General features: G+C 40.2%; 1 protein-coding gene across 1 annotated transcript; it reads right to left on the bottom strand.

The window, feature by feature from the left end:
- Positions 1 to 24,472: 24,472 nt before the first annotated feature.
- Positions 24,473 to 58,522, bottom strand: GAS2L1 (growth arrest specific 2 like 1). The gene is made up of 5 exons (XM_053699836.1): positions 57,855 to 58,522; positions 54,477 to 55,140; positions 35,792 to 35,899; positions 24,665 to 24,761; positions 24,473 to 24,501 (listed from the first exon to the last, which is right to left on the bottom strand). The coding sequence occupies exons 2-5, from the start codon at positions 55,098 to 55,100 to the stop codon at positions 24,473 to 24,475; spliced, it is 858 nt and encodes a 285-aa protein (XP_053555811.1). The 5' UTR covers positions 55,101 to 55,140; positions 57,855 to 58,522.
- Between the last annotated feature and the right edge of the window lie 13,567 nt (positions 58,523 to 72,089).

Raw genomic sequence — 72,089 nt, 5'->3', positions numbered from 1 at the left:
GCCTGGAGGTTTGATGATCTTAGCGGTTTGTAACTAAGGTCCATTGCTGTTCTCACACATAACTGAAGAATATGGGAAAACTTCAGTTGGGGGAACGGTCTGCAGATTGCCTGCTTTGAGGTATGTTCAGTATTTTTATTTCTAGAGAGATGAATAAGTTCTAGAAAATGCTGACAGAGCCTTGTGTATTTGAGGTAAGCCTGATGCAGTGATTTAACAGCAACTTGGGATCATGCTTACAAAACATGGTAATACTCATGTTAATATTCATATTACTTAGTGACAAAACGTTTACATGATTTCATAAATATGACGTTTTTTTCTCTGAGGGAGATAAATCTTTATTTGGGGCCTAGTTTCCACATGGCTAGTCAGATACTCCTAGGAGTATTTTCTTAAGGCCCCTCTGACATCCAGTACATGGTGGGAGGGGCCTATTTTAGCGCTCTAACTGCGCAGTTTTAATTCAGACTGAGACGTCCAGCTTCCCTAGAGGAGTCCTCTGGCATCTGAGGACCATTTCAAAGGGGTTATTTCTGCACAAAATCGTATTTGAGGGCAGGTAGGAGCCTCAGCAGAGCTGTGGCAAGGTGCTCAATTGACTTTTAACGATTTTTTAACGTTTTTAATCCGGTTTGGGGCCTAAGGGGTTAATCATCCATTTGCAAGTGGGTGCAATGTTGCTTTAGTCCCTTACACACACTGTAAAAATTTCAAAGACTTAACTGTATTTTTACACTGTTTTGCAGTTTAAGTGCTAGTTTTTTTTCTCTTAAAGGCACAGTAACGTTTTTGTTTAATTGCTGTTTCACCTTTATTAAAGTGTTTTCCAAGCTTGCTTGTCTCTTTACTAGTCTGTTAAACATGTCTGACATAGAGGAAACTCCTTGTTCAATATGTTTGGAAGCCATGGTGGAACCCCCTCTTAGAATGTGTACCAAATGTACTGAAATTTCTATAAACTATAAAGACCATATTATGGCGCTTAAAGATTTATCTCCAGGGGATTCCCTGACTGAAAAGAGGGAGATTATGCCATCTAACTCTCCCCATGTGTCAGAACCTATAACTCCTGCTCAAGTGACGCCAAGTACATCTAGCGCGTCTAATTCTTTTACCTTACAGGACATGGCGGCAGTTATGAATGCTACCCTCTCAGAGGTATTCTCCAAACTGCCAGGGCTACAAGGAAAGCGAGACAGCTCTGGGGCTAGAACTAATACAGAGCTTTTGTATCTCCAAAGATGCTATCCAATTCCCATTGCCAAGGTATAAATTAGCATATGAGGGGGCGAATTTTGCCCCCATGGCAGTGCCGCATCTTTGAGATAGTACTGTCCTTCAAAAGAGAAAAAGTTATGGGTAAGTAGTAATTCGAAAACATGAAAAATGTAAATTGAATTCAGAGGTGTAATCAGTACTTGTGTGAAGGAAATACTTTACAGCAAGAATGCCCTTAGAGTGTGGTATAGAGGAATACAGGAGACTGCATACTGTAATCAAAGTATATTTGTCTTCCCAGTTCAACTCTGCCAAAAGATTCAGAATATGTTTGGAGTTCCTAGTGTATGAAAGTAAAATGTTGACAATGGGCTGTAAGATGGCATCAAGCCACTTTGAAAGTCTCTCTAGGAGCGAGTCATCCCACATCAAATTGGGCAACCCTTTACAGTCCTTAATAAATTTATGTGAGCTAAATACCTAATCAGACCAGAACCCCAGTCCATGCTTCCCCTTTGCAAATCAGATTACTGACCTTGCAGGACCTTACCTTGATGGTGCTGTCCAAAGCGGAGGAGAGTTTTCGACCTGACCTCTGCTACTATCTTAACAGCCAGGCAAATAAAATGGGCGGTATAACTTTTTTGGTAGCCTGAGTAAACTGGTGTATATCTTTTTTGTATCTGTTTATCTCTTATATTTGCATAAACCTTTCAATAACAAGTAATAAAATAAAAAAAGAGTAGTCTGTCTTGGACAAAAGTAGATGGCTGGTGGGTAAAGCTGTAGTCTGTGCTGGACTCCACTGGTTTTTATCAGACCTTTCATTCTGTATGTGTATAAGTCAGGGAGTTTTTTTTTTAGTATTTAGAGCTGATAATTCTTCTTTATGCAGCAAATGGGAACTTAGAGTGAATAAGATATTAGGGAAAGAAAATTGAGGAAGATCTTGTGGGTCAAAACGATACATTAAGGAGCACATTGTCTGACATTATCAAAGGTGCAAGACAAAGTAATGGCTATATCTAGAATGGTTGTGCTTATAAAGGATGCAGATACATTTTTGTTTCCATAAGTGGTATTTTTAAACATTGGTTGCCTTGACTCCTAGAGGGGAAAATAGTTTTCATGTGCAATGTAGGTAGGAGGCATTTTATATATGACTGGTGGGAGGTGCTATTTATTTTTATTATGAGGCCTTTATGAAGCAGTGTAGCTGTAAAGTACAATGTAGTAAAATAGGCTTGTTGTGTGTGGTCTTTCTTTCTTTTGCTTCTCAACCGCAAACTGCCTGTGTATGTGGAACATATACCCTAGGCCATGTGTGCTGCTCTCATTGGTTCAATAAATATATTTCCCCTATATTTATTTTTACATTAATTCTGCTGCTTATATTAATCTTTGTTTGATGAATATTTAGTTTGCCCTTCAGCTTTATTAAATAAACAGTAACGTCATACTGACACTCTCAAATTAGCATGTGAGACCTAACACAGCAGGGGCTAACATACATCATTTAGTCATGCAGCATGCTTGCACACATTGTATATTATATACAGTGCTGTTATAGAGACTGCTGGCAAGTCGTTCTGTGTATTACACTACTGGGAACTAAAAGGGTTAATACACTTTATCCTTCTGGCTGAAGTTTCCTGTAAATGAAACCAATGTGTAACAGGAGACCTATGTGTGCTTATTAATTCTCCGTTGTTCTGCATTCACTCTCGCTTTTCATCTTTTAGTCAGTACTGTTCCACAATATTTGATGCTCCTACATTGATATTGAAATAGACGTAATAGAGTCTATTTAAATACATTACTGTTGCATTGTTACTGTCAGGATATTCTTCACCTGTGTTGTTCTGTCCCCGTTTGTTCTGGGACTCTGTGACCGCCTCGCTTTTTGTTTTCTGTTTAGTAGAGTTTATAGCGGTGACGAGTAACCAGCAGCAATTACATTAGCGCTAGTGAATACGTTACCCTTCTATTACCCTCACGGCTTGTTAATCTGCTGTGGGTGAGATAATTTTATATGGGGTGGGCGAGTAGACAGTTACTGCTTTAAGGGCTACAAACTGCACTGTTCTATTTTACTGTGGTAAAGTGTACATGTCTGCTTTCTGCCATATAGTTTCCCTTTTCAGCCCTCCATCCCTGCCTGTGTTATTTATTGTCCCTAATGCTTGTGTCCTTCCAGCTTGTGCCTCTGAATCTTTTGCTCCCTCTTTTTTCCGTGCCCAGTTTGTCTGTCCTGATCACCTTTTTCTCCATTGCTGCCTTTACTTTGCTGCAATTTGACAAGTTTTTCTCAAGCGCTTTAGCTTGCTCATATTTATCAGTGCCTGCGTCCTTTTCCTACATATACCTGTGTTACATTTGTAGACCAGCTTCGTATTGTTGTAGCGGCGAGTTATTTCTAAAACCATGCGTAGGCCTTGTCAGTATTTACTATCTAAACCATTACAAGGCTGCAAATGTTACCCTCTGGCCCCTGTGATTGTTCTGGCCAGGCCTCTTCTCTCACTGTACTCTGACCTGATGACCAGCAGCATCCACCCACCAATCATTTTTTCCTTTTTTTTCCTCATAGGTATGCGTAGTCATGTAAGGTGCGAGTGGAGGAGGCTGGGACACTCTGGAGCATTATCTAGATAACATGACCCCTGCAGGTGTCTGTCTGTCTGTAGGTATCAATATGCACAATAATGTACTGAGCGCTACTACACAGCACTGCATACCGCAACCACTGATGCTGGACAAGACTATGAAACACTGCCCTAGTATTTTTAAGTTCAACAGTAGTTAACAAATCTGTATAGCAATATTTCATATTGTTACACAGCTTCACTGAGGAAACTTAACACCACATAATGTGTCAGTATTTCATTTGCCATAATCACAGGATAATGATGTATGTAAGCTCTCTATTTATATTACACTGACACACTGCTCTTATGTAAATCATCCTCTGGGTAATTTTACACTCAAGACACCCTATCTTTCGCCTAGATTACGAGTTTTGCGTTATGAGGGGTGCGTTGCTAACTTGCACGTTATTGTCACCGCTCACTTTCCTACAGCGCTGGTATTACAGGTATTTACAAACCCGTCATTAACAGGCAAGAAGTGAGCATAGAGGCAAATTGTGCTCCATACGCACCAATACCAGCACTGCTTAAGTCAGCGGTGAGCTGGTTGTACGTGCTCGTGCACGATTTCCCATAGACATCAATGGGGAGAGCCGGCTGAGAAAAGTCTAACACCTGCAAAAAGCAGCGTAAAACTCAGTAACGCAGCCATTGATTCCAAGGGGGAAACACATTTTTGAACCCCGAGTCTAAACACCCCTAATCTTACACTTATTAACTCTAATCTGCCGACCCCGACATCGCTGCCACCTACATTATATTATTAACCCCTAATCTGCCGCTCCGGACATCGCCACCACCTACATTATACTTATTAACCCTAATCTGCTGCCCCAACATCGCCGAACTACATTATATTTATTAACCCCTAATCTCCCTCCCAATGTCGCAGCAACCTACCTACATTTATTAACCCCTATCTGCCGCCCCAACGTCGCTGCCACTATTTAATTTATTAAACCCCTAAACTAAGTCTAACCCTAACCCAACCCCCCCTAACTTAAATATAATTTAAATAAATCTAAATAAAATTACTATCATTAACTAAATTATTCCTATTTAAAACTAAATACTTACCTGTAAAATAAACCCTAAGCTAGCTACAATATAACTAATAGTTACATTGTATCTAGCTTAGGGTTTATTTTATTTTACGGCAAGTTTGTATTTATTTTAACTAAGTAGAATAGTTACTAAATAGTTATTAACTATTTACTAACTACCTAGCTAAAATAAATACAAATTTACCTGTAAAATAAAACCTAACCTAAGTTACACTAACATCTAAACCTACACTACAATTAAATAAATTTCCTAAATGAAATACAATAAATAAATCAAATCACATTAGCTAAATTACAAAAAAATAAACACAATTACAGAAATAAAAAACAAATTACAAGATCTTTAAACTAATTACACCTAATCTAATAGCCCTATCAAAATAAAAGCCCACCCAAATAAAAAAAAACCTAGCCTAACCTAAATACAATAGCCTTTAAAAGGGCCTTTTGCAGGCATTGCCCAAGAAATCAGCTCTTTTACCTGTAACAAAAAAATACACACAACCCCCCCAGCCCTAACAGTAAAAACCCACCACCCACACAACCAACCCCCAAATAAATCTCTAACTAAAAAAACCTAAGCTCCCATTGCCCTGAAAAGGGCATTTGGATGGGCATTGCCTTAAAAGGGCATTTAGCGCTATTGCAGCCCAAAGCCCTAACCTAAAAATAAAACCCACCCAATACACCCTTAAAAAATCCTAATACTAACCCCGAAGCTTCACTTAGGGAGAAGTCTTCATCCAAGCGGAAAGATGTCCTCAACAAAGCGGGCAGAAGTGGTCCTCAGCGGCAGAAGTCTTCACCCAGACGGTATCTTCTATCTTCATCCTTCCGACGCGGAGCGGGTCCATCTTCAAAGACATTCTCTTCAACGACGACTACTCAACGATGAAGGTACCTTTAGTGACGTCATCCCAGATGACGTCCCTTAGATTCCGATTGGCTGATAGAATTCTATCAGCCAATCGGAATTAAGGTTGAAAAAATCTATTGGCTGATTTCTTTGGGGCAATGCCCCGCAAAAGTTTAGTTTAGGCTAGGGTTTTTTTTTTTATTTTGGGGGGGATTTTTTATTTTGATAGGGCTCTTAGATTAGGTGTAATTAGTTTAATATTTGTAATTTGTTTATTATTTTCTGTAATTTACTGTGTTTTTTTGTACTTTAGCTAATTTAATTTAATTTAGCAATTGTATGTAATTATTTAATTATAGTGTAGTGTTAGGTGTTATTGTAACTTAGGTTAGGTTTTATTTTACAGGTACTTTTGTATTTATTTAGCTGGGTAGTTAGTAAATAGTTAATAACTATTTATAACTATTCTACCTAGTTAGTTAAAATTTACAAACTTGCTGTGAAATAAAAATAAACCCTAAGCTAGCTACAATGTAACTATTAGTTATATTGTAGCTAGCTTAGGGTTTATTTTATAGGTAGTATTTAGTTTTAAATAGGAATAATTTAGTTAATAATATTAATTTTATTTAGATTTATTTTAATTATACTGTTAGGGGGTGTTAGGGTTAGACTTAGGTTTAAAGGGTTAATAAATTTAGAATAGTGGCGGCTACGGTGGAACAGCAGATTAGGGGTTAATAATGTAGGTAGGTGGCGGCGATGTTGGGGGCAGCAGATTAGGGGTTAATAGGTATAATGTAGGGGCGGCGATGTCGGAGTATCAGATTAGGGGTTAATAAGTATAATGTAGGTGGCGGCAATGTTAGGGTTAATAATATTTAACTAGTGTTTGGGGGCGGGAGTGCGGCGGTTCAGGGGTTAATTGTTTATTCTAGTTGCGGAGATGTCGGGAGCGGCAGATTAGGGGTTATAATGTTATTTTAGTGTTTACGATGGGGAGGGCCTCGTTTAGGGGTTAATAGGTAGTTTATGGGTGTTAGTGCACTTTTTTAGCACTTTAGTTATGAGTTTAATGCTACAGCTTTGTAGCGTAAAACTCACAACTACTGACTTTAAAATGCATTAGGAATTGGTTAGAGGGTGTACCGCTCACTTTTTGGCCTCCCAGAACAAACTCATAATCCGGCGCTATGAAAGTCCATTGAAAAAAGCCTTTACGAAATTTACGTAAGTTGCTTTGTGTTCAGGCCAAAAAAGGTGCGGTACACCAATACCTGCAAGACTCGTAATACCAGCGGGCGTAAAAAGCAGTGTTAGGACCTGATAACGCTGCTTTTTTACCTTAATGCAAAACTCGTAATCTAGCCGTTTATTACAAAATGATTGCTTAATTTATATCACATTGAGAGCCAGAGAAAATCGAGTGTATATGTATGTAAATATATACAGTATCTCAAAAAAGTGAGTACACCCCTCACATTTTTGTAAATATTTTATTATATATTTTCATGTGACAACACTAAGAAATGACACTAAGCTACAATGTAAAGTAGTGAGTGTACAGCCTGTATAACAGTGTAAATTTGCTGTCCCCTCAAAATAACTCAACACACAGCCATTAATGTCTAAACCATTGGCAACAAAAGTAGTACACTCCTAAGTGGAAATGTCCAAATTGGGCCCAATTAGCCATTTTCCCTCCCCGGTGTCATGTGACTCGTTAGTGTTACAAGGTCTCAGGTGTGAATGGAGCAGTGTGTTAAATTTGGTGTTATCGCTCACACTCTTCATCTGGTCACTGGAGTTCAACAGGCACCTCATGGCAAAGAACTCTGAGCATCGGAAAAAAAGATTGTTGCTCTACAAAGATGGCCTAGGCTTAAGAAGATTGCCAAGACCTGAAGCTGAGCTGCAGCACGGTGGCAAGACCATACAGCAGTTTTACAGGAGAGGTTCCACTCAGAACAGGCCCGCCATGGTCGAACAAAGAGTTGAGTGCACGTGCTCAGTCATATCCAGAGGTTATCTTTGGGAAATAGACGTATGAGTGCTGCAGCATTGCTGCAGAGGTTGAAGGGTGGGGGTCAGCTGTCAGCGCTCAGACCATACGCTGCACTTCAAATTGTCTGCATGGCTGTCATCCAGAAGGAAGCCTCTTCTAAAGATGATGCAAGAAAGCCTGAAACAGATTTGCTAAGACAAGCAGGACTAAGGACATGGATTACTGGAACCATGTCCTGTGGTCCGATAAAACCAAGATAAACTTGAATTAGAGTGGAGGACTTCGGTCCGGTGGGTGGAGCAAGCGCACATTGTGCATGTTCGGTTGGGACACGCTCTCTCACAGCACGGCGTTATTACAGGAATCGTCGTATCGCCTGTTTCCTTGGCCAAGATTCTATTGACCGGCCCGGATAAGCTGAAGCCCCACAGTCGTGGGACCCGGCGAGCGGAAGTTTACGCTTGGGCAATTTGCCGGATAGCCGCGGCACAGCACATCCAGACGCCTCTTTTTGATTCCCTCTATGCACAGGTGGGAGGATACAGCTACAGCTGTGGCTGGCAGCTTGCCAGACCGACGTATAGCTGACTAAATTCTACGTCAGGTACCGGGGTTAGGCCTGCAGAAGTCGCTTTTGAACGCTCTTCCGGCACAGGTGGTGCAGGCGTGCACGCTTCTTGACTACAGTGTCATCCCCCATCGGGGTAGGCAGACCAGCTGGGAGGGCTGAGACGCAGCTAATTGTATATGCCCTGAGAGGTGCCTGCAGGGTGAAGGAACTTTGTGGTGTAAGTCCTGCTGTACCCCGGGTGAAGGAACCCGCCAGAGTAAGTCCCTGAGAAACCCAGGGTGAAGGTAAGGCGGGTGTATATGCCTATGGATGGGCTTTACTAGCCTTGTTTCCTGAAGCTATCTGTGGGCGCGCAGAAGGAGACTCTGTTTTTAAGTCATATACGTAGTTCTGGGATATAAAGAGGCCTTAACGCTGTTTTATATATCTATATTAACTAGTCCTTGAGCAGCTCCTACTGGGGGTTAAAAGGAAAACTTTGTACACTGCAATGGTGGAACTATAAGCACCAATGGATATACAACCCCTCTCATAAGGGACATAGAATATTATACATCAATTGAGGCGCTGTTGCCTCTTTATGCTATAAAGTACCCTTGTAATATTACCTGGGCAACTCGATATATAACCCTCATATATGGGATATTAACTCTTTATAATGGGGAAAGTGTGAAGCCTCATACGGTAAAAAGGTAGCGAGAGGCAAGAAAGATAGGAAAAGAATAAGAAGAGAAAGGGGTCTGGACATTATAGATAAATCAACAGATGAGACCAAACAGAAGAATTTGGACTTTGCTGGATAAATATATGTTGCTATTAAGACTGTAGTAATGTTAACTGCAAAGCTGGATGCGATAGCTATGTAAAAGTTTTTACTGTTGAAATCTGATTTTTTCTGTGCGTGTTCTCAGCCTATAGGAAAAATCCTGCAAAGAATTGTAGCTAAATACTGTATATTTGATATATTGCAAATTAAGAGTTGCTACATACTTAGGCCTAGATTTAGAGTTTGGCGTTAGCCGTGAAAAACCAGCGTTAGAGGCTCCTAACGCTGGTTTTAGGCTACCGCCGGTATTTGGAGTCACTCAAAATAGGGTCTAACGCTCACTTTTGAGCCGCGACTTTTCCATACCGCAGATCTCCTTACGTCAATTGCGTATCCTATCTTTTCAATGGGATTTTTCTAACTCCGGTATTTAGAGTCGTTTCTGAAGTGAGCGTTAGAGCTCTAACGACAAAACTCCAGCCGCAGGAAAAAAGCAGGAGTTAAGAGATTTTGGGCTAACGCGGTTCATAAAGCTCTTAACTACTGTACCCTAAAGTACACTAACACCCATAAACTACCTATGTACCCTAAACTGAGGTCCCCACATCGCCGCAACTCGATTAAATTTTTTAACCCCTAATCTGCCGACCGCACCTACGTTATACTTATGACCCCTAATTGCTGCCCCTAACACCGCCGACCCTGTATTATATTTATTAACCCTAACCTGCCCCCACAACGTCGCCGCAAGCTACTTACAATAATTAACCCCTAATCTGCGAACGCAAAGCGCCGCACCTACGTTATCCTTTATGTACCCCTTCTGCTGCCCCTAACACCGCCGACCCTATATTATATTTATTAACCCTAATCTGCCCCCCTCAACGTCACCGACACCTGCCTACACTTATTACACCCTAATCTGCGAGCGGACCACACCGCTACTATATAAAGTTATTAACCCCTAATCCGCCTCACTAACCCTTCAAATAGTATTAACCCCTAATCTGCCCTCCCTAACATCGCCGACACCTAACTTCAATTATTAACCCTATCTGACGACCGGAGCTCATCGCTACTATAATAAATGGATTAACCCCTAAAGTTAAGTCTAACCCTAACACTAACACCCCCTAATTTAAATATAATTTAATCTAACGAAATTAATTAACTCTTATTAAATAAATTATTCCTATTTAAAGCTAAATACTTACCTGTAAATTAATCCTAATATAGCTACACTATAAATTATAATTATATTGTAGCTATTTTAGGATTAATATTTATTTTACAGGCAACTTTGTAATTATTTTAACCAGGTACAATAGCTATTAAATAGTTAAGAACTATTTAATAGTTACCTAGTTAAAATAATAAAAAATTACCTGTAAATAGTCCTAACCTAAGTTATAATTAAACCTAACTACCCTATCAATAAATTAATTAAATAAAATACCTACAATTACCTACAATAAAACTAACACTACATATCATAAATAAATTAAATACAATTTCTACAAATAACTACAATTACATAAACTAACTAAAGTACAAAAAATAAAAAAGAACTAAGTTACAAAAATAAAAAAATATTTACAAACATAGAAAAATATTACAACAATTTTAAACTAATTACACCTACTCTAAGCCCCCTAATAAAATAACAAAGACCCCCAAAATAAAAAAATGCCCTACCCTATTCTAAATTAATAAATTTAAAAGCTCTTTTCTTACCAGCCCTGAACAGGGCCTTTGCGGGGCATGCCCAAGAAATTACAGCTCTTTTGCTGTAAAAAAAAAACATACAATCCCCCCCAACATTACAACCACCACCCACATACCCCTAATCTAACCCAAACCCTCCTTAAATAAACCTAACACTAAGCCCTGAAGATCATCCTTGTCTTCACCATACAGGTTCACCGATCGGTCCAGAAGAGCTCCTCGATGTCTGATCCAAGCCCAAGCGGGGGGCTGAAGAGGTCCATGATCCGGCTGAAGTCTTCATCCAAGCGGGCCAGAAGAGTTCTTCCATCCGATTGAAGTCTTCATCCAAGCGGCATCCATCCGGAGTGAAGCGGCAGCATCCTGAAGACCTCCACCGCGGAACATCCATCCTGGCCGACGACTGAACGACGAATGACGGTTCCTTTAAATGACGTCACCCAAGATGGCGTCCCTCGAATTCCGATTGGCTGATAGGATTCTATCAGCCATAGGAATTAAGGTAGGAATATTCTGATTGGCTGATGGAATCAGCCAATCAGAATCAAGTTCAATCGATTGGCTGATCCAATCAAGCGGCATCCATCCGGAGCGAAGCGGCAGCATCCTGAAGACTCCACGCGGAACATCCATCCTGGCCGACGACTGAACGACGAATGATGGTTCCTTTAAATGACGTCACCCAAGATGGCGTCCCTCGAATTCCGATTGGCTGATAGGATTCTATCAGCCAATCGGAATTAAGGTAGGAATATTCTGATTGGCTGATGGAATCAGCCAATCAGAATCAAGTTCAATCCGATTGGCTGATCCAATCAGCCAATCGGATTGAACTTGATTCTGATTGGCTGATTCCATCAGCCAATCAGAATATTCCTACCTTAATTCCGATTGGCTGATAGAATCCTATCAGCCATCGGAATTCGAGGGACGCCATCTTGGGTGACGTCATTTAAAGGAACCGTCATTCGTCGTTCAGTCGTTCGGCCAGGATGGATGTTCCGCGGTGGAGGCCTTCAGGATGCTGCCGCTTCACTCGGATGGATGCCGCTTGGATGAAGACTTCAATCGGATGGAAGAACTCTTCTGGCCCGCTTGGATGAAGACTTCAGCCGGATCATGGACCTCTTCAGCCCCCCGCTTGGGCTTGGATAGGACATCGGAGGAGCTCTTCTGGACCGATCGGTGAACTGGTATGGTGAAGACAAGGTAGAATGATCTTCAGGGGCTTAGTGTTAGGTTTATTTAAGGGGGGTTTGGGTTAGATTAGGGGTATGTGGGTGGTGGGTTGTAATGTTGGGGGGGGGTATTGTATGTTTTTTTTTACAGGCAAAAGAGCTGTATTTCTTGGGGCATGCCCCGCAAGGGCCCTGTTCAGGGCTGGTAAGGTAAAAGAGCTTTTAAATGTATTAATTTAGAATAGGGTAGGGCATTTTTTTATTTTGGGGGTCTTTGTTATTTTATTAGGGGGCTTAGAGTGGTGTAATTAGTTTTAAATTGTTGTAATATTTTTCTTATGTTTGTAATATTTTTTTATTTTTTGTAACTTAGTTCTTTTTTATTTTTTGTACTTTAGTTAGTTTATGTAATTGTAGTTATTTGTAGAAATTTATTTAATTTATTTATTGATAGTGTAGTGTTAGGTTTTATTGTAGGTAATTGTAGGTATTTTATTTAATTAATTATTGATAGGGTAGTGTTAGGTTTAATTTATAACTTAGGTTAGGACTTATTTTACAGGTAATTTTGTTATTATTTTAACTAGGTAACTATTAAATAGTTCTTAACTATTTAATAGCTATTGAACCTGGTTAAAATAATTACAAAGTTGCCTGTAAAATTAATCCTAATATAGCTACAATATAAATTATAATTACATTGTAGCTATTTTAGGATTAATTTTACAGGTAAGTATTTAGCTTTAAATAGGAATAATTTATTTAATAAGAGTTAATTAATTTTGTTAGATTTAAATTATATTTAATTTAGGGGGGTGTTAGTGTTAGGGTTAGACTTAGCTTTAGGGGTTAATCCATTTATTATAGTAGCGATGAGCTCCGGTCGTCAGATTAGGGGTTAATAATTGAGTAGGTGTCGGCGATGTTAGGGGGGCAGATTAGGGGTTATACTATTTATGATAGGGTTAGTGAGGCGGATTAGGGGTTAATAACTTTATTTAGTAGCGTGTGGTCCGCTCGGCAGATTAGGGGTTAATAAGTGTAGCAGGTGTCGGCGACGTTGAGGGGGCAGATTAGGGGTTATAAATATAATATAGGGGTCGGCGGTGTTAGGGGCAGCAGATTAGGGGTACATAAGGATAACGTAGGTGGCGGCGCTTTGCGGTCGGCAGATTAGGGGTTAATTATTGTAAGTAGCTGGCGGACGTTGTGGGGGGCAGGTTAGGGGTTAATAAATATATTTATAGGGGTCGGCGGTGTTAGGGGCAGCAGATTAGGGGTACATAGGGATAATGTAAGTTGCGGCGGTTTACGGAGCGGAAGATTGGGGTTAATATATAATGCAGGGGTCAGCGATAGCGGGGACGGCAGATTAGGGGTTAATAAGGTGTAAGGTTAGGGGTGTTTAGACTTGGGGTACATGTTAGAGTGTTAGGTGCAGACGTAGGAGTGTTTCCCTAGGAAACAATGGGGCTGCGTTAGGAGCTGAACGCTGCTTTTTTGCAGGTGTTAGGTTTTTTTTTCAGCTCAAACAGCCCCATTGTTTCCTATGGGAGAATCGTGCACGAGCACGTTTTTGAGGCTGGCCGCGTCCGTAGCACCGCTGGTATCGAGAGTTGCATTTGCGTTAAATTTGCTCTACGCTCCTTTTTTGGAGCCTAACGCAGCATTTTTTTGAACTCTCGATACCAGAGTTAATTTTATGGTGCGGCCAGAAAAAAGCCCGCGTAGCGTTAACAGCCCATCTACGCCAAACTCCAAATCTAGGCCTTAATATGGCTAAGTTGTATAGCCGGGCTTGTCCCATTTGGCAGATGCGGTAACTAACCTTTCCATTTTTGCTTTTAAATATTAGCTGTGAGCTTGCTAGCGAGTGCAGGGTTTTCTCTGTGTGTTTTATATATATATCCCACTGGGAATTGTACACCGTATCAGCAACTAAATATCTGCCAGGGTGCAATGTCAAAGCAAATATCCAGAAATTCCAAAAAAGACAGCACTCATGGTCTTGAATTTTTTTTAAACTTTTAATCATCAAGGGGTTAAAAATAGGGGATTAGCATGACGTTTCAATGCCGTACTGGCATCTTTATCAAATGCCCCAATGTGATGTCCCAAGGAAAGCTGATGCACCTTCTCTGGAGCAAGACTCTTTACACTTGGGGCATTTGATAAAGATGCCAGTACGGCATTGAAACGTCATGCTAATCCCCTATTTTTAACCCCTTGATGATTAAAAGTTTAAAAAAAAATTCAAGACCAGTGAGTGCTGTCTTTTTTTGGAATTTCTGGATATTTGCTTTGACATTGCACCCTGGCAGATATTTAGTTGCTGATACGGTGTACAATTCCCAGTGGGATATATATATATAAACACACAGAGAAAACCCTGCACTCGCTAGCAAGCTCACAGCTAAGATTTAAAAGCAAAAATGGAAAGGTTAGTTACCGCATCTGGCCAAATGGGACAAGCCCAGGCTATACAACTTAGCCATATTAAGGCCTAGATTTGGAGTTTGGCGGTAGATGGGCTGTTAACGCTACGCGGGCTTTTTTCTGGCCGCACCATAAAATTAACTCTGGTATCGAGAGTTCAAAAAAATGCTGCGTTAGGCTCCAAAAAAGGAGCGTAGAGCATATTTAACGCAAATGCAACTCTCGATACCAGCGGTGCTTACGGACGCGGCCAGCCTCAAAAACGTGCTCGTGCACGATTCTCCATAGGAAACAATGGGGGCTGTTTGAGCTGAAAAAAAACCTAACACCTGCAAAAAAAGCAGCGTTCAGCTCCTAACGCAGCCCCATTGTTTCCTATGGGGAAACACTTCCTACGTCTGCACCTAACACTCTAACATGTACCCCAAGTCTAAACACCCCTAACCTTACACTTATTAACCCCTAATCTGCCGTCCCCGCTATCGCTGACCCCTGCATTATATTATTAACCCCTAATCTTCCGCTCCGTAAACCGCCGCAACTTACATTATCCCTATGTACCCCTAATCTGCTGCCCCTAACACCGCCGACCCCTATATTATATTTATTAACCCCTAACCTGCCCCCACAACGTCGCCGCCAGCTACTTACAATAATTAACCCCTAATCTGCCGACCGCAAAGCGCCGCCACCTACGTTATCCTTATGTACCCCTAATCTGCTGCCCCTAAACACCCGCCGACCCCTATATTATATTTATTAACCCCTAATCCTGCCCCCTCAACGTCGCCGACACCTGCCTACACTTATTAACCCCTAATCTGCCGAGCGGACCACACCGCTACTATAATAAAGTTATTAACCCCTAATCCGCCTCACTAACCCTATCATAAATAGTATTAACCCCTAATCTGCCCTCCCTAACATCGCCGACACCTACTTCAATTATTAACCCCTAATCTGACGACCGGAGCTCACCGCTACTATAATAAATGGATTAACCCCTAAAGCTAAGTCTAACCCTAACACTAACACCCCCCTAATTTAAATATAATTTAAATCTAACAAAATTAATTAACTCTTATTAAATAAATTATTCCTATTTAAAGCTAAATACTTACCTGTAAAATTAATCCTAATATAGCTACACTTATAAATTATAATTATATTGTAGCTATTTTAGGATTAATATTTATTTTACAGGCAACTTTGTAATTATTTTAACCAGGTTCAATAGCTATTAAATAGTTAAGAACTATTTAATAGTTACCTAGTTAAAAATAATAACAAAATTACCTGTAAAATAAGTCCTAACCTAAGTTATAATTAAACCTAACACTACCCTATCAATAAATTAATTAAATAAAATACCTACAATTACCTACAATAAAACCTAACACTACACTATCAATAAATAAATTAAATACAATTTCTACAAATAACTACAATTACATAAACTAACTAAAGTACAAAAAATAAAAAAGAACTAAGTTACAAAAAATAAAAAATATTTACAAACATAAGAAAAATATTACAACAATTTAAAACTAATTACACCTACTCTAAGCCCCCTAATAAAATAACAAAGACCCCCAAAATAAAAAAATGCCCTACCCTATTCTAAATTAATACATTTAAAAGCTCTTTTACCTTACCAGCCCTGAACAGGGCCCTTTGCGGGGCATGCCCCAAGAAATACAGCTCTTTTGCCTGTAAAAAAAAACATACAATACCCCCCCCCCAACATTACAACCCACCACCCACATACCCCTAATCTAACCCAAAACCCCCCTTAAATAAACCTAACACTAAGCCCCTGAAGATCATCCTACCTTGTCTTCACCATACCAGGTTCACCGATCGGTCCAGAAGAGCTCCTCCGATGTCCTGATCCAAGCCCAAGCGGGGGGCTGAAGAGGTCCATGATCCGGCTGAAGTCTTCATCCAAGCGGGCCAGAAGAGGTCTTCCATCCGATTGAAGTCTTCATCCAAGCGGCATCCATCCGGAGTGAAGCGGCAGCATCCTGAAGGCCTCCACCGCGGAACATCCATCCTGGCCGACGACTGAACGACGAATGACGGTTCCTTTAAATGACGTCACCCAAGATGGCGTCCCTCGAATTCCGATTGGCTGATAGGATTCTATCAGCCAATCGGAATTAAGGTAGGAATATTCTGATTGGCTGATGGAATCAGCCAATCAGAATCAAGTTCAATCCGATTGGCTGATTGGATCAGCCAATCGGATTGAACTTGATTCTGATTGGCTGATTCCATCAGCCAATCAGAATATTCCTACCTTAATTCCGATTGGCTGATAGAATCCTATCAGCCAATCGGAATTCGAGGGACGCCATCTTGGGTGACGTCATTTAAAGGAACCATCATTCGTCGTTCAGTCGTCGGCCAGGATGGATGTTCCGCGGTGGAGGTCTTCAGGATGCTGCCGCTTCGCTCCGGATGGATGCCGCTTGGATTGGATCAGCCAATCGGATTGAACTTGATTCTGATTGGCTGATTCCATCAGCCAATCAGAATATTCCTACCTTAATTCCGATTGGCTGATAGAATCCTATCAGCCAATCGGAATTCGAGGGACGCCATCTTGGGTGACGTCATTTAAAGGAACCGTCATTCGTCGTTCAGTCGTCGGCCAGGATGGATGTTCCGCGGTGGAGGTCTTCAGGATGCTGCCGCTTCACTCCGGATGGATGCCGCTTGGATGAAGACTTCAATCGGATGGAAGAACTCTTCTGGCCCGCTTGGATGAAGACTTCAGCCGGATCATGGACCTCTTCAGCCCCCCGCTTGGGCTTGGATCAGGACATCGGAGGAGCTCTTCTGGACCGATCGGTGAACCTGGTATGGTGAAGACAAGGTAGGATGATCTTCAGGGGCTTAGTGTTAGGTTTATTTAAGGAGGGTTTGGGTTAGATTAGGGGTATGTGGGTGGTGGGTTGTAATGTTGGGGGGGGGTATTGTATGTTTTTTTTTTACAGGCAAAAGAGCTGTATTTCTTGGGGCATGCCCCGCAAAGGGCCCTGTTCAGGGCTGGTAAGGTAAAAGAGCTTTTAAATTTATTAATTTAGAATAGGGTAGGGCATTTTTTTATTTTGGGGGTCTTTGTTATTTTATTAGGGGGCTTAGAGTAGGTGTAATTAGTTTAAAATTGTTGTAATATTTTTCTTATGTTTGTAAATATTTTTTTATTTTTTGTAACTTAGTTCTTTTTTATTTTTTGTACTTTAGTTAGTTTATGTAATTGTAGTTATTTGTAGAAATTGTATTTAATTTATTTATTGATAGTGTAGTGTTAGGTTTTATTGTAGGTAATTGTAGGTATTTTATTTAATTAATTTATTGATAGGGTAGTGTTAGGTTTAATTATAACTTAGGTTAGGACTTATTTTACAGGTAATTTTGTTATTATTTTAACTAGGTAACTATTAAATAGTTCTTAACTATTTAATAGCTATTGTACCTGGTTAAAATAATTACAAAGTTGCCTGTAAAATAAATATTAATCCTAAAATAGCTACAATATAATTATAATTTATAGTGTAGCTATATTAGGATTAATTTTACAGGTAAGTATTTAGCTTTAAATAGGAATAATTTATTTAATAAGAGTTAATTAATTTCGTTAGATTTAAATTATATTTAAATTAGGGGGGTGTTAGTGTTAGGGTTAGACTTAACTTTAGGGGTTAATCCATTTATTATAGTAGCGATGAGCTCCGGTCGTCAGATTAGGGGTTAATAATTGAAGTTAGGTGTCGGCGATGTTAGGGAGGGCAGATTAGGGGTTAATACTATTTATGATAGGGTTAGTGAGGCGGATTAGGGGTTAATAACTTTATTATAGTAGCGGTGTGGTCCGCTCGGCAGATTAGGGGTTAATAAGTGTAGGCAGGTGTCGGTGACGTTGAGGGGGGCAGATTAGGGGTTAATAAATATAATATAGGGGTCGGCGGTGTTAGGGGCAGCAGATTAGGGGTACATAAGGATAACGTAGGTGGCGGCGCTTTGCGTTCGGCAGATTAGGGGTTAATTATTGTAAGTAGCTTGCGGCGACGTTGTGGGGGGCAGGTTAGGGGTTAATAAATATAATACAGGGGTCGGCGGTGTTAGGGGCAGCAGATTAGGGGTACATAAGTATAACGTAGGTGGCGGTCGGCAGATTAGGGGTTAAAAAAATTTAATCGAGTTGCGGCGATGTGGGGGGACCTCAGTTTAGGGGTACATAGGTAGTTTATGGGTGTTAGTGTACTTTAGGGTACAGTAGTTAAGAGCTTTATGAACCGGCGTTAGCCCAGAAATCTCTTAACTCCTGCTTTTTTTCCTGCGGCTGGAGTTTTGTCGTTAGAGCTCTAACGCTCACTTCAGAAACGACTCTAAATACCGGAGTTAGAAAAATCCCATTGAAAAGATAGGATACGCAATTGACGTAAGGAGATCTGCGGTATGGAAAAGTCGCGGCTCAAAAGTGAGCGTTAGACCCTATTTTGAGTGACTCCAAATACCGGCGGTAGCCTAAAACCAGCGTTAGGAGCCTCTAACGCTGGTTTTCACGGCTAACGCCAAACTCTAAATCTAGGCCTAAGTATGTAGCAACTCTTAATTTGCAATATATCAAATATACAGTAGTTTAGCTACAATTCTTTGCAGGATTTTTCCTATAGGCTGAGAACACGCACAGAAAAAATTCAGATTTCAACAGTAAAAAACTTTTACATAGCTATCGCATCCAGCTTTGCAGTTAACATTACTACAGTCTTAATAGCAACATATATTTATCCAGCAAAGTCCAAATTCTTCTGTTTGGGTCTCATCTGTTGATTTATCTATAATGTCCAGACCCCTTTTCTCTTCTTATTCTTTTCCTATCTTTCTTGCCTCTCGCTACCTTTTTACCGTATGAGGCTTCACACTTTCCCCATTATGTAAAGAGTTAATATCCCATATATGAGGGGTTATATATCGAGTTGCCCAGGTAATATTACAAGGGTACTTTATAGCATAAAGAGGCAACAGCGCCTCAATTGATGTATAATATTCTATGTCCCTTATGAGAGGGGTTGTATATCCATTGGTGCTTATAGTTCCACCATTGCAGTGTACAAAGTTTTCCTTTTAACCCCCAGTAGGAGCTGCTCAAGGGACTAGTTAATATAGATATATAAACAGCGTTAAGGCCTCTTTATATCCCAGAACTACGTATATGACTTAAAAACAGAGTCTCCTTCTGCGCGCCCACAGATAGCTTCAGGAAACAAGGCTAGTAAAGCCCATCCATAGGCATATACACCCGCCTTACCTTCACCCTGGGTTCTCAGGGACTTACTCTGGCGGGTTCCTTCACCCGGGGTACAGCAGGGACTTACACCACAAAGTTCCTTCACCCTGCAGGGCACCTCTCAGGGCATATACAATTAGCTGCGTCTCAGCCCTCCCAGCTGGTCTGCCTACCCCGATGGGGGATGACACTGTAGTCAAGAAGCGTGCACGCCTGCACCACCTGTGCCGGAAGAGCGTTCAAAAGCGACTTCTGCAGGCCTAACCCCGGTACCTGACGTAGAATTTAGTCAGCTATACGTCGGTCTGGCAAGCTGCCAGCCACAGCTGTAGCTGTATCCTCCCACCTGTGCATAGAGGGGAATCAAAAAGAGGCGTCTGGATGTGCTGTGCCGCGGCTATCCGGCAAATTGCCCAAGCGTAAACTTCCGCTCGCCGGGTCCCACGACTGTGGGGCTTCAGCTTATCCGGGCCGGTCAATAGAATCTTGGCCAAGGAAACAGGCGATACGACGATTCCTGTAATAACGCCGTGCTGTGAGAGAGCGTGTCCCAACCGAACATGCACAATGTGCGCTTGCTCCACCCACCGTATGGTCTGGACCGGAAGTCCTCCACTCTAATTCAAGTTTATCTTGGTTTTATCGGACCACAGGACATGGTTCCAGTAATCCATGTCCTTAGTCTGCTTGTCTTTAGCAAATCTGTTTGCAGGCTTTCTTGTGCATCATCTTTAGAAGAGGCTTCCTTCTGGGATGACAGCCATGCAGACCAATTTGATGCAGCGTATGGTCTGAGCGCTGACAGGCTGACCCCCCCACCCCTTCAACCTCTGCAGCAATGCTGGCAGCACTCATACGTCTATTTCCCAAAGATAACCTCTGGATATGACGCTGAGCACGTGCACTCAACTTCTTTGTTCGACCATGGCGGGGCCTGTTCTGAGTGGAACCTCTCCTGTAAAACTGCTGTATGGTCTTGCCCACCGTGCTGCAGCTCAGCTTCAGGGTCTTGGCAATCTTCTTATAGCCTAGGCCATCTTTATGTAGAGCAACAATTCTTTTTTTCCGATGCTCAGAGTTCTTTGCCATGAGGTGCCGTGTTGAACTCCCAGTGACCAGTATGAGAGAGTGCGAGAGCGATAACACCAAATTTAACACACCTGCTCCCCATTCACACCTGAGACCTTGTAACACTAACGAGTCACATGACACCGGGGAGGGAAAATGGCTAATTGGGCCCAATTTGGACATTTCCACTTAGGAGTGTACTTACTTTTGTTGCCAATGGTTTAGACATTAATGGCTGTGTGTTGAGTTATTTTGAGGGGACAGCAAATTTACACTGTTATACAGGCTGTACACTCACTACTTTACATTGTAGCTTAGTGTCATTTCTTTAGTGTTGTCACATGAAAATATATAATAAAATATTTACAAAAATGTGAGGGGTGTACTCACTTTTTTGAGATACTGTATATATTTACATACATATACACTCGATTTTCTTGCTGGCTCTCAAATGTGATATAAATTAAGCAATCATTTTGTAAATAAACGGCTAGATTACGAGTTTTGCATTAAGGTAAAAAAGCAGCGTTATCAGGTCCTAACACTGCTTTTTTACGCCCGCTGGTATTACGAGTCTTGCAGATATAGGTGTACCGCACACTTTTTTGGCCTGAACACAAAGCAACTTACGTAAATTTCGTAAAGGCTTTTTTCAATGGGACTTTCATAGCGCCGGTATTATGAGTTTGTTCTGGGAGGCCAAAAAGTGAGCGGTACACCCTCTAACGCCAAGATTCCTAATGCATTTTAAAGTCAGTAGTTGTGAGTTTTACGCTACAAAGCTGTAGCATTAAACTCATAACTAAAGTGCTAAAAAGTGCACTAACACCCATAAACTACCTATTAACCCCTAAACGGAGGCCCTCCCGCATCGTAAACACTAAAATAACATTATTAACCCCTAATCTGCCGCTCCCGACATCTCCGCAACTAGAATAAACATATTAACCCCTGAACCGCCGCACTCCCGCCTCGCAAACACTAGTTAAATATTATTAACCCCTAACATTGCCGCCACCTACATTATACTTATTAACCCCTAATCTGATACTCCGGACATCGCCGCCACCTACATTATACCTATTAACCCCTAATCTGCTGCCCCCAACATCGCCGCCACCTACCTACATTTATTAACCCCTAATCTGCTGTTCCCACCGTAGCCGCCACTATTCTAAATTTATTAACCCTTTAAACCTAAGTCTAACCCTAACACCCCCTAACAAGTATAATTAAAATAAATCTAAATAAAATTAATATTATTAACTAAATTATTCCTATTTAAAACTAAATACTTACCTATAAAATAAACCCTAAGCTAGCTACAATATAACTAATAGTTACATTGTAGCTAGCTTAGGGTTTATTTTTATTTCACAGGCAAGTTTGTATTTATTTTAACTAGGTAGAATAGTTATTAATTAGTTATTAACTATTTACTAACTACCTAGCTAAAATAAATACAAATGTACCTGTAAAATAAAACCTAACCTAAGTTACAATAACACCTAACACTACACTATAATTAAATAAATTACATACAATTTGCTAAATTAAATTAAATTAGCTAAAGTACAAAAAAAACACAGTAAATTACAGAAAATAATAAACAAATTACAAGATATTTAAACTAATTACACCTAATCTAAGAGCCCTATCAAAATAAAAAATCCCCCCCCAAAATAAAAAAAAAAACCCTAGCCTAAACTAAACTTTTGCGGGGCATTGTCCCAAAGAAATCAGCCAATAGGATTTTTTCAACCTTAATTCTGATTGGCTGATAGAATTCTATCAGCCAATCGGAATCTAAGGGACGTCATCTGGGATGACGTCACTTAAAGGTACCTTCATTCGTTGAGTAGTCGTCGTTGGAAGAGAATGTCTTGAAGATGGACCCGCTCCGCGTCGGAAGGATGAAGATAGAAGATACCGTCTGGGTGAAGACTTCTGCCCGTCTGGAGGACCACTTCTGCCCGCTTTGTTGAGGACATCTTTCCGCTTGGATGAAGACTTCTCCCGGTAAGTGAATCTTCGGGGGTTAGTATTAGGATTTTTTAAGGGTGTATTGGGTGGGTTTTATTTTTAGGTTAGGGCTTTGGGCTGCAATAGCGCTAAATGCCCTTTTAAGGGCAATGCCCATCCAAATGCCCTTTTCAGGGCAATGGGGAGCTTAGGTTTTTTTAGTTAGAGATTTATTTGGGGGGTTTGGTTGTGTGGGTGGTGGGTTTTACTGTTAGGGCTGGGGGGGTTGTGTGTATTTTTTTGTTACAGGTAAAAGAGCTGATTTCTTGGGGGCAATGCCCTGCAAAAGGCCCTTTTAAAGGCTATTGGTAGTTTAGGTTAGGCTAGGTTTTTTTTTTATTTTGGGTGGGCTTTTTTATTTTGATAGGGCTATTAGATTAGGTGTAATTAGTTTAAAGATCTTGTAATTTGTTTTTTATTTTCTGTAATTTAGTGTTTATTTTTTTGTAATTTAGCTAATTGTATTTGATTTATTTAATTGTATTTCATTTAGGAAATTTATTTAATTGTAGTGTAGTGTTAGATGTTAGTGTAACTTAGGTTAGGTTTTATTTTACAGGTAAATTTGTATTTATTTTAGCTAGGTAGTTAGTAAATAGTTAATAACTATTTAGTAACTATTCTACTTAGTTAAAATAAATACAAACTTGCCTGTAAAATAAAAATAAACCCTAAGCTAGATACAATGTAACTATTAGTTATATTGTAGCTAGCTTAGGGTTTATTTTACAGGTAAGTATTTAGTTTTAAATAGGAATAATTTAGTTAATGATAGTAATTTTATTTAGATTTATTTAAATTATATTTAAGTTAGGGGGGGTTGGGGTTAGGGTTAGACTTAGGTTTAGGGGTTAATAAATTTAGAATAGTGGCAGCGACGTTGGGGGCGGCAGATTAGGGGTTAATAAATGTAGGTAGGTTGCTGCGACATTGGGGGAGGGAGATTAGGGGTTAATAAATATAATGTAGTTGTCGGCGATGTTGGGGGCAGCAGATTAGGGGTTAATAAGTATAATGTAGGTGGTGGCGATGTCCGGAGCGGCAGATTAGGGGTTAATAAATATAATGTAGGTGGCAGCGATGTCGGGGTCGGCAGATTAGAGGTTAATAAGTGTAAGATTAGGGGTGTTTAGACTCGGGGTTCATAAAATGTGTTTCCCCATTGGAATCAATGGGGCTGCGTTACTGAGTTTTACGCTGCTTTTTTGCAGGTGTTAGACTTTTTCTCAGCCGGCTCTCCCCATTGATGTCTATGGGGAAATCGTGCACGAGCACGTACAACCAGCTCACCGCTGACTTAAGCAGTGCTGGTATTGGAGTGCGGTATGGAGCACAATTTTGCTCTATGCTCACTTCTTGCCTGTTAATGACGGGTTTGTAAATACCTGTAATACCAGCGCTGTAGGAAAGTGAGCGGTGACAATAACGTGCAAGTTAGCAACGCACCCCTCATAACGCAAAACTCGTAATCTAGACGAAAGATAGGGTGTCTTGAGTGTAAAATTACCCAGAGGGATGATTTACATAAGGAGCAGTGTGTCAGTGTAATATAGAATAGAGAGCTTTACATACATCATTATCCTGTGTATTATGGCAGATGAGAATACTGAGCAGCATTATGTGGTGTTAAGTTTCCTCAGTGAAGCTGTGTAACAATATGAAATATTGTGCTATACAGATTTGTTAACTACTGTTGAACTTTAAAAATACTAGGGCAGTGTTTCATAGTCTTGTCCAGCATCAGTGGTTGCGGTATGCAGTGCTGTGTAGTAGCGCTCAGTACATTATTGTGCAGTATTGATACCTACAGACAGACAGACACCTGCAGGGGTCATGTTTATCTAGATAATGCTCCAGAGTGTCCCAGCCTCCTCCAACTCGCACCATTACATGACTACGCAGTACCTATGAGGAAAGAAAAAAGGAAAAAATGATTGGTGGGTGGATGCTGCTGGTCATCAGGTCAGAGTACAGTGAGAGAAGAGGCCTGGCCAGAGGACAATCACAGGGGGCCAGAGGGTAAGCATTTGCAGCCTTGTAATGGTTTAGATAGTAAATACTGACAAGGCCTACGCATGGTTTTAGAAATAACTCGCCGGCTACAACAATACGAAGCTGGTCTACAAATGTAACACAGGGTATATGTAGGAAAAGGAGCGCAGGCACTGATAAATATGAGGCAAGCTAAAGCGCTTGAGGAAAAACTTGTCAAATTGCAGCAAAGTAAAGGGCAGCAGATGGAGAAAAAGGTGATCAGGACAGACAAACTGGGCAGCGGAAGAAAAGAGGGAGCAAAAGATTCAGAGGCACAAGCTGGAAGGACACAAGCATTAGGGACAATAAATAACACAGGGCAGGGGATGGAGGGCTGAAAAGGGAAACTATATGGCAGAAAGCAGACATTGTACACTTTACACAGTAAAATAGAACAATGCAGTTTGTAGCCCTTAAAGCAGTAACTGTCTACTCGCCCACCCCATATAATCCATTATCTCACCCACAGCAGATTAACCAGCCGTGAGGGTAATAGAAGGGTAACGTATTCACTAGCGCTAATGTAATTGCTGCTGGTTACTCGTCACCGCTATAAACTCTACTAAACAGAAAACAAAAAGCGAGGCGGTCACAGAGTCACCAGAAGCAAACGGGGACAGAACAACACAGGTGAAGAATATCCTGACAGTAACAATGCAACAGTAATGTATTTAAATTAGACGTCTATTAGACGTCTATTTCAATATCAATGTAGGAGCCATCAAATATTGTGGAACAGTACTGACTAAAAGATGAAAAGCGAGAGTGAATGCAGAACAGACGGAGATTAATAATGCACACATAGGTCTCCTGTTACACATTGGTTTCATTTACAGGAAACTTCAGCCAGGAAGGATAAAGTGTATTAACCCTTTTAGTTCCCAGTAGTGTAATACACAGAACGACTTGCCAGCAGTCTCTATAGACAGCACTGTATATAATAATACAATGTGTGCAAGCATGCTGCATGACTAAATGATGTATGTTAGCCCCTGCTGTGTTAGGTCTCACATGCTAATTTGAGAGTGTCAGTATTGACGTTACTGTTTATTTAATAAAGCTGAAGGGCAAACTAAATATTCATCAAACAAAGATTAATATAAGCAGCAGAATTAATGTAGAAAATAAATATAGGGGAAAATATATTTATTGAACCAATGAGAGCAGCACACATGGCCTAGGGTATATGTTCCACATACACAGGCAGTTTGCAGTGGTGAGAAGCAAAAGAAAGAAAGACCACACACAACAAGCCTATTTTACTACATTGTACTTTACAGCTGACACTGCTTCATAAAGGCCTCATAATAAAATAAATAGCACCTCCCACCAGTCATATATAAAATGCCTCCTACCTACATTTGCACATGAAAACTATTTTCCCCTCTAGGAGTCAAGGCAACCAATGTTTAAAAATACCACTTATGGAAACAAAAATGTATCTGCATCCTTTATAAGCACAACCATTCAGCTAGATATATGCCATTACTTTGTCTTGCACCTTTGATAATGTCAGACAATGTGGCTCCTTAATGTATCTGTTTTGACCCACAAGATCTTCCTCAATTTTCTTTCCCTAATATCTTAGTTCACTCTAAGTTCCCATTTGCTGCATAAAGAAGAATTATCAGCTCTAAATACTAAAAAAAAAACTCCCTGACTTATACACATACAGAAGTGAAAGGTCTGATAAAAACCAGTGGAGTCCAGCACAGACTACAGCTTTACCCAACAGCCATCTACTTTTGTCCAAGACAGACTACTCTTTTTTTATTTTATTACTTGTTATTGAAAGGTTTATGCAAATATAAGAGATAAACAGATACAAAAAAGATATACACCAGTTTACTCAGGCTACCAAAAAAGTTATACCGCCCATTTTATTTGCCTGGCTGTTAAGAAGTAGTAGCAGAGGTCAGGTCGAAAACGTCTCCTCCGCTTTGGACAGCACCATCAAGGTAAGGTCCTGCAAGGTCAGTAATCTGATTTGCAAAGGGGAAGCATGGACTGGGGTTCTGGTCTGATGTAGGTATTTAGCTCACATAAATTTATTAAGGACTGTAAAGGGTTGCCCAATTGTGAGTGGGATTGACTCGCTCCTAGAGAGACTTTCAAAGTGGCTTGATGCCATCTTACAGCCCATTGTCAACATTTTACTTTCATACACTAGGAACTCCAAACATATTCTGAATCTTTTGGCAGAGTTGAACTGGGAAGACAAATATACTTTGATTACAGTGGATGCAGTCTCCCTGTATTCCTCTATACCACACTCTAAGGGCATTCTTGCTGTAAAGTATTTCCTTCACACAAGTACTGATTACACCTCTGAATTTCAATTTTACATTTTTCATGTTTTCGAATTACTACTTACCCATAACTTTTTCTCTTTTGAAGGACAGTACTATCTCCAAAGATGCGGCACTGCCATGGGGGCAAAATTCGCCCCCTCATATGCTAATTTATACCTTGGCAGATGGGAATTGGATAGCATCTTTGGAGATACAAACCCCTTCAGGTCATATATACATTTTTACAAAAGATATATAGATGACCTACTTTTGATCTGGTCTGGCCCTTCCATCCAGATATTGGCCTTTGTAGAATGGCTTAATGTAAATGATCTGAACCTGAGTTTTACCCACACTTCTAATCCCACTAGCATAGATTATCTTGATCTATGCTTGGTGGGAAACATGGATGGCTCTATTGTGACCAAGGTCTATCGCAAGCCAATTTCGGGTAACACCCTCCTGCACGCTTTCAGCTGCCACCCAAAAAATACATCATATACTGTGGCCAAAGGTCAATTTATGAGGTTAAAAAGGAATTGTAGTAAGCAGGAGGATTATGTGCAGGAGGCGAAATTGCTAGAGATCAGACTAAAACAGAGACAGTATGCCCGTAGCCACATTACAGAGGCCAAGAACAAAGTTAATTTACTCTCGAGAGACTCTATGCTACAGGACAAACCTAAACACAATGTTGGTGATTTTAAGGGAGTATATTTTGTGACGAGCTATAGTGCTCAATACTCGAAAATCTGCAGCATTCTGAAAAGAAATTTTCCACTTTTGGCTGCAGACGATAAACTCACCAACGCTGTCAAAGAAGGCATCAGGTGCTCATATAAGAAATGCCCTACTCTGGCTTCAATCCTATCCCCGACTCAACTTAGGAAGACAACCACACATGCTAGCTCATGGCTTCAACATTTAGTAATGTTTAAATGTGGCCATAAGAAATGCAAACCTTGTTACTATGTCCAGATCATCTCTGAATTTAGATCGACAGTGAATGACCAAACTTATCCAATCAAGACTTGTCTAAATTGCACTAGCACCAATGTTGTTTACCTTATCACCTGCATTAAATGCAATGTCCAATACGTGGGGCTCACCTCAAAGGACATTAATTCCAGGATAAGGGAACATATTTCCACTATCTCTAGGGGTACAGCTACCACTCCCCTAGTGCAACATTTTGCCACCAAACATGACAGTAGTCTTGACTCCTTCAGATGGGCTGCCATTGAAAAAGCTAAGGTTCCAACCAGATGGGGGAATGTGGAGAGTGTGTTGGCTAAACGTGAAGTCTACTGGATTTTCCAATTAAGAACCAGACTTCCATTTGGTCTTAACTCTAAGTATGACCTTATACATTTCTGGGAGAAATTACTCACAGGGTCGTTCTTTATCTTTATCTAGTTTGGTCAGCACTCTCTCCACTTCTTCATTGCTCACTATGTATTATAATATATTTTATTGTATTTATATTGTATATATGTTTTATATATGTGTGCTCCTTTATACAGTACAATACAGTATAATACTGTTGAGTTTCATTTTTCTGGTTCCAGCTTATATGTACATTTACCTAGTAGAGGGTATGGTTCTAATTGAACATTTTAGTTACGGCTATTTCTTTTTTACCTTATTGTATTTCATGCTATATGTACATATTAAGCTCATGACATGGTTCTCAGTCCCCACAATTATATACTCATTCATTTATTTATTTGTCTATCTGCATCTATTTACTTCCTCTTTGAATACACATTGTTACAGTGTTGTAGCATAGGTATTATGGGGTTAATACCTTGGTCAGGTTGTAGTTAAGGGCGTGTTCAGTTTACTGGGTTTCACAACCTATTAGATTGATCGTTAACCTTTTTAAAGATGTCTCACCTGTGTGGCACCATAGGCTATGATTACGGCTCTTTGCCGAAACATGTAAGCCATTGGTGCCACGCTCTCACTACCCAGCTTAAACTTCAGATTTTTACTTCACCACTGTGTGTCCTGGGACGTCATACTTGTCTCTTTTTGTGGTAGGTATTTAGCTCACATACATTTAGTAAGGACTGGGATCTGATGTGGGCTAGGTTGTATGGCTCCCAAAGTGAGCTGATCTGCTTTTAAATGTCAATTCCTATTTTTGGCCCCAGCCTAGTAATGATAGAAGAGCAACAGGGGCCCAGGACCTGGACAAGCAGGAAAAGAAGAGAGCTTTCAACTAACTAAATAAAGTCTCAGACTGTTTCCACTGTCCAAACTACATGGGCTAACACTTATGTGAGCCACAAAATAAATCTGTAAGTTGAAAAATTAACTGTAAATTATACTTATTTTAATGTCTTGGCTCATTTGCTAAAGCCATATTCCCTGTTAAATAATTATTCACCTTTAAATGGGACAAAATGAACCCTAAAGCTCCATCTTTTTCAGTTGGATGCCTGGTAAATGTCTGTTAATATTGTCTCACCCTACCATAAGGTCTATTATAGCAGTAACTACAAGAGCAGACAAAAAAAAATATAATGAAAAAAAAATAATAATAATGAGACTAAGGAACTCATGCTGCAAAACAAATGTGGAAACCAACACAATGCCGAACCTTTCAGCCATGTTTGGCATTTGCCAAAGTAAAGACGTCCAACTTTTATTACAGAAAAGTATTAGGTGAAATCTACCAGCACTGCTTTGCACTTGTATTTAAAATATACTTCAACTGCCCAAGTCATGCAAATTGCCTTTGTGGAATGAGACTTTCGCTTCTATGAAACACGCACTTTTTTTAAATATATCTTTATTTAGCACTTAACTCTACATACAGAACTCTAAATACACAGAATCAAAGTGCAGCAAATCTATACAGAGGTGACATCTGCATGTTAGTCAAGTATTTTTAAAATGATAAACACCAATAAACTACACCCACCTTTGAACATAACAAAATTCCCTCAACCATTCAAGTCTAAGAACAGTATATATGCCCATGTGTCTAGTAAGAAAGCTAAGGTTATACAAAGGATGAAACTATAATAAAGACTGCAAAATAAAAAATGTAGTGTGGGGTGGGTGGAATCCCACAGAGAGAAGACCTTATCACAAAACAACACCCAAATCAAGAAACTTGTCATTAGTTCAATATCCATCTTCCAGCAATTTGTTCTTTAAAGGGACACTGTACCCAAAAATTTTCTTTCGTGATTCAGATTGAGCATGAAATTTTAAGCAACTTTCTAATTTACTCCTATTATCAAATTTTCTTCATTCTCTTGGTATCTTTATTTGAAATGCAAGAATGTAAGTTTAGATGCCGGCCCATTTTTGGTGAACAACCTGGGTTGTCCTTGCTGATTGGTGGATAAATTCATCCACCAATAAAAAAGTGCTGTCCAGAGTACTGAAACAAAAAAAAAGCTTAGATGCCTTCTTTTTCAAATAATGATAGCAAAAGAACAAAGAAAAATTGATAATAGGAGTAAATGAGAAAATTGCTTACAATTGCATGCTCTTTCTGAATTACAAAAGAAAAAATTTGGGTACAGTGTCCCTTTAAGTACAAATTCAGAACAGTCACTTTTATTTACTTATTGGCCAAGATGAGATAAACTATCACTGGGAAATCAGTTTTGCCAAGTGTACATAATTTGTTCTGTGCACACAGAACATCAAGACGCCCATTAATCTTGTCCAGTCAAGATAGATATAGAGACAGCCAGTGCCATCCAATGCACAAAGCCATTTCCCATTTAGGAATCACCCGAGAAACATTATATTGATATTTAAGACACTGGTTGGAGATTCCTTTATTTCTGATGAAAAATCAAATTGGAAAAGCAAAAGCACAGAGCCTTTAGTTCAGCTACCAGTCTAGCTGACGTAATAAATGCTGACCACAAATGCTTTGAAGAGACTAACTGTTCCTGTGCCACCAAGTATTGACTTTTACAGACTAGTTGACATTCTTCCGCACCAGCAATAAACGCTCCTGGTTTCCCCCGGTGGTGTTTGGCTCAGCCTCTCTGCTGCTCCCACTGTCCTTAGTAGCATAACCCACAAACAAGACAAAAATATCTTCACTGTGAAATTCCACATAAATGCTTCCTGTAAAGGCTGTAAGAGAAAAACCAATAAAGCTTCAAGTAGCAGAGGTAAATCCCATGCAGGCAGCAAAGATTTGCATCTGCTCTTGAACCTTCATGTAATGAGACCCCCTAAGAATCCATCAGGAAATCTGAAGATACAATGTCAGCAACAGAATTGAATGACCTCCCATATAACTACATCCCTGCTGTTATGTAGGTCACCTTGCATACAAGTGGTGAAGAACAGATGCCAATTGTCTTTCTGTAAATATTATAATGCCATATATTATATATATCAACCTAAGAATATATATATAATGATCACAACTCACAGTGTTCAGGTCAGCTTTAGTGTACAATTTGTTACATGTACGGCAAGTATCATCCTGAGCCACTACAAGAAGCATTGTTTAAATTCAACCTATCAAAATATATCTTGAGCTCAGTAAAGAAAATTCAGCAACATAATATTTTTTTCATATCCCAGAAAAAAATCCCCAACAAAGGGCTAAATTACAAGTGGCATGCTTTTGTACACAATTGATAAGGGGTATATTGCGGCTCTTTGTGTGCGTCGGACATAGCGTGTGTATTACGAGTTGAAAGTAAATGATGAGAACAAATTTGATGATAAAAGTAAATTGGAACGTTGTTTTACATTGCATGCCCTATCTGAATAGTTAATGTTTAATTTTGACTAGACTGTCCCTTTAAATTCAATTGCGCTCAAGCAGGGACAGTCTAGTCAAAATTAAACGTTAACGATTCAGATAGGGCATGCAATGTTAAACAACGTTCCAATTTACTTTTATCATCAAATTTGCGTTGTTCTCTTGGTATTCTTTGTTGAAAGCTAAACCTAGGTAGGCTCATATGTTAATTTCTAAGCACTTGAAGGCCGCCTCTTATCCCAGTGCATTTTGACATTTTTTATGTATAGATAGTGACACGTGAAAACTCTGCAACAAAATGTGTATTCAAAATGTACAGTATATTTGAATTAACATTTTAATAAACAAGGTTGTACAAAATAGTGTGTGTGTTGTTCTCTAAGGCCCTTTGGTTATATGTATATTACCTTGATCTGCACATAGGGACTTCCATGAGCCCTCACTCAAATAAATGCACAATTATTTGCAACCGAGTAATCACTATTACCATAGTGATCACCTGGTTACTAAAAGCTATGGGTGAGATTACATATACAGCGCAGGCTTCAGCGCAAGCGCTGAAACCTGCACCACCCGTAATTTCACCTCGTACATTGGTGTATTAAATATACCCCGCCAGCAGTACATATAGTGCCGTAAGTTGGATAAACTAGCGATGTCCAGAAATGAGCGTAAATACAAATTTCTAAAGTCGCCAGTGATTTACGGCACTTTAGAAATTGCCGGCGCCTAAGAAAAAAAAAAAAAAAAATTCAAATCTCCCGAAAAAGTCTAACCCGCTCCCAAAAATAAACCCTATATCCGCCATCAAACCCATATTGCAACTAAAAATAAAAGTATTAACCCCTAAACCGACAACCCCCAACACAATAAGCCTAATTAACTATAAACCCCTAATCCGCATTAATCCACATCGCAAAATCCCTATTAAAAATATTAACCCCTAATCCGCCATTAACCCACATTGCAACAAACCTTATAAATCTATTAACCCCTAATTCGCCAAACCCACACAACGCAATAATCCTATTAAAACTATTAACCCCTAAACCGCCAAACCCACACAACGCAAATAAATAATTAAATTACTAAGCCCCCTAACCTAACACCCCCTAAATTAATCCCAATTACCTAAATTAAAAAAATACTAAGCTACAAACAATTAAAATAAAAAAGCTAACATTACTTAAAAAAAAAAAATTTAATCTTATTACAAAAAATAAAAAAATCTAACATTACAGAAAATAATAAACAAAATTATCCAAAATTAAAAAAATTAAACCTAATCCCTATGAAAATAAAAAGCCCCCCCCCGCAAAAAAACATCCCCTAATCTAATGCTAAACTACCAATAGCCCTTAAAAGGGCCTTTTATATGGCATTGCCCTAAGTTAAACAGTATTTTTTAAGGAAAAGAGCTAAGTCCCCCCCTCTAATAGTAAAACCCCTCACCCACCAAACCCCCCAAAATAAAAAAACCTAACACTAAAAAAACCTAAGCTACCAATTGCCCCTAAAGATGCATTTGTATGGGCATTCAGCTCTTTTAAGAGTGCCCATTAAAACCCTAATCTAAAAAAATATTTTTTGAAAAAAAGCCTAAGTCTAACGCCCAAATAGGTACTCACTGTTCCTGAAGACCAGCGGAGAAGGTCCTGTTCCAGGCGGTGAAGTCTTCTTCCAAGCGGCCGACATCTTCTTCCAAGCGGGGACCTCTTCTATCTTCATACAGGACCGCGAAACTGAAGACCGGTGACCGCGGAACTGAAGACTGGCGACCGCGGAACTGAAGACCGGCGACTGCGGAACCATGGAGCGTGTAGGATCCTCTTCGTACGATCACCGCCATACACTGAATAGCCAATAGGATGAGAGCTACTGAAATCCTATTGGCTGATTTGAACAGCCAATAGGATTTCAGTAGCTTTCATCCTATTGGCTGATTTGAATTTGAAGAATCAAATCAGCCAATAGGGATGCAAGGGACGCCATATTTAATCGTGTACCTTAAATTCAATCCTCAGTTTGCGGCAGTGATCATACAAAGAGGATCTCCAGGCTCCTTGGTCGCCAGTCTTCAGTTCCACGGTCGCCGTTCTTTAGTTCCGCTGTCGCCGGTCTTCAGTTCAGGTTTTCTAACTATATTTAAAAATTGAGCAAAGCAATGAAAAAATTAAGATGAGGCAAGACAATCCCCCCCCCCCATATCCACCAGACGTTGCCGCAGTTTAAAGACTCTGCTCCTTTAAAGAGTGACTTATGAGGTACAAGTTGTGCGCGCTATAATAAACTGATGGCACTTTTTCAAGGGATAAAAGGTGGCAGCATTGTTCTTAGAAGTCTGTTAAACATTTCATCGGACTAAAAGTCTTCTTCCTATGACTGGCTCTACTCTCATAACAAATATATATCATGCTGGTCTACACTAAACCGATCAATAGAAATGAGAAAAGAAGATGACCAACATTATCTATTCAAACAGTAAATATCTGACCAGTAACACATAGGATATGATTACACATCAGTTACTGGCTACAGCTAGGCTAGGGAGATTGTTGTTGTCTCTACCAGGGTACAAATAGAACATACTCTCTCTGTGCAAAGAAAATCACAAAGACAAGGGCGCCTCCTTGTGTGATATAGTTTGGACAAATGTAAAAATAGGTGAATACAGATTTTATACTCACAAGTAAAGCAGCACTCTGTTGTGCTTATAGAGGCAGACTGGGAGTTCACAGTGTCCCAGTTCACTGACCAAGGCAGTGCAACAAATCACTCCAGGGTAGATTTCAATCAAGCTCAGGCTCTCAGCAAAGAGTTAAAATACCATAGTTTAATGGTGCAGTAAAATACAATATAAAATGTCACAAATGTGACCGTAACAATGGATAAACAAGCAACTAGTTTCTCAGATCTCTGTCTGTTTCCTCCAGTCCATGAGTCCATGTCTCATTTTTTCTGTAATTGTCACTATTATTTTGTCTTTATACATTATTATCTGATCATTTTATATTATTTTTAAGTGTTTATTGTTTTTACTATACTTCAGTATTATCCTACAGATTGTTGTAATACATCTATATTTATATTAGGCCTTGGTTGGCCTTTTTTAAATTATATTTTTAAAAATTATATATTTCTTCTAGCGCCAGCGAGTTACGCTTGCATAGTGTAACAGGTATTTCTACAAATAGAACATTATGCAGTCCATAGTATCTGGATGCGAAATATACATAGAAATACTGATTTAAGATAGAGATTTTGAACAATGATACCTATAGATTAGCTTCCCAATCTTACCTAGAGCACAGCTAAAGGGTGCAGGTTTTCTAAGTAGCTGCGCATGTTGTAAAAGCCGTTATAGGAAACTTGCAACCTTATGCTTTGGTCTGAGGAGATCAGTCATTTAGCTATGGCTTTCTACCATTTAAGCACAACTCTAATGAACATGGCCCAGTTTAACAACTCAGTATTTGGCAGGTGAAGCCATTGTCTCTGAATCTAGAGTTTATTCTCTGTTTACTACTCTACTAAATATACATGGCATAAATAGCTTGATCATGGAAAAACTTCAGTCAAAAGAAAAGCAGTGATCACTACAAAACAAACAGAAGAGATGGACTATATTAAGGTATGTAATATATATATCTTATGTCAGAATATTAGTTTCACAATTTTTGTATCTAAACTTTACAAAATGTACAGTACTCCATTGTAGCGGCATGGTTATATATCACACACACACACAAAAATCACCAAAAAGAGACTCTTCCAAGTGCAGCAAAAATATTGTATAGATTCCTTACAATCATGTATCAGAAAATCAGGCAAATACTTGTCTCACTTAGAACTCTTACCCGTACAAAGATGAGGGTGTTACTATCCCCAACTTGATACTTCCCTTCTGAGACTTTGATCATCGGGAACTGAGAGGGACACTGGCAAAACCCCAATATTTCACGAACCTATGAGAGAAGATAAAGTTTATCAACCTGTTATGCAACACACGTTAGAGAGCGGAAACACAGAAGACGGCAATGCTGGGTGTGAAAAAAGTAGTGAATATATTTCAAGACAAAAGTGGAAGCTAAAACAGAGATTTTCTTTGAAATGATGAATGAGAATTAAAGGGACAGTAAACACAAAATAGATTTTTCTGGGGGCCCGATTATCTAAAGATTCTATAAGAATGCTCACCAGTACTTCCAGTTCCCTGGTGGAATTCTCAGAAGCCATTTTTTACACTGAAAACAGGGTGTCTCACTAAGGGGCTATACTGCATTTTTGCATGGAGGAAATGCATACATTACAAAAGTGCACAATGAAAAACAAAATTTATGGTTACCTGATAAATTTCTTTCTTTACGGACATGGAGAGTCCATGACGTCATTCCAATTACTAGTGGAAATATCACTCCTGGCCAGCAGGAAGAGACAAAGAGCACCACAGAAAAGTTGTTAAGTGTCACTTCCCTTACTCATAACCTCCAGATTATTCAGCCGAAGGGAAATGGAAAAAGAAGATAACACAAAGGTGTAGAGGTGCCTGAGGTTTAGAAAAAAATAACTGTCTAAATTACAGGGTGGGGTCATGGACTCTCCATGTCCGGAAAGAAAGAAATTTATCAGGTAAACATAAATTTTGTTTTCTTTCCTAAGACATGGAGAGTCCACAATGTCATTCCAATTACTAGTGGGAACCAATACCCAAGCTAGAGGACACGGAATGAATAGGGAGGGAGAACAAGACAGGCAGACCTAAACAGAAGGCACCACCGCTTGAAGAACCTTTCTCCCAAAAGAGGCCTCAGCCAAGGCAAAAGTATCAAATTTGGAACATTTGGAAAAAGTATGCAGAGAGGACCAAGTAGCAGCCTTGAAAATCTGTTCCACAGAAGCTTAATTTTTGAAAGCCCAAGAAGACGAGACAGCCCTAGTGGAATGAGCTGTAATTCTCTTAGGAGGCTGCTGTCCAGCAGTCTCATAAGAAAAACGAATCATACTTCTCAACCAGAGGAAAAGAGAAATAGCAGTAGCCTTCTGACCTTTACGCTTTCCAGAGAAACAAACAAACAGGGCAGAAGACTGGCGAAAATCCTTAGTAACCTGTAGGTAGAATTTGAGAGCACGCACAACATCCAAGTTATGCAACAGACGTTCCTTATGAGAAAAAAGATTAGGACAGAGAGAAGGAACAACAATTTCCTGATTAATATTTCTATCAGAAACCACCTTAGGGAGAAACCCCAATTTAGTGCGAAGGACCGCCTTATCTGCATGAAAAATAAGATAAGGGGAATCACACTGTAAAGCCGAGAGTTCAGAAACTCTCCGAGCAGAAGAGATAGCAACAAGAAACAAAACCTTCCAGGATAAAAGTTTAATATACGGTGACACAAACCTGCTCAACGGAGCGCTCCTGAGGTCTTTAGTTAGCGAATCAATATTACTATATAGGCACAGATAGAGAAAGGGTGTGGGGACCGTGTCCTTTACAGAGGTATATTCCCAGTTGATACTCTCAGGCGGCAACTGCTCTTCCCGGTGCGTCTGCATACGCATCCATAGCATAAATTGTATCCAAGAGTGAGAAAAGAAAGTAGCGCTCCAAGCCCAAAAGTATAAAATTCAGCTTTATTCCAAAAATAATTTAAAACCATACAAAAGTAAAAAGCGGTCAGCACAAAAATTGTGCAAAAAACAAGTATAAGAACAGGTGCAAAACAGCAAACGTTTTGTGCTCTAACACACTTGATCACTGCTAGTTTGTGCACCTGTTCAGCTCTCCATTTATAGCCAATGCTCTTAAAGTAACATAACACATTTTAAACACCTGAAATTTGCTAGTGTGTAACGGAGCCTATGACAAGAAACCTTTACTTCATAATCAACATTATGTAACCTAATTAGTAACAGATTATAGGAGAACATATATTGTAGGATATCAGTATATAATATTGTCAATGCTCATTAGGGGGAGTATTCCATGGTGAAACAATCAGATGTTCATTTATAAATAAGCTGTACTCATAAGGATACCTTCTAAATTCAATAAAGACTCTATAATTATATTTAACAAATATAATTATAGAGTCTGTATTGAATTTAGAAGGTATCCTTATGAGTACAGCTTATTTTACAATATATGTTCTCCTATAATCTGTTACTGATTAGGTTACATAATATTGATTATGAAGTAAATGTTTCTTGTCATAGGCTCCGTTACATACTAGCAAATTTCAGGTTGTTAAAATTTGTTATGTTACTTTAAGAGCATTGGCTATAAATTGAGAGCTGAACAGGTGCACAAACTAGCAGTGATCAAGTGCGTGAGAGCACGAAACGTTTGCACCTGTTCTTACACTTGTTTTTTGCACATTTTTTGTGCTGACCGCTTTTTACTTTTGTATGGTTTTAAATTATTTTTGGAATAAAGCTGAATTTTATACTTTTGGGCTTGGAGCGCTACTTTCTTTTCTCACTCTTGGATACAATAAAAGTTTAATATATATGGAGTGCATTGGCTCAAATGGAGCCTGCTGCAAAACTTTAAGAACAAGGTTAAGGCTCCAAGGAGGAGCAACAGGTATAAGCACAGGCCTGATTCTAACCAGGGCCTGACAAAAAGATTGACCATCTGGCACATTCGTCAGACGCCTATGTAAAAGAATAGATAGAGCAGAAATCTGACCCTTCAGAGAACTGACTGACAACCCTTTCTCCAGACCTTCCTGGAGAAAAGACAAAAATCTAGGAATCCTGACCCTACTCCAAGAATAGCCCTTTGATTCAGACCAATAAAGGTATTTACGCCATGGTAAATTTTACGAGTAACAGGCTTATGAGCCTGGATCATGGTCTAAATGACCGACTCAGAAAACCCACGCTTAGCCAGAACTAAGCGTTCAATCTCCAAGTAGTCAGAGAAATGAGATTTGGATGGAGGAAAGGACCCTGAGTTAGAAGGTCCTTCCTCAGAGGTAACCTCCAAGGAGGAAGAGATGACATCTTCACTAGGTCTGCATACCAAATCCTGCAAGGCCATGCAGGAGCTACTAGAATTACAGATGCTCTCTCCTGTTTGATACGAGCAATGACTTGTGGAAGGAGTGCAAACGGAGGAAACAGGTATGTCAGACCGAAATCCCAAGGAACCGCCAGAGCATCTATCAGAGCGGCTTGCAAATCTCTTGACCTTGAACTATACATTGGAAGCTTGGCGTTCTGAAGAGACACCATCAGATCCAATTTTGGCACCCCCCACTTGAGGGTTAGCCTGGAGAACACTTCTGCATGGAGAGCCCACTCCCCGGGATGAAATGTCTGTCTGCTCAGGAAATCCGCCTCCCAGTTGTCCACTCCTGGGATGTGGATGGCAGATAGACAACAACTGTGAGCTTCTGCCCACTGAATAATCCGAGCCACCATCTTCATGGCTAAGGAACTCCGAGTTCCTCCCTGGTGGTTGATGTAAGCCACTGAGGTGATGTTGTCTGACTGGAACCTGATAAACCAGGCTAAGGACAATTGAGGCCAAGCCATCAGAGCATTGTAGATCGCTCTCAACTCCAAGATGTTTATGGGGAGAACAGACTCCTCCCGAGTCCACAGGCCCTGCGCCATTAACGAGTTCCAGACTGCTCCCCAGCCTAGAAGGCTGGCATCTGTGGTCACAATCACCCAGGAGGGTCTCCGGAAACAAGTGCCCTGAGACAGATGATCCTGAGAAATCCACCACAAAACATAGTCTCTTGTCAACTAGTCTAGATCTATCCTCTGAGACAGATCTGAATGGTTTCCGTTCCATTGTCTGAGTATGCATAACTGCAGAGCTATAAAATGGAATCGAGCAAAAGGAATGATGTCCATGGAAGTGACCATCAGATAAATTACCTCCATACACTAAGCCACTGATGGCCAAACAGTAGACTGTAGAGAGAGGCAAGAGAAGAGAAGTCTGGACTTCCTGAACTCCATCAGAAAAATCATCATAGATAGGGAATCTATGATGGTTCATAAGAAGCAAACCCTTGTAGCTGGAACAAGGGAACTCCAGTTTAATTTTCCATCCATGGCAAAGTAGAAAAGACAACAAGATCTCTGAGAGTTTGCTTGTTGAAAAGATGGCACCTGAACCAATATGTCGTCCAGGTAAGGTGCCACCGCAATTCCCCGAGACCTGACAACTGCCAAGAGAGCCCCCAGAACCTTTGAGAAAATTCTGGGAGCTGTGGCAAGGCCAAACGGAAGAGCAACAAACTGAAAGTGCTTGTCTTGAAAAGCGAATCTCAGAAACTGGTGATGATCCCTGTGAATGAAAACATGAAGATAGGCATCCTTCAGGTCTATGGTCATCATGAACTGACCGTCGTGGACCAAGGGAAGAATGGAACAAATGGTTTCCATTTTGTAGGATGGAACCCTGAGAAACTTGTTGAGACACTTTAGGTCTAAAATGGGTCAAAAAGTTCCCTTTTTTTTTTCTTTTTTGGGAACCACAAACAGATCTGAATAAAATCCTAGACCCTGTTCTCTTACTGGAACTGGAACAATCACTCTCAATGAAGAGAGGTCCTGAACGCACTTTAAGAATGCCTCTTTTTTTACCCGATGCGTAGATAACCTTGAGAGGAGAAATCTGCCCTTTTGAGAACGAGATTTGAATTCTATTTTGTACCCCTGAGATACTATGTCCACAGCCCAAGGATCTGGGACATCTCGTATCCAAGTTTGACAAAACAGGGAAAGTCTTTCCTTCACTTGATCTGTTCCTGGACCGGGGGCAGACCTTTAATGCTGACTTAGACTCAGTTGAGGGTTTTTCTTTGAAGACTTTGACTGCTCCTGCTTGGAAGAGGGAGAGGAAGACCTTTGAAGTTACAAAAGGAACGAAAATTACTTTGACGTCCTTTAGGTCTGGTCTTTTTGTATTGTGGTAGAAAAGACCCTTTTCGACCCGTAATATCAGAAATAATTTCTGCCAGACCAGGCCCAAACAAGGTCTTACCCTTGTAAGTAAGCGCCAGGAGCTAAGTCTTGGAGGTAACATCAGCTGACCAAGATTTAAGCCACAGGGCCCTATAGGCTAGAACAGTGAAGCCAGACATCTTGGCTCCCAGTCTAATGATTTTCCAGTTAGCATCAGAGATAAAAGAATTGGCTAATTTGAGAGCCTTAATCCTATCTTGGATCTCCTCCAACGGAGTCTCTTCCTAAATGAATTCAGACAAGGCATCACACCAATAAGATGCAGCACTTGCTACTGTGGCAATACAAACTGCAGGTTGCCATTTAAGACCCTGATAAACATACAGCTTCTTCAAATAAGCCTCCAGCCTTTTGTCCATGGGATCCTTAAAATACCAGCTATCCTCAATAGGGATCGTAGTTCTCTTAGCCAGAGTAGAAATAGCCCCTTCTACTTTAGGCACCGTGCGCCATGAATCTTTAATGGAGTCAGCACCAGGAAACATCTTTTTAAAGACAGGAGACCCTGGCTTTTCTCATTCCTGTGAAATAATCTCCGTCACTCGGTCTGGAACAGGAAACACTTTCACAGAGGAAGGAACATCCTAGTATTTGTTAAGCTTACTAGATTTCTTAGGGTTGACAGCGACAGAAGAGTCGGAGTCGTCCAAAGTAGCCAGTACCTCCTTTAACAGTAAACAAAGGTGTTCAAGCTTAAATCTGAAGTTTACTTCTTCAGCATCAGACAAAAGAATTATACTGTCTGAATCTGAGATTTCACCCTCAGAGGCTAACGAGGTATCCTCATCAGACTTATGAGGGAGGGCAACCTGCGTAGCAGCAGACGGAACAGACACCTTACACTCTTATTTTAGATTTCCTCTTGCGCTTCCCCATCATGGGGAAAACAGATAAAGCCGCTGATACTGCAGAAGATATTTAAGCAGCAAAATCTGATGGCAAATAAACTCCTCCAGTAGGCTGATAGGAACTGCAGGGCACTGTATGCAACACCATTGCAGATTGGGATGTTTGAGAAGAAAGCTGCGGCATTGCCTGAACAGCATCATCCTGAGAGACATTGAGCACAGAGGGCAATAATTTATCTTAACATTCTAGCATTCTAGCTAAACATGTAGCACAAAACTGCATAGGCAAAACAATTTGGGCCTCCAGACATAATAAGCATCTATCAAAGGAATCAGATTCTTGTTCTATGTCCATAGCTTAAAACTTTAAAACAGGTCTACAAACTCTCAGAGCGATACACGATAAAATAAACTGTCTGAAAAAAAGCACACGCTCAGGACCTCTACACCTCAGTCCTACCGTCTTCCAGAGGCTTTACAATTAGATAGATACGCAGAGGCAGCGCCTTTAAAGTAGCACTGCGCCCTTCAACGAGCCGTGCTGAGGAGAAATGACGCAGCTTTACTCCGTGTCGGATGAGCGGTTAGTCACATGACCCAGCAAACCGGAACTGCGCAGCAAGTAAAAGCGCATGTTCCAAGAGAAAGGAAACTGCCGAAAATAATGTTAGAGCCGCTCTAGTCTACAAGAAGCCTCCTATTCCAGTTTATGCCCAAATATGCAGATTAAATGTCCCATGAAAACACTCAACCACAAGAGTGATTAAAATAAAAGTGCCACATAGTAAACGATTCCCATATAAAGAGAAAATTAACCCCTTAGTCTTCACATACTTATGTGCCTGCACACTGCCTCAGAAAATCCTATATATAAAGGATTTAATATGTCCCAATATTGCTGCAGAGTTAACTAAGTTACTGAAGTGCAAGTCTCCAATACCTAGAAGACAAAAAGCACTTGCCTGCAATCTAGCTGTCTGGCAGGAATACAGCTCACAAGGCGTGAAAGGACTCATTCTCCTTACAGAGACCTGTAGAAAAAAGAAAGAACAGAGTAACCAACTCTGGCTTTCTATGACAAGGGCAGCAATATGTTAGGGAAACAAAGTAAGGACCACCTCATCACTCCCTAACTGCTTAAAAGCCACCACTACTCTTACTCAAGAGATTGACCTGGACACAGCTAACCCCAACTCCTCGCTTGCAGGGAAAAGTACACCAAAAAAAGGAATAATATCTTCAGACACCAAACTACACCTCCTCCATTGACAGAGGCAAAGAGAATGACTGGGGGTTACGGGTAAGGGAAGTGACACTTAACAGCTTTGCTGTGGTGCTCTTTGCCTCTTCCTGCTGGCCAGGAGTGATATTCCCACTAGTAATTGGAATGACGTTGTGGACTCTCCATGTCTTAGGAAAGAAATTGTAAATTACAAATCATAATAAATTAATAAATGAACCATTCACACATAAATATGCAAGAAAATAATGTATTGTTAAAGGGATATAAAACCCAAAAAAATTTCTTTCATGATTCAGATAGAGCCTGCAATTAGATAGAGCATGCACTTTTAAACAACTTTATAATTTACTCCTGTTATCAATGTTTCTTCGTTCTCCTGGTATCTTTATTTGAAAAATAAATAATCCGGCTTATTTTTGGTTTAGCACCCTGCGTAGCACTTGCTGATTGGTGGCTACATTTAAGTAAATTAACCAAAAATGGTCCGGCTCCTTAGCTTACATTTCTGCTTTTCAAATAAAGATACCAAGAGATTGACGAAAAATTGATAATAGAAGTAAAATAGAAAGTTGCTTAAAATTGCATGCTCTGTCTGAATCATGAAGAAAAAAGTTTGGGTTTCAAATCCCTTTAATAAACTGCAGGTGAGAAAACCTTAGCTTGTAGGGAAACCCTGAACTGGATTCCTCACCTGCAATTCTATGCCACATCCAAACTGTGGAGTGGATTTCTCTAAAGTGCATTACGAATCTTAACAAAATTGTTCATCAACATTTTTTTTATTACACATGAATAAATAGTATTAAATATGCACAGTGTAAATTGTAATTTCAGTACACTCACTGTGCAAATAACACATACAAATTCGTACATATAAGTAAACAATACAAAGCGTACTGTATTATTGTAAAATGAGCTACACATGGGCGTGCAAATTTTCTCTCAAATCTAAACATAAAGATCTCTCTTTTTTTTCTCACAAACTAAAAGGTTTACAAGGTTGTGACATACTTAATACCCTAATAAAAAACACAAGCATACAAAAATAAATGTAATATGCTATACGCAGAAAGCAATGTCATGTGTTTATTTTTTGATGTAAGATTTAACTTTTTAAATGCGCACCCTGCTAACTTCGCCCTACACAGTGAATTTTCCCTTTCCAGCAAGCTCTTTTACTTTCTATGTGATTTCTGCCCCTAGCAGGGACTGACCCTTTTTTAAAAAAAATTCCACCAGGCCAGCCCCTGCAAAGGGTCAGCATGAAAAACCACCTCAGAACAGCCAAAGTTTAGATAACTGGCCCCTAGTTTACAATGCAGGTATCTGAAGAGTTTGTGCACATAGGTCAGCACTAGAATGTAATGAAAGACAAATTTCAACATGGCGGCACCTGTGGCTAGGGAATAACCTCAATAGTATGTTTATACAATGTATTTAGTGTTTAATACAGTGAGGAGGGACTGCACAGGAGAGAGGAATGATGAGGTTCTAGTTAGGAAAATGTAGCAATAGTCAATACTATTTGACATTAGAAAACATTAGATTTGCTGAGGAATGGTGTATTTCAGATATTATTTTGTAACAGAAAATGACAAGAGTGGGTGACTTGCTGCATTTGAGATTTGCAATAGAATTTGTGATGCTGCAGAAGTGATCCCGTCAGCCATCCTTGTCATTAGATAATACTATTATTAGCATTATATATCTGTATATTAATATTATACACCTAGGGCTGTGGCTCTTTCATTTAGTCAGTGTCTCTCATACACACAAGGCCCAAGACCCTAAGTTCATTTTTTCCCTCAAGACACTGGAACTTTATGAAGGACCAACTCACCCAATCAGAATCGCACTCACCCTGAAAGTCTCTTCCTTTATCATATGTCACACAATGGAGAGAAATATCTCAATCCACATTGTCACGCATACAGGAGAAAGTTTTACTAAGTCTGCAACACACAATGGGAACGCAATCAGACAAAGGGCAAGATTTATGAAGAGGCGAATGCCCTGATCGGTTGCAGGCTCACTCATTTGAGTCTGCAACTGATATTTATGAAGCAGCGTTTTAAACTGCTAATTTATAAACTCTCTCCACCAAACTGGAGTTGGCAGATGAAAATCACACTGGATTCATAAGAACTGGATTATTGACAAGATCTACTCTCACGCAATTGGTTGCATGTGGGTAGGTGGGCGGTCTTGCACAAGTGATTCCTTGTGTAATAATAAATATGGGGAACGTATATTGATAATATTGCCCAAGGTGTCTTATACAGGAGAGATGATCCCTGAATTTGTCATGGTCAATGTCTCTCAATCTAATGGAGTTAGCCACAACACAGGGGCTCTGTTTGTCATTGTCACATATACAGTGGAAGACCTCGCTCTGTCCATCTGAGTCATAAACAAATGACAAATAAGCACCCCACAATCTGCCACTGTGATGCATAAAGTAAATAGCCCCTTCAGTCTGTCAGTGTCATACAAAGAGGAAAGGGGTTATTTGAGTCTGTAAGGGTTCTACAGACAAGGGCCTAAGTCCTTATCAGTCTCACAGTGGAAATAGGTTTCCTCTTTCTTTCAGTGTTACATATAATACAGGGACTCTGTGTCTGATGCTCTCACAGTCACTAAAGAGGGTTTCTATCAGTCAGCAAGAGCCTCAGTCTGTCAGTCTCACATACAGGGCGCAGTGCTACTTTAAAGGGACAGTGTATTGTAAAAATGTTCTCCCTTTTAATGTGTTCACAATTATGCACTTTACCTTCTGAAATGAATTAAATTGTTTACAAATAGATCCTTTACCCTTTTCCCCCATTTTAAATAGCTACTTTTGCCTGTGGTTTCCCCACCTATCCTATATAATAAGTAGAGACTGCACATGACAAACATACCTGGCCGTTTGGATCCTGACACTCAGCACAGAGCAAGGCTGAAGTGGAGTGTCAGGGAGCATGGCCGACGGGAGCGTCGAGGTGGGGGCGTGACCGGGCGCGGCGAAGGGCGTGACCGGACGCGATGAGGGGTGTGGTCAGGCGCGGTGAGGTGCATAACGGGGCGCAGCGAGGGGCGTGGCCGGGCGGGTGCCGTCGTGATGGGGCGTGGCTGGAAGGGTGCCGCGATGGGGGTGTGGCCAGAGTCAAAGGGTTTGAAAGACAGAGCCAGAGAGGGAGCAAGAGAGGGGGGGAGAGCAAAAGAAAGGGGGGAGAAGGGCCAAAGAGGGGGGGAGAAGGGCCAAAGAGGGGGGAGAGGGAGAGCCAAAGAGGGGGGGAGAGAGCCAAATAGAGGGGGGGGAGAGCCAAAGAGGGGGGAGAAGGCAAAGAGGGGGGTGAGAGAGCCAAAAAGAGGGGGTGAGAGAGAGTCAAAGAGGGGGGAGAGAGAGCCAAATAGAGGGGGGAGAGAGCCAAAGAGGGGAGAGAGAGAGCCAAAGAGGGAGGAGAGAGAGAGCAAAAGAGGAAAGAGAGCCAAAGAGGAGAGAGAGCAAAAGAGGGGAGAGAGCCAAAGAGGGGGGAAAGAGAGCAAAAGAGGGGGGAGAGAGAGCAAAAGAAAGGGGGGAGAGAGCCAAAGAGGGGGGGAGAGAGAACAAAAGAGAGGGCAGAGAGCAAAAGAAAGGGGGGGAGAGAGAGAGCAAAAGAGGGGGGAGAGAGCCAAATAGAGGGCGAAGAGAGCCAAAGAGGGGGGAGAGGGCCAAAGAGGGGGTGAGAGAGCAAAAAAGAGGGGTGAGAGAGAGCCAAAGAGGGGGGAGAGAGCCAAGTAGAGGAGGGAGAGAGCCAAAGAGGGGAGAGAGAGAGAGACAAAGAGGGGGGGGAGAGAGAGAGCAAAAGAGGAAAGAGAGCCAAAGAGGAGAGAGAGCAAAAGAGGGAGCCAAAGAGGGGGGAAAGAGAGCAAAAGAGGGGGGAGAGAGAGCAAAAGAAAGGGGGGAGAGAACCAAAGAAGGGGGAGAGAGCCAAATAGAGGGGGGAGAGAACTAAAGAGGGGAGAGAGAGAGCCAAAGAGGGGAGAGAGAGAGCAAAAGAGGAAAGAGAGCCAAAGAGGAGAGAGAGTAAAAGAGGGGAGAAAGCCAAAGAGGGGGGAAAGAGAGCAAAAGAGGGGGGAGAGAAAGCAAAAGAAAGGGGGGAGAGAGCCAAAGAGGGGGGGGGAGAGAGAACAAAAGAGGGGGCAGAGAGAGCAAAAGAAAGGGGGAGAGAGCCAAAGAGGGGGGAGAGAGAACAAAAGAGGGGGCAGAGAGAGCAAAAGAAAGGGGGGAGAGAGAGAGCAAAAGAAAGGGGGGGGAGAGAGAGCAAAAGAGGGGGGAGAGAGCCAAAGTGGGGGGAGAGAGCCAAAGTGGGGGGAGAGAGCGCAAAGGAGAGGGTCGAGAGAAAGCAAAAGAGAGGGGGGGAGAGAGAGCAAAAGAGAGGGGGAGAGAGCAAGGGGTGGGACCGCTGTACTGCAAAAAATGGCCCGTGTACACGGGCTTTAGTACTAGTACTGAATATTTCAATACTTAAAGGGACACTAATGTCAAATTTAAACTTTCATGATTCAGATAGAGGATGTAAATTTAAACCATTTTCAATTTCACTTCCATTATTAAAATGTGCAGAATCTTTTTATAGCCACACTTTCTGAGGTACCAGCTCTTACTGAGCATGTGCAAGATTTCACAGAATATACAAATCTCTGTTTGTGATTGGCGATGGCTGTCACATGATACAGGGGGAGTGAAATGGAACTAACTGAATCTTGTCAGGAAAAACTTTACTACTCATTTAACATTCAGACTAAGTGCTATTGCATCACCTTTGTATTATGTAGTTTATTTACTTAAGGATATAGAGATGGCTGAATTCTAGGGAATTAACTGCACAGAAAGTCATAGTGAGATAAAGAGGCTAGTGATGTCAGTACAGCAATAGAAGCTAGAGAGAGCTCTTTAAAAGACGTAGTGGGAAAAATTGCATGATCTAAGTTGTGATAGGGTTTCATTTTTTTGCACTGCCTATCAGTTTTCAGTTGCAGATAGTGTGGGTGTGTTAGTTAATTTCTTTGAAACTTGGCAGTTTTTTGGGCACCTCAGTAATTTTCACTCAACATTGTTACAATCCTCATTGTCAAAGACAGTCTCCCTCAGTTTGCTGGTGTCACACACACAGGACATGGTTTCTCTCAGTCTCTCACATTCTCTTATGTCTGGGTAATTGTCTGTATGAAGTGGGAAGAATATCTCATCACAGGAATCCATTCTAATTTCCACAGGAAGTCTACAAAGCAGAATCACCCTGGAGATTGTACAAACACTTAAAGTTTACAGACTGTGAGGTGTACCGGAAGGGTTAACACACCCTACGTGTCTGAAGATCTGGCCTCCATCCAACACAATGTCATTAGCAAGAGCTGATACTTCATTTCTGCTAGCATCATAAATGTGCCCTAAAAACAGATTAAAGGGACAGTGTACTGTGTATGTCCTAACCTTAAAAGGGACATGATACCCAAATGTTTAAAGGGACAGTCTACACCAAACATTTTCTTATTTAAAAAGATAGATTATCCCTTTATTACCCATTCCCTGTTTTTGCATAACCAACACAGTTATATTAATATGCTTTTTACCTCTGTGATTACCTTGTATCTAAGCCTTTGCAGACAGCCTCCTTATCTAATTGCCTTTGACAGACATGCAGTGTAGTCAATCAGTGAAGACTCCTAAATAACTTCACGGGAGTGAGCATAATGTTAACTATATGACACACATGAACTAACACTGTCTAACTGTGAAACTTTCAAAATGCTCTGAGCTAAGAGGCGGTTTTCAACGGTTTAGAAATCAGATTGAGCCTAGCTAGGTTTAGCTTTTCAAAAATACCACCAAGGGAACAAAGCAAATTTGATGATAAAAGTAAACTGGAAAGTTGTTTAAAATTGCATTACATATCTGAATCATGAAAGTTTAGTTTTACTGTCCCTTTAAGCACTTGAAAGTGATGCAGCATAGCTGTAAAAAGCTGAGTAGAAAATATCACTTGAACCTTTCTATGTAAAAAAGATATATATTTTACCTCAGTACCACATCCCATTGTAAAGGGATTTTCATTAGCCAATCAGGATGCTAGTTCCTGAACTTGCAAGGGAGTGTGCATCTGGCATGTGCAGGCACAGTCATATTATTTCCCTATTCAGTTGAAGGAAGTTTACTATGAAATCTAGCACAATTTCAGTAAAATCTCACGAGATTACAGTAAAACTGGCTATTTCTTTTGCCAATGGCTGAAGTATAACTGTTTACTGAGAACTTACTATTGTGAGATGAAGAAACTTTGAGGTAAACTATCTTTCCTTTTTACAACAGTTTACTTTCAACTCGTAACCTAACAATCGTAAACAAAATTATTTTTAGTGCAATTAATGCTTGAGCTGGATCGTTAATTAGCGCTCCACTTGTAATCTAGCCCACTGTGTTTACTAAATGTAAAAATGGTTTTTATTTAGTAACAGTTCAAACAATAGATATGAAAACGAAGTTTCACTGTACAGTCAGTGGTGGGACATGTATGTGAGAGCCGCAGGTCAATATTTTTGGAGCCTCAAAGGCCATATATAAATGTATAACTATTAAAAAGCCAAATAATAATATTCTTCTTAAAAATGCTCAGTGCAACAGAAGATATAGGGAAGGTTGCATGGTATCCTCTATTTTCTGTTCTACCCTCCAGAGGGCTCTTTTGAGTTTTGGCCACCCCAAAGCACAGAGAGAGCAAAAGAGATGGGAGAGAGAGAGAGCAAAAGTAAGTGGGGAGAGCACAAAAGACAGGAGAGAGAGAGTGCAAAAGAGAGGGGGGAAAGAGAGGTGAGAGGGAGAGAGAGAGCAAAAGAGAGGGTGAGAGAGCATAAGAGAGGGGGAGAAAGGGGAGAGAGAGCAAAAGAGAGGGGAGAGAAAGCAAAAGAGGGGAGAGAAAGAGAGCACAAAAGAGGGGGGAGAGAGGGAGGAGAGAGAGCAAAAGAGATGGGAGAGAGAGAGAGAGCAAAAGAGAGGGGGGATAGAGAGAGCAAAAGAGGAGGATAGAGAGAGCAAAAGACAGGGAGAGAGACAGCAAAAGAGAGGGGGGAGAGCAAAAGAAAGGGAGAGAGAGCAAAGAAAAGGGAGAGAGAGAGAGAGAGAGAGAGAGAGAGAGAGAGAGCAAAAGAGAGGGAGAGAGACAGCAAAAGAGGGGGAGAGAGCAAAAGAGAGGGGAGAGAGAGCACGCAAAAGAGAGGGTGGGGAAAGAGAGGGGAGAGAGAGCAAAGAAAGGGGAGAGAGAGAGCACAAAAGAGAGGGGGAGAGAGAGCAAAAGAGAGGGGGAGAAAAAGAACAAAAGAGAGGGGGAGAGAAAGAGCAAAAGCGAGGGGGAGAGAGACAGCAAAAGAGAGGGGGAAAGAGAGCAAAAGAAAGGGGTGAGAGAGAGGGAGAGAGCAAAAGAGAGGGGGAGAGAGAGAGAGAGAAAGATAGCAAAAGAGAGGGGGAGAGAACAAAAGAGAGAACAAAAGATAGGGGGGAGAGAGAGAGCAAAAGAGAGGGAGAGAGCAAGAGCAAAAGAGATGGGGGGATAGCACAAAAGAGAGGGGCGAGAGAGAGCGCAAAATAGAGGGAGGAAAAGAGAGGGGGGAGATAGAGCAAAAGAGAGGGGGGAGAGAGAGCAAAATAGAGAGGGGGAGATAGAGAGCAGAAGAGGGGGGGGGAGAAAGAGCAAAAGCGAGGGGGAGAGAGACAGCAAAAGAGAGGGGGAAAGAGAGCAAAAGAAAGGGGTGAGAGAGAGAGAGAGAGAGAGAGAGAGAGAGCAAAAGAGAGGGGGAGAGAGAGAGAGAGAAAGATAGCAAAAGAGAGGGGGAGAGAACAAAAGAGAGGGGGGAGAGAACAAAAGATAGGGGGGAGAGAGAGAGAAAAAGAGAGGGAGAGAGCAAGAGCAAAAGAGATGGGGGGATAGCACAAAAGAGAGGGGGGTGAGAGAGCGCAAAAGAGAGGGAGGAAAAGAGAGGGGGGAGAGAGAGCAAAAGAGAGGGAGGAGAGAGAGCAAGGGGTTGAACTGCTGTACTGCAAAAAATGGCCCGTGTACACAGGCTTTAGGACTAGTTGTTAATAAATAACAACAACAACAAAAACCTTAATAACAAAGCTATAGGAGCTGAAGGATTGTGGATATATCCTATTCCATACAAATCCCATAGAAGTAAATAGCTGCAGCTTTTTCATTTTACCAAAGTGGGTTTTTATAGCTTTGCACTACGTAAACCGTGTTTTTTTGGAATTGACGGCTTTTTTTTTAATATTGTATTTTAAAAACACTTTAGTATAATGCGCTTTTAACAGAAAAGTTTAAACAATACTAAATTGGTTTACTTCTAATATAAAATACAATATAAAAATACAATATTAAAGGGACATGAAACCTAAAATTTTTCTTTCATGATTCAGATAGATAGAGAATACAATTTTAAACAACTGTCCATTTTACTTCTATTATTTAATTTGCTTCATTTTCTTGGTATCCTTTTTGAAGAAGCAGCAATGCATTATTGGGAGCATTTGGAAAGCCAATAACATGAGACATATATGTGCAACCACCAATCAGCAGTCTACCTAGGTATCTCTTTCAATTAAAGAAATCAAGAGAACAAAACAAATTAGATAATAGAAGTAAATTGAAAAGTTTTAAAGTTTAAAGGTTTAAAGTTTTATGTCTAAAAATTCCAAAAAAACATGATTTACATAGTGTAAAGCTGAAAAAAAATCACAAAAGTTAATAATACTTTTATTTATATAACAAAATTTTGTTAAATGCATAATATGCTATTTTACAGTATAGTACAGACATATAAACATACTATATATAGACATACAAATACAAACAAACATACAAATCCTATAGGTTTGTTATTCATATCTTAGTATAACCATTGTATTGTAACAAATGAGGTTGAGTTTCAGTTGACGCATGTATATTGTATTGTCATTCAATACTGTCTAATGGGATCATTTACATTAGACCATCTCAGTAGATAGCAATGCTGCTTATAGCATTCTACCCGTGTCAGAGAATCATCACCTGCCACAGAGAAGTATAGTAAAACACAAGACTGCCTTTAAACACTGATTTCAGGCCTTTATCAAATGTCACCAGAAATCTCGAGATGGATACATTTATAGCATGGCGCTACTGTGACTAAGCTTACAACATCAGTGCATAACTATTGGTCTCACTGTGTATACAGTGAGAAATACAACAAGGAGGATTTTGCAAATATATAGAAAAATAAGCAAATGAGATCTGCTTTCCCAGCAAGCTCAGCTCTTTTAATTGGGCTGTGGTTTTAATGAGCAGACAGCTATTTAAAAAATATACCCAAAGAAAAAATTACCCATACTATTTTTAACTCCGCAGATAGTATAACAAGTCATTGTAAACACATTATGGGAAAACGATTTTACAGTACACCGCCCCTTTAATGATAACATGTAGATTAAATGTTGTGGTCTGGCAACTAGGACTGTAGAGCTTAGACACTGATTTACATATAGACATGTCATCTCAGGAAGACACACTTCTGTGGGTTTTTATTCACTCAGAATGCAAAGTACGTGGTTTAGTCTGTTTTAAATAAATCAAATAATGATTATTTCAAGAAAGTTTCTTGTTTCATTTACCAATACACCAGTAATTTAAAACCTTTAATTTTCTAAAGGGTTAAAGGGACAGTCAACACTAAAATTCTTATTGTTTAAAAAGTTAGATAACGCCTTTACTACCCATTCCCCAGCTTTGCACAACCAACATTGTTATATTCATCATTGTTATATTAATACACTTTAAAATGTTTAAACCTCTAAATTTCTGTCTGTTTCTAAGTCACTATAGACAGCCTCTTAATCACATGCTTTCTTATTTGCTTTTCACAACAGGAGACTGCTAGTTCATGTAGGCCATATAGATAACATTGTGCTCACGCCGTGGGTTGTGCACAACAGAGCTAAAATGCAAGTCAATAGATAATAAATAAAAATTCATGTGATAAGGGAGCTATCAAAAGAGGCTTAGATACAAGGTAATCACAGAGGTTAAAAGTATATTAATATAACCGTGCTGGCTGTGCAAAACTGGAGAATGGGTAATAAAGGGATTATCTATCTTTATAAACAATGACATTTTTTGAGTTGACTGTCCCTTTAAGTTAAATTAAAGGGGCAGTATACTATAAAATAGTTTTTCCCTTAATGTGTTTACAATTACTTTTTTACTAGCTGCAGAGTATAAAATGTATGAGATTTGCTTTTTAAGACTTATTTGTGTATATGAATTAGCTGATTTTGTGTTTTGAAGCCACGTCCTGATAAAATAGATTGAGCTTGTAGGTATAATCAGATCTCATTACTTTATCACATTGTGTACATATAAATGCTTCCTTATCTTATATCTATCCATAAACCAATCACCAATACTTGGATAGAACAATAGAAAAGTAACATTTTATTACCTTATCTCTTCTTTAACCCACTGGGAGTGCAATTTCTTCTACTGGCTGTGTTTACACAGCTTGACCTTGAGGCCAAAAACTTTCAGGATGGGTGGGGATACCACAGGCTAAATCAACCATTTCAAATGCCAATATAAGGGTAAAGGAAATACTTGTAAACAATTTAATACACTCCAGTAAGTAAAGTGGATCATTGGGAACAAATTAAAGGGGAGAAAAGTTTTGAGTAAACTGCCCCTTTAAACAAGAAACTTCCTTGTAGTAATCATTATTTGATTTATTTAAAACAGACTAAACCACGTACTTTGCATTCTGAGTAAATAAAAACCCACAGAAGTGTGTCTTCCTGAGATTACATGTCTATATGTAAATCAGTGTCTAAACTGTACACTTCTAGTTGCCAGACCACAACATTTAAAGTGAATGTAAAGTTTCATCAAGTAGTGCCCGGTTTTTAAAAATACTATCAAAAACAGGGGCACTTTCATTGATGAAACTTTACATTGCACCATATTTGTAGAAATACTTACCTCTTCGTCTTGAAAGCCGGATCACTGATGATGTCGCTTCCCCTGCTCGTCGCAAGCCTCTTCCTACGTCAGAAATTAAGATTCCGGCCTTCCTCCAATCACGGCATTGCTTTAAGGCAATGCTTCCCCCAGTTATATATAAAGTTTCATCAATGAAAGTGCCCGTTTTTAATAGTATTTTTAAAAACCGTGCACTACTTGATGAAACTTTACATTCACTTTAATCTACATGCTATCTTTAAAGGGGCATTACTTAACCCTTTAGAGAATTAAAGGTTTTAAATTACTGGTACCAGCTCTGAAAATAGGGTGACAGACAACTGCTACCCTCAGCCTCTGCATGTGTTTTTACCATGGATTATGAACAAAGTTATGTTATTCTGCAATTTCCTTCAACCTAACTGGCAGAGGATGGGTCAAATATTCCATATTACCAACTCACCAACTCATCCAGGTTCCGAAGATCACACAGGGTACGAGCAGGGCGAGCAGGCATTTGACCCAGTAGGTACCCACCCTTCTCAGTGCCTGCTCTTCCCCTGTTAATCTCCTCCTCTATCTCCTCTTCCATCTGAATAAGGGTAGGTGCAGGCATGCCAAACCGGGCCCCTCTTCTGGCCACTTCCAGTAAGCAGAGCACAAAACTCTTTTCCCCCTTCCTCAATACCAGGTCATTGGTTTCAAACATAAGAACCTCTGGGATGCCAAGCTCCTGGCGGCACCAGCCAATAAAGTTAGACACATTATCTCTAGCAAGGAATGAGCCTGGCACTGCCCCCTTCACCTGAAAGGTAACATCCTTCTGTGGAAGCCGCATATGAGCAGCAGGTTTAGGGTTTTTCTCTTTGAAGTCTTGTGCCAAGCGATTCAGATTGTTGGCATGCTGACACAGTGTGTAGCCTGTTTCCAGTACTTCCATGAAGGTGCCAGCTTCCATGTCTAAATCGTACAGCATATTTAGCCAGTCCGTCAAATCCTCCTTCATAGCCTCTAAATACTCCTCGCTGGAGCGGAATGGCCGAATGCTTTTGGAAGCAGACGACTGAATTTGGCTCTGATCCGCCATTTCTCTTCATGCCTATCCTGCCCAGTCAACCTTATCTGTTCTGTAAATTAAAGGAAAAAAACACATTAAAAACATATCTACACTTACACAAATAAATTGAAACTGAGAACTTAATATTTGTATTACACATGATAGGCAACATGTAATACAAGGAGAGGGGAGGCGGTAAAAAATTAGCAACAAAGTTTAACATTTAAATATTGAAGGGAGTATTAGTGGGGGCTCTACTACTTATTTGTGTTTTTAGTCTTTAAAAATCCTCCATCTGCTCTATAACTGGCAATCAACACAGGGCCTATTGCAGGCCTGAAATCTTGTTTGTTTGTTTTCACCCATGGACCCAGTTTAAAAAATAAAGGTCATTTTTAAAAGTTTGGAGGCTGGAACCAGTGTGTATTTTTTTGAAGTGCAGCTGAGACCTGGCAAGTCTCTTTCCGTGTCCCCACATCTAGTGTGCTGTCTTCCTATCTTGGATATTATATATGAAAGTGTAAGGATGTAAGCAATAGCATATGGTGGTAACATCCCCAGCTGTTATGTCTATAGCTAGATCTCATCTACAATGTACATCCCATGTGACTAGGTATGGTCATATAACATACTTCAGTGGATAGCTGTATCACAAGCTGCAGTATAGGGCTGTATAGTGTGAGTTCTATGAAATGCAACTGTCTATGGCTAGATAACTACAGTTTATAACTGTACCATGCATAACAGTATATGATATCACTAGTAACTATATATCACTTTTGTCAAACATGACCATATCAAACGCAGTACTGTATGGCACTTGTGTAAACTTGTATTGCTGGCATTTAGAAGCAAATGTTACCACACAAAATAAAATTGCTCAAGTATATATGCTGTACTCTTAATATTAATGACTTGTTACATGTAACGCATAATAACAGATCAGTGCCACGTACGGTTATGGGTTGAATAAGGAATTGTTGTAGGTGCAGAGAAACGTATTATGTACTATGATGAGAAGAATGAATGACTAGACAAAACTGGAATAAACCTCAGCCCTTGCAATAAAACCCTCTTGCACATTCTACGTTCTCTAGAGAGGTCAAAAAGCAAATGCTGCAAATTTTGAAAACTATGTTTACAAATGTTTGGCTTCTCTATGGAGTGTGGGATAAAGCAGAAGCTTTACACACAAACAAGAGATGTTTAACGTCCCTTTAACTCCGCATGCATAAGCACAGCAAACAGTGCCTTAGAGTTTAGGGGAAACAGTGTATTTTAAATTGTTTCTCCTTTAATGTGTTCCCAATGATCCATTGTACCTGCTGTAGTGTATTTAATTGGTTACAAATGGCTCCTTTACCATTATTTTTGTGAATTCAAATAGCTGCTTTCGCCTGTTTACCCTCTTATACTAGTAAGCTGCTGAAGAGATCACACTCCCAGTTGGGGTAAAACAGAGAGATGCTAAAATGTTAATTTTCCATTGTTCTTCTCTATTGGTCTCACTGTGTACACAGTGAGAGATAACATAAATGTGGATTGTGTGTAAATATAGAGATAAACTAATGAAGTGTGCTCTCCCTGCAAGCAAAGTCCATTTATTTGGGTTCTGGTTTCAATTAGCAGAGAGCTATTTCATAAAAAACATAAACATAAAGGAGCAATGTCCCATATTTTTAAACTCTGCAGCTGGTATAACAAGTCATTAGAAACACATTAAGGGGAAAACAATTTTAGAGAACACTGTCCCTTTAAGGTAAAGAGCTGACAAAGAGATCTCAGGGTCGGAGGTCTGATGAGAGTACAGAGGTGAATGTGGAGCTGCAGGGGATCTGATTTGATGTTTACTCATCATTTATTATTATTACATTGCTTTTAATAATTATTGAATCTGATTTTAAAAAAATATGTTACACACAAACTATTATGGTCAGCAATGGGTTACTGGGATAAGAAAGAGTGTAGAGAGCATTAACTATACCAAAAAAATGTGTCATTATTCTGTATGTATGACGTTAGAACAAACTTGTACATTGTAAGGCCCTGGTGCCAAAACACAGCTCCCTCCACCTATTTCATGTTACTGATCTACCTCCCCTCTGCAGAACACATATTATTCTTTTCTCTGGGTCACATGGTCTTTCTGTGGATGCAAGGAACATATTTCTTAGTCTTGTGCATAAATGAAACATATATATATGATAATAATAGTAAACATAATTGTGGCATTTACATGGCCACAAATGTACTCTTTTCTGAGTATATAGTTTTGATCAATAGTATATCTAAATGTTGTTCACTGGCCCAGCAAGTAAAAATATAATTATATATTCAGTTGGCCCCATGAATTAAGGTTGGACCTCAGTGTGGACACTACATTTATCCTGCCACAAGCTATAGCTGTACTTTACAATATAACAGGCTCCTGTGAACTCTTCTATTATAGGGAATAATTATGTGAGTCAGGCAGTCTGGGGAGTCTCTTCTGTAGCTTAGTGTAATGTCCTGTCCAGACATAGTGCAATCAAATACATACACAGGGTTTTATTCAGTTACATGGAAAGTACAGTACTTTAGCCAAAAATCCCCATAGACTTCTGTGGAATATTTCTCAAATATAAATTCACACAAGGCACTGAAACTGTTTTACAGTGTGCTTATAGGGTAATGTGTCTGTCTGTATATATAATGTTCGTGGTAAAGTATCCCCCTTCCCCAAATTCGAATGTGAGTTGTTCAGACTAGGCAGTTTCTTCAGATTGGTGGGTTTGTTTCACTCACCTTATAGTTGTCTCTGCAGGAACTTTTCACCCCTTGGGGGATACAGTTGTAATGTCCCCCCGCCCCTCAGACAAAGTTCAGGGAGGGGGGCTTTGGCCCTCTGTCAAACCCCACAAGTGGCATCCTCCTCCCATCTTCATCCTTTTGCTAATCCTCTGCTGCTGTCCCTTTATCAGCTCTCAGCCTGTCACTTGTACTAATCTTCTTCTGTATCGTTACCCTGCCCTTGCGATCACTCCTTTCTATGTTGTCCTTTTCTTACTATGTTCCCTCTCTACTCCGTGGCGTGTCATCAGGTCTTTTTGTGACAGTCTTCTCATTCTATTTCTTGGAGCAGTCTCTCCGGATCTCTGCAGTCCGGGCAGGGCAGGACAAGCCCAGGGGGGAGGAGAGACTGCAAGAGACAGAGACAAATAGAGCCTCGCCCTCTTCACTAGGTTAATCAGGCAGTCTAATCCTCGATAAAGTCTTGGTGCCAGCTGTCACATATTCTCCCACCATAGTGCATGAGGGTGTCTCATAAGTTACTCAGCACTCCGGGCCACTCAGACAACCCCCTTGCATCCTTGTCACTTTTGTCATATCAGCTGCCACCTAAATCGCTCCATACACAGCTATGGGTGCACTGTCACAAGGGAGCACTTTGCCTAGCCTTTCTCTCAGGCAGTTTTTGCTGGGAGCTCTGGGTGGGACAGGAGTATATAGAAGAGAAGCCTTTATTACAACTTCCTGTCAGGCTGCGGTGGGTTCATTTATAAGAAAAGGAGAGAAGGGAGAAAGGAGAAATACAATGGGCTAAAGTGAGGGAAAATGGGAGGAGAACAGAGAGGGGATTAGAAAAAAGCAGGGAATAATTGAAGAAGATGCATTGAGACTCTTACCATTGTGGTTAGTTTAAGGGACTTAATGTAACTGTACCTCTATAGTACAGCCTCATATAATGGCAGTATATGAATTAAAGATACAGTAGCCTATGCATCCTTAGACAAAACAGGAAGAATAATATTTAGCATAAAAGCTCCTTTTGTCAATCCAAGTCTTCTTTCAAAGCTGGTGACATTAAACCAGGGAATCAAAATAATATCTATGCAAGATCAGTAAATCATGTAAAACATTGATGAGTCAAAATAAATTATGAAGGCAGCTGCGTTTCTTTCACATCATGTTTTAAATATTTATTCAAGATGTGCCCTAAATGTAGATCATGGTTTACCAGTAGATCTCTGTATGTTGACCAACAGATTATGACATGTGCAGTTCCCACATTTACTCACAGTCAAGTGAACTATGTCTTAAAAGATCAGTTTTACTCAAGTATAGTCTGCACTCTAACAATACGTGCAAATAAAAAAAAAGAGCAACACAAAAATAAAAGCAAGGGACATAATGGTCAAAATGTAAATACACAATGCATTTCAAGTTTGGTAAGAAACATTTTGGAATATATTTTTACTAGTCCTAAAGTCTGTGTACACGGGCCATTTTTTTGCAGTACAGCAGTCCCACCCCTTGCTCTCTCTCGATCCCCCCTCTCTTTTGCTCTCTCTTTCTCCCCTCTCTTTTGCTCTCTCTTTCTCCACTCTCTTTTGCTCTCTCTCTCCCCCCTCTCTTTTGCTCTCTCTCCCCCCCTCTCTTTTGCTCTCTCTCCCCCCCTCTCTTTTGCTCTCTCTCCCCCCCCCTCTCTTTTGCTCTCTCTTCCCCCTCTCTTTTGCTCTCTCTCTCCCCCCTCTCTTTTGCTCTCTCTCTCCCCCTCTTTTGCTGTCTCTCTCCCCCTCTTTTGCTGTCTCTCTTCCCCTCTTTTGCTGTCTCTCTCCCTCTCTTTTGCTCTCTCTCCCCCTCTTTTGCTGTCTCTCTCCCTCCCTTTTGGTCTCTCTCTCTTCCCCCCTCTCTTTTGCTCTCTCTCCTCTTGTTTGCTCTCTCTCCTCTCTTTTGCTGTCTCTCTCCCTCTCTTTTGCTCTCTCTCCCCCTTTCTTTTGCGCTTTCTCCCCCTCTCTTTTGCGCTCTCTCCCCCTCTCTTTTGTGCTCTCTCCCCCTCTCTTTTGTGCTCTCTCCTCCCTCTCTTTTGTGCTCTCTCCCCCCTCTCTTTTGCGCTTTCTCCCCCTCTCTTTTTTGCTCCCTCCCCACTCTCTTTTGTGCTCTCTCCCCCTCTCTTTTGTGCTCTTCCCCCCCCCTGTCTTTTGTGCTCTCTCCCCCTCTCCTTTTTTGTGCTCTCTCCCCCTCTCTTTTGTGCTCTTTCCCCCCCCCCCTGTCTTTTGTGCTCTCTCCCCCCTCTCTTTTGTGCTCTCTCCCCCCCTCTCTTTTGTGCTCTCTACCCCACCTCTCTTTTATGCTCTCTCCCCCTCTTTTTTCTGCTCCCTCACCCCTCTCTTTTGTGCTCTCCCCCCCCCCTCTCTTTTGTGCTCTCTCCCCCTCTCTTTTGTGCTCTCCCCCTCTCTTTTGCGCTCTCTCCCTCTCTTTTGCGCTCTCTCCCCCTCTCTTTTGCGCTATCTCCCCCCTCTCTTTTGAGCTCTCTCCCCCCTCTCTTTTGCGCTCTCTCCCCCTCTCTTTTGCGCGCTCTCTCCCCCTCTCTTTTGTGCTCTCCCCCCTCTCTTTTGTGCTCTCTCCCCCCTCTCTTTTGTGCTCTCTCCCCCCTCTCTTTTGTGCACTCTTCTCCCTCTCTTTTGCTATCTCTCTCCCTCTCTTTATCCCCCCCCTCTTCTGCTCTCTCTATCCCCCCTCTTTATAGCTCTCTGTCTCTCGGCAGTCGGCCCTGGCATGTGGCCCCACCCGGCCCCGTCCACATCATACCGGTCCCACCCACGTCACACCCGCATGGCCATGCCCACTCCACCACACAACGCCAGATGCCAGGTCAGTTGGAAGGCCAGGTGTGTTTGTCCTCACGCATAGTCTCTACTGCGCATGACAGCTTCGGACAAACACACTTGGCCTTTTGTTATATAGGATTATCAAAAATCTCATAGTAAAATGTGTCCATGTTTCAGTGGCATTGGCACATATGTTGTACTTGCCCCATGCACCAGCATTCAAACACCACACTTGCTCAGAGGGTCAGTGGGGGGCCTGTATGAGGGAAAAATGAGTCATTGCTTGCACAGAATGAGGGGAGGACCGGTGTTCTAAAATAAGTTGTCTACCGCGTAGGAATGCACAACCTACGTCACTTCCGGTGACGTGAATCAGGTGCTGGAGGTTTGTTGCGCTCACTGCGCATGTGCAAGAGGCCCAACCTCCTCCAAACAGCTGTTTAAGCCGACTTATGTGATAACAACGGGTCGCAGGATTCTATGGGCTGTGCCTCGCATGCGCACATGGCCCTACTCATCAGACAAGACCCTATTGGTTGTACAGCCCCTGACTTCACGGACCAATCAGATAATGCAGTAACGCTTTTTTCCTATGTATTATCTGACCGGTCCGTTTGATTTGCCCACGTCCATTCACCAAATTGTTCTATCGTAAGCTGCCGACTTCCCGTGCCTGGGGGGGGTCGTGGTTATGGGGTTTACAGGGGGTGCTGATGGGGCTTATGTAAGCTACACAGGGGGTGCTTATGGGGGTTAAAGTGGGTGCAGATGAAGCTTATGTAGGTCCATAAGCCCCCGCTGTAACCCCCATAAGCACCACCTGAAAACCCCATAAGCATGACCCCAGGCACGGCAAGTCGGCGTCTTGCGATAGAACAATTTGGTGAATGGATGTGGGCAAATCAAATGGACCGATCAGATAATACATAGGAAAAAAGCATTACTGCATTATCTGATTGGTCCGTGAAGTCAGTGGCTGTACAACCAATAGGGTCTTGTCTGATGAGTAGGGCCGTGTGCGCATGCGCGGCACGGCCCATAGAATCCCACGACCCGTTGTTATCAAATAAGTCCGCTTAAACAGTTGTTTGGAGAAGGTTGGGCCTTTTGCGCATGCTCAGTGAATGCCACAAACCTACAACAGCTGATTACATGTCACCAAAAGTGACGTGGTACACACATTCCTATGGTAGACAACTTCTTTTAGGACACCGGCAATTTTTGGCCCCCAGGGGGCATGTAGAACTCAACAGTTCAGGTATAGTGACCCAAAACACACTTCTTGACCAATGTGGACATTTTTAAAAGCAAAATTAAAAAGCTGATTGGATTGTGCACACTTTTTAATGAGGGTGCATGTGGCATTATAGAATATGTGCGAATATTATCCGATGTTTAGACTGATGTGGCATATACGTGGCATAGATGTGGCGCTAGGGTGAGACATATCTGGTCTGTTGTGTAATGTGAGCATACGCCTGTAGGCTGCAGGGGGCTATCCTGTTATTACGTGCACTGGTGGACTTGTGTTATGACAGAGGTGTGATGTATGCACTTACAGTAGAAGTTACATTGGTGATGTATTAGATTTTAGGTCTAGGCATGTAACTGGGGGTTGTGGAGATATGTATCTGATTTTAGTTGTGAGTGTAGCTGGCATAAATGGGTTGCAAGACCTATGCACCTTACCTGTGGTCTGGGCATGTTACTGCATAAAAGGGTTGCAGGGGTATGCATCTGATCTATAATCTATAGTTGGAATGAAAGAGTTTCATGGCTATTTCTCTGGTTTGTGGTCTGTTAATGTATCTAGCACAGTTGCTGGGAATATGCATGTGATCTGATTCTAGACATCCTTTGGACATTAAACTCAAAATTGTGTTCCACTCCCTCACTTTTGTGGAACACAGAACCCTGGCCTCTTACATGCTGCACAGTGATTGGTTGATATGTGAAGGAGCAAATTAAGTAAGATAAACAACATTCAATAGGCTTTTCAAAGGGTTGTGTCCCGGGCCTGCAATGCAATGTATATATTTCAAACACAATGACAGTCTTAAATGCTTTTAATCAATATATGGAAAAAAGAAGATTCCACTAGGGACTCAGTAATACCAATAATAAGAGGGTGCAAAGGAATCTTATATATACATCAAAATGTATGATACAATGGATACATGAGTTCCAATAATAAGTCCACTGTCCGTGGGGGCTGCACTCTTGAAGTATCAACAGTCAAATCAGCTTTCTAGAAATAGAAAAACAAACATAGGCGCCTCATAGTGTAGAAATCCTCAAACACAAGAGAATACAAAAGGATAATATCCACTCACTTGGTAAAAAAGCACCTATGTGCTTTAAAGGGCCATAATACCCAAAATGTTTAAACACTTGAAAGTGATGCTGCATAGCTGTAAAAAGCTGAGTAGAAAATATCACCTGAACATCTCTATGTAAAAAAGAAAGATATTTTACCTCAAAAGTTTCTCAGTAGCCACATCCCATTGTAAAGGACTTCTAAGCAGCAAATCAGTATGTCTGTCCCGGGACAGCCGAAGGAGTGAGCTTTTGTGCACACTCATCTTATTTCCCTATTCAGTGTAAGGAAGTTTACAATGAAATCTCATGAGAGTTAAGTGAAATCACAGTAAAAGAGTTCATGACCTCAACACTGTTGATGCTGGTTGGCTGCTGTTCATTTCTTCTTCTTTTTTTTTACCTGCAGCTGGGCTGCTGCTGAGTATAACTTATTACACAGAACTTACTCTGCTGAGCTGAGGAAATTGTGAGGTAAAATCTTCCTTTTCTACATAGAGATGCCCAGGTGATATTTTCCTCTCAGCTTTTTACAGTTATACAACATCAGTTTCAAGTGATTTAGCATATGAGTATTATGTCCCTTTAACAGAAGATCCGGGACATCTGAGTCGCTCGGCTAGCTCCACTCACAGGATAACAGCAATAGAGATTCTGAGGCCTATTTATCATATGTCTGTCAGAACTGATTCGACAGTGTGGATCAGGTCCGACAGACATCGCTGAATTCGGAGAGCAATACACTCTCCGTATTCAGCATTGCACCAGCAGCTCTTGTGAGCTGCTGGTGCAGGGGGGGTGTCAATCAACCCGATTGTACTCGATCGTGTTGATTTCCGGCGATTCCTGTACGCCTCATCAGAGCAGGCGGACAGGGTTATGGAGCAGCTGTCTTTAGACCGCTGCTTCATAACTGGTGTTTCTGGCGAGCCTGCAGGCTCATCAGAAACATGAGGCATCAAGCTCCGTACAGAGCTTGATAGATAGGCCCCATTATCCTTTCTAGAAATGCTGATTTAAATGCTTTTGTATGAAGATATTTTGCAATGTACTGGATAATTTTTGATGCATAAATTAAAATTTTACTTTAAAAAGTCATGAAATTCAAAAAAAGTTCCTTTATGATTTAGATAGACCATACCATTTTAAACAACTTTCCAATTTACTTCTGTTATCTAGTTGGATTAGTTGGGATACAAAGAGAATGAAGCAAAATTGATGATAGAAGTTAAATGGAAAGTTTTTTAAAATTGTATGCGCTATATAAATCATGGGATCATTTGTTTTAGGGTTTATGTCCCTTATATGGGGTGCTGGAGACATATTTGATGAATTATAAAGATTAAATTACAATAAAACACCTTGACTGTTTGACTTGCCTGTCTAATTCAAACATTTTTAGATGAAAGTGATGGTAAATTTTCACTAATCTAGTAACCCCATCCCATTCCTAAAGTTACTATATGGTGGATCGCTATGTTTTGTTTAATTCAATCAGTACTTTTAAAAATAATATATTTGTCCTACTGCGATACAGATGTTTTTTCTCCACCCCCATATTTTCTTCCTGCTTGCTTCACTTTGTCACATAGAGAGTGGTCCCACCCGCTCCCTACGTCATTCTATTGGCAGCATTTCTAATAGGTAGCTTTGCACATGCGCTCTCCGACGAAGGGACGCGTGTGTTTCTTCAAAGGATGCCAGCTGGCTTGGCTTATAATTAGAGAATGAGAAAAAAATATAAGAAAATAGACGGGAGGAGGAACGGCGGCCCAATTTCAACATTTTAACAGATATTATATGTTTATAATTGCAAATTACAAGGAAGTAATGAATGGAAGTCCCATTCTTTTTAAAATCTTTTTAACATGCATGATACTATATATGGGGGCCTATTTATGATGGTGTGAGCGGAAATGATCCGATATTGCGGATCATGTCCGCTGCACATCAATAAATGCTGACAGCATACGCTCTCGGCATTTATCATTGCACCAGCAGTTCTGGTGAACTGCTGGTGCAATGCCGCCCCCTGCAGATTTGCAGCCAATCGGCCACTAGCAGGGGGGTGTCAATCAACCCAATCGCATTTGATCGGGTTGATTTCTGTCCGCCGCCTCAGAGCAGGCGGACAGGTTATGGAGCAGCGGTCTTTAGAAACACGGACATCAAGCTCCATACAAAGCTTGATAAATATACCCCATAGTGTGAATCTCACACTAGCAAAGTGTGTACATAGATAGCACTCAACAACTTGTTATCACCATTGGGATAAGTGTTCAGTAAATATTAGGCTCATAGGTGACAAGATAGATATTAATATGTAACTTTTATTAAAGTGAGTTAAAAACAATTACCCATTTAAAAACACAGAGTAGTGATCCACAGTAATGAATGTGGTAATGATCACTAATGCCCACGGTACTGAAGATAATAATTTAATATGGTGGCATAGTGATCAATATCAGTAAATCAAAAGAATAAATTGCTGGTATAATCCCCAGTGTTATGTCAAATAAACTAGATATACTGGTGTGAAGGGGTCAACGTTAAATTACAGGATATCTTGATATTCAGTAACAGCCCCTACTAGTTAAGTCTGAGGTGTTAATCCCAGCACTGGAAATAATATATGCAGCTCACCGGAGATGCTACAATTAGTTGGTGACCAGCAGTTACAAGGTATTGATAAGCAGCAGTCTTATACAGTCTTAGTCAACTCCTCTAAACATAGAAGGGATATGAACTGTTACAAGTGTAATACTTTTATATTAAAGGACATGCTACTGCTACAATAGTATCAGAGAGCCGCTGCAGTAAAGTGGTTGAGAATGAGTCATCAAGTATTACGTTGGCAACTAAATTAGCGAGACTCAAAGTTACAGCTTATTCGCAGTTTTCCCTAGCGTATTTAAGACACTGCCCACGATAAGAATGAATTGTTTAGTGAGGTATCAAACTGAATTAGGCATCACCGGCTAGTAAAAAGTTTGACGACTGAAAAAAGTAAATTCTAGAGAACTGGATACACTAATAAGCTGGTTAAAAAGGGAACCCCATGATTCCCACTCCCCCTGACATGTTTCACTCTTAGGCTTTTTTTTAAAGGCGGAGCCACCTCCATTTTGTCCATTATTTAAAGGCCTTTCAGAAACAGGCACAAAGCAAATATTTAATCGCTATTGGTAGCAAGAGCAGTCATTTCTTCAAACTGAAATCTCATTGGATATAGCCCGAACACCTGGTAGTACATTATTATCATATCAATGATATAGATAGTGTTAATTGCACCTTCATTATTATTTTACTTTTTATAAATAAATACATAGCAAAGTTAATAACATTAAAGCACTATAATTCTGGTAAGTAAAAAGTGGCGAATTAATGTATGTGAATATATTGTGAACGAATATAAGTGATGATGAAAGGTGATACATGGCTATTGAACATATCCATAAGGAGTATAATAAAATAGCAAGAAAGATTTCAAATAATACAATCGATATAATGAGTAAAAGCGATCCGATTAATTTTACTGAAGGACAAAATGTGTTATATGAATAAAATTGGTCAAATTAAATGTAGTAAAAGGAAACAAGAGAATGTAAATATAGAAAAACAAAGAACAAGTGAAGTGGTGTATAAAATTGAGTGGAGAGAACAAAGTGGATGTGTTAATCGTACTAAAGGGAAAGCAAATTCCTATAAATCATAAATTAATGTAATACAAATTTTAATAAAAACTGAGAAATGTGTATAAACAATATGTATGGAAAATGGGCAGAAGGTGCACACAGCTATGACGCCACATATACAATGGTATAGAAGTACTTAGGGGAAGGATCAAATCTAGATAGTATATCGCAATAATTAGAATATTTCACCTATAATGTATTACAGGAAACAGAAATAGTTATTTTATTCATTTAGTCCCTTGGAATATATTGAATCCAACAGATATATCCACTTGCATTCCGCCTGTAATAATGATTTTTCCAAATTACCCCCCCTGATGCCCAGGCTAATTTTCTCTATTCCCATACATTTCAAGCATTTGAGATTGGATTGATGACAGGGCAGAAAGTGTGATGCTACAGAGGTTACGTTTTTTCCTTCCTCTTTATCTTTTGCTGCGTTTTTTTATATTTCTTTCTGTGTTCTTGTAATCTGGTCCGTAGTTTTCTGCTCGTCATCCCCACATATATTTTCTGGCACTTACAGGATAGTACATATATATATATATATATATATATATATATATATATATTACTCCTGTAGCAACTAATATCATTTTGTAATTTATGATGTTTGAATCGGCCCTGAATTGTTTTTGTCTTTTTAATGTGGTGACATACTGATACTTTACCAACACTTTAAGCACAGGAATAGGTTCTGCAAAAGTGTGTAAACATATCAAATTGGGCATGGGGGAGAATGGATGAGGTATCCTGCTATTTATCAGTCAAGTGTTTCCTCACCTTAAAAGTGACTTCCCTAGGCTAAAAGATAACTGGCAAATACAGCCCTTTTATATTTAAAAGAACTCTGGACACATTTCCCCCCTTTTTAGGGATGTGCATTCAGACTATTCATTAGGAAATTGATGCAGAGTATAGGCCACCGCCAGCAGCATTCAGCTATTTTTTGAGCCAGTGTCCTGTAAGAATAAGCTACCTGTCAGAAAAAGCTACCCTAGCACTGCACATGCGCTTTGTGACTTCACCGCATTCCAATCCTGTATCACAAATCTGTTTGGAATGCTGTGACTTCAGACAGAGCACGCAGAGTTATAGGGTAGCTTTTTCTGACAATGGAGAAATTCCTCAAGCTATGCCTCTGTGACTGTTGCTTACCCGCATGCGCAGTCACAGAGGTAGCTTTTCCTGATGGAGAGATTTATTAATAAATATTTCAACTGTGCCTGTGCAACCAACGGGGTTTAACATGGGGTTAATCAAATAATAACCAATATGGATTATAATTTTTCACATGCCAATATATTTATCTATCAATATCTGTATTGATATATAAATATTGGCATGTCAAAACTTATAATCCATATTGGGTATTATTTGAGTAACCCCAGTTAAACCCTGTTGGGTGTGAAGGCGCAGTTGAAATATTTATTAATAAACATATCCATTGAAAAAAGCTACCTGCTTTATCTGTAAGAAAAAGCTACCTCTGTGACAGAGGTCACAGAGGCATAACTTGAAGAATTTCTAAACCATCAAAAAAAACGACCGTATAACTCTGCAGTTGCTGTTCACAGCATTCAAAACATATTCCAAACAGATTTGTGAAACAGATTTGGAATTCGGTGATGTGAAATAGCGCATGCGCAATGCTTGGGTAGCTTTTTCCTACGGGTAGCTTATTTTGACAGAACACTAGATTTCCTTTTGTGAAAGTCCAACAGACTAAGAGCTGTGCAAATCCAGATTTTAGTGTGTTGCTCTTTTGCAAGAAGAAATCTGGCTTTGAAAATAGCCAAATGCCGCTGGCAGCAGCATTATACGGCATTTGTTCCCAAACGAATAGTCCGAATGCACATGCCCACTTCATGTGTTCCCAACAACTTGTTTTAGCAGCTGCAATTTAAAAGTAAGGGAAAATTACTTCTTTAGATTCATTCATTCTTGCATTGAAATAGCTATTTTTTCTCCTTGAAACCAGCACCTATAAGGAAAGGTTCAGTACCTAAGTAAGTTTAATCGAAACCAGCTATTATAAATAAAAATAATTGATTTAATACTATGCAGCAGGTGTAGCAATTTATTGGAAACAAAATTTGCAGTATAGAAGCCCTTTAAATAAACCCTTTTGGGACATTTATACTACTGTCAAAATTCAATTATGTTAGCCTAATTACATTAATTGATTGGTGCATTTTTAATTCGCACCACATTACGGATAACCAATTTAAACATACATTGACTCACATGCTCTTAGTAAGATTCCTAGATCTACGCTATAGGCATAATTAAATTAATTGATTATTTATACAAATAAGGCAATCCTAACATATAGGATTGCAGTGCATATTTTGAATACAATTTGTGAGCATGCACACAAACACTAGTATGAATAAATGATGAGTATCCAAGGGCAAATAGATCACATACACGTGCTACAATACAGATACACATGCACATGCCTGTGGAAAAAAAATAAGGTATGTGTGCACGTGCACAAAGACACATATGAAAATGTTTCAAGGAAGAGAGGCCATAACAATATACATTTATCAAAACCTCTTGCAACATATACTAAAGGACATAGCTACAAACCCATATATTACCCCTTGTGGCCTTGATAAACTGTGTCCATTATTTCATTTAAAAAAATGTATAAATGTAATCAATTAAATTTGAACTGATCAGAGCAATGCCAGTTTCTGCTGTGAAGTTGCAGGGTTGCTAATGTTAACCCTTTCGTGACAGGGTTAAAGTGTCTACATCGGAACACCTAGGGTTGTAGGGACCGCATCTGGGGGGCGTCCCTACAACCCTAGGAACACCCTCCAGGCCGCGATCAAGTCCTTGAAGCACAGAAGGCTTCAGGACAGCCATTTGTTATGACGTTCTATTCCGTCATAACGGCTTTAAAGCCCAGTGTAAATATGACGGAATAGAACGGCATAACAGCGTTAAAAGGTTAATATTACATGTAACGGATTAGAGTAGAGTAAGTTCTTTATGCACTATAATAGCCCTTTGAGACTTTATCCATCAACAGTTTGGGATCCCATAGAGGTGCTGGTAATAGTGAAATAATCATTAAAGAGATATTTTGGTTATTGCATTTTATTGTTTCATTTGCAATGTTGTTGTTTTTTATTTTGATTTAAATAATTAAATACATTGTAGAAGAAATTATTGTTTTTATGCTTCATTTTGATATCACATTTCCACAGAACAGGTTTTTTTTTTTTTGTTTTTTTTTAATAAATTATACCAAATTATCCACTTGCAAATTGAGGTTTCATTTTTTTTACAAGCAATTTCCTTATTCCCACCCAGTTATTACCTAATCACACTTTCTTTCTCCTGGTTCCTGTCATTGTTTTCACAAGTACATGGTAAAGAGAGGTCAAGGCCAGGACTGCTGCTGTTCTGTGCATGGAGCAGATAGCACATTAGGGCTAGATTTATCAAAGGCTAGGCGAACTCTGTATGTGCTTCGCCTGTAACTGCGCCCCAGCTCGCCTCCGGAGAAGCGCACATGTGCGCCTGAATTTATAAAAAAAAAATAGACGTAACTTTGCGCAGGCGAGCTGGGGCATAGTAATGATAAATTTCGCCTGTCGGAAAAAGCATTTACTCCCTATTTATCACAGTACATCCCTATAAATATTTACGCCGCCATGTTTTGATGATTAAAAAAGCGTTCTTTAGGTAACTATTTAGCTTATATTTATATTATAATGTTTCTGTGCTGTTTTTGCCATATGTTATTAATGTAAGATCGCAAAAATAAATATATCGATATATATATATAAAATTGTTGGCACCCATATGCGCCTGTGGAAGCGCAAATTTCTGGCAATAACAGTCTCTTCTTGGCACTGAGCCTTTGAAAAATTAGTTAAAAGAAGAAAGTACTGCATCACAAGATGTAAAAGCATGTATTATAATGGTGTTCGCCTCAGTCTGTATGGCGAAATATACAACACGCAATTGAAGCCGAAATTTCAGTTCCCTATCGGCGCAAAGCAATGATAAATAAGAAACTGGGCATATTTGTAGGTCGGGCTGTTAAATTATGCCTATTACTAATGTATATTGTTGCACTCGGGAGCACGCCCGTGCGCCTAGGGGAATGCAAGCAGAGTGCGAAGAAATTTCTTTCAGATTTGCGCAATTATAGGCGCAGAGTGCTTTGATGAATATGACGATCAGTTTGTATGCGCTATTTTGGACGGAATTAAAGGAGAATGGCTTTGATAAATCTACCCCTATATATGTCAAGGTATCAGAAAATGCAAAACATTTGCTGCCATGTAGAATTTTGCATCCTTCTATTACTTTGCTGATTCTAAGTTGTCTGTACTCTGTTCAATGCATTGTTAAAGGGACAGTCAACACCAAAATTGTTATTGTTTAAAAAGATAGATATTGCCTTTACTACCCATTCCCCAGCTTAGCACAACCAACATTGTTATATTATTATACTTTATAACATCTAAACCTCTAAATTTCTGCCTGTTTCTAAGCCACTACAGACAGCCTCTTATCACATGCTTTTTATTTGCTTTTCACAACAGGAGAAAGCAAATTTATATGGGACATATACTGTAGATAACATTGTGCTCACGCCCGTTGACTTATTTAAGAGTCAGCACAACACAGCACTAATTGGCTTAAACGCAAGTCAATAGAAAATAAATAAAAAGTCATGTGATCCGGGGGCTGTCAGAAGATGCTTAGATACAAGGTAATCACAGAGGTAAAAAGTATATTAAAGGAACAGTATACACCAATTTTTCGCATGTAATAGATACTACTATAAAGAATAATATGCACAGATACTGATCTAAAAATCCAGTATAAAACCGTTTAAAAACTTACTTAGAAGCTCCCAGTTTAACGCTGTTGAAAAGGTTAACTGGAACACCCATATTCTATAGCAAAAAAAGCAGACACTTCCCCCTCCCCCTTCCTCTGCATATGAAAAGACTTTTAACACAAACAGGAGCAAGCTGCAGTAGGTATACATCCATATTCTCCTAAAAGTTTGGGGCTTGGTTAGGAGTCTGAAAATCAGCACAATGTTATGTAAAAATAAGCAAAACTGTACATTTAAAAAAAAAAAAAAAAAAAAAAGCTGTATAGGCTCTATTAATGGATCATCTACCAAACATTAATGCAAAGCAAAATCTAATGTATAGGGACATTATACACCCATTTTTTCTTTGCATAAATGTTTTGTAGATTATCTATTTATATAGCCCATAAAGTTGTTGTTTTTTAAAAAATGTATAGTTTTGCTTATTTTTAAATAACATATTTGCTCTGATTTTCAGACTCCTAACCAAGCCCCAAAGTTTTATGAGAATACCGTCAGCTACTTACTCCAGCTTGCTCCTGTTTGTGTAAAGGGTCTTTTCATA

This window comes from Bombina bombina, chromosome 2, assembly GCF_027579735.1.
Source record: "Bombina bombina isolate aBomBom1 chromosome 2, aBomBom1.pri, whole genome shotgun sequence".
Classification (NCBI taxonomy): Eukaryota; Metazoa; Chordata; class Amphibia; order Anura; family Bombinatoridae; genus Bombina; species Bombina bombina.
Note: the sequence above shows the minus strand (reverse complement) of the source record. Positions and strands in the feature narration are given on the sequence as shown.

Coding starts and splice junctions, on each gene's coding strand:
- GAS2L1 (XM_053699836.1), bottom strand. CDS start 55,100: ATGGCGGATCAGAGCCAAATTCAGTCGTCTGCTTCCAAAAGCATTCGG. Junction 35,900..54,476: donor TTCGGAACCTGGATGAGTTG/GTGAGTTGGTAA, acceptor CTTCTCTCATAG/GTTCGTGAAATATTGGGGTT. Junction 24,762..35,791: donor ACACCCTCATCTTTGTACGG/GTAAGAGTTCTA, acceptor CTTTCCTCATAG/GTACTGCGTAGTCATGTAAT.